The sequence below is a fragment of the Nyctereutes procyonoides genome, unplaced genomic scaffold (genome assembly GCF_905146905.1).
Source record: "Nyctereutes procyonoides isolate TBG_1078 unplaced genomic scaffold, NYPRO_anot_genome, whole genome shotgun sequence".
In the NCBI taxonomy this organism is placed as follows: Eukaryota; Metazoa; Chordata; class Mammalia; order Carnivora; family Canidae; genus Nyctereutes; species Nyctereutes procyonoides.
The window spans coordinates 3839859-3910279 of record NW_026575041.1 but is presented as its reverse complement, the minus strand read 5'-3'; the positions used below and the strand labels follow the sequence as shown (position 1 = coordinate 3910279).

The window sequence follows — 70421 nt, the reverse complement described above, 5'->3', positions numbered from 1 at the left end:
TAGAGACACTGAGGCATCCAAGCAGAGATGTTGAATGGGCGATTGGGTATTTAAGACATGGAGTTCGGGATCTGTGTAAGGGCTGAAGGTGGCAGAGCTAGATTTGTCAGTATTTAGGTGCCAACTGAAGCTGCGTGCTTACTGAGGCCTCCTTGGGTCCATTACCTGCTCTGAGGCAGTTCTGACTCTCCCAGCCTGCCCCAAAGCTGGTGCAGGGCTTCTGCAGCTTTCTTACCGCAGAGTGTGGTCAGTGTCTGCCGCCCTCCTTCAATGGTAAGTTCCACGAGGGTAGGGACCACATGCATTTCTGCATCCCCAGAGTCCGGCACGGATCCTGGCACAGAGGAGGCTTGGGTGGCAGTTTGATAATTGATGCATGAACCAACTCTCAGAGGAAGGGGCTGCCATAGAAAGGAACGAGCTTCCTGCTCCAGAAGGCACATGAGCAGGGGTTCTGTGGGGAGATTCCTATTCCCAACAGGTGTCCTTTGGGACCCTCTCAGCTCTGGATTCTAGTTTTCCAGACCTGAGTCATTTCCCCTAGGGAGTCCAGAGTTTGGGCTGGGACTCTGTGGTTTCCTCCTCCTCTGGAGAGGTTTCTGGAGGCTGTGCTGACCTCAGCAGGCACTCCCTTCCCCCTCAAGCCTCTCCACTCTGGAGCTCCACCCAAGCGTAGTTTCCTTGCTAGGGTTTGCAGAAGCTGCTGAGGTAGCTTTGGCCGGGACTGCTGGGGCTGGCCGCCTGCCCTGCCCAGCCTCCTCGACCTCAGCCTTGGCCTGAGCCCTCTTCCCCCGCCCCCGCCCCCTCTATTCTAGCCCACTGCATCCTTTACTGCAGCAGTTTGGCCATTGTAAGAGCCAAAGTGGGTATTAGCCTGGAGATTCAGGGGGGCTTTGCAGGAAGGGGGCATACCTGGAAGGAGGAGAAAGGAGAGCAGATTAGATAAAAAGGTGGGAAGGGAGAGGGAAGAGGAGAGGTCTGGGAAGGGGCTAAGGAGACGCAGAAGGTCTCCAGTGGGTTGGAGGACTGTCAAGAGTATCTAGCTCCCTTGCTTTGGCCACAGAGAAACTGAGGAGGAGGGGTGGGGGGACTCTGGGGATGGGGATTGGAGTGTGACTTGCTAGAGGATACACAGGGCATAAGGATCCCCTCTCCCTGTAATTGGGGAGGTGGAGAAGAGGAGGGAGCAGAAGGCCTGGAGGCCAGGTCAATTGACTGGCCCACCTAGAGGAGGGGTTGGGGAGGAATGGTAGTCCTGGAACAGAAGGTTCTGGAGTCAAGGTTGGCCGAGACTGAATCATCCCCACGCTCTTCTCTTTTCTCCCTGTCACACTGGAACTCCTGGAAAATAGGGACCATCTCTTCCATCTGATTGAGACCATTCCTAAGGCAGGGAATAGTCTGGAGTCTCCCCAGACTGGGGCCAGGCCAGAACTGAACCTCCATCCTCTATCCATAGCACTGGGGGCCAGGGCAGTGCAGGCAGGAGAGGGGCCCGGGGCTGGTGCCTTAGAGGGGTCTAAACCTTGACATGACTGGCCAGTCCTGCTCCGTTCACAGAGGGGAAGGTGAACCTTGAAGCCTGTGAAATGAGAGAGAAAATCAACACAGAGGAGGGTTCCAGCTTCAGGGGCTGACTCCTCACAGCGCAGCAGGGCCTGATAACATGCACATTGTTGCAGGAGGTGGGGATGTTGGTTCAGTGCTCGGCCTGAGATGACTGTGGTGGCCGTTCTCCATGCCAGCTGGGCCAGCTCTGGCAGCACATGCTGCCGGGGACTGCCAGGCTGCTCCAGGAAACCCGAACTACCTAGACTTCCAAATCACTATACACGTGACTATAGGAGCTTTAAAGGACCCAAACACGGCAGCACCATCTCTTTAATATCATTTTATGGATGTTTTTAGAAGGTCATTTTGCTTTTTTTTTTCTTTCAGAGTGTGCTCACTAGAGAAAATTTCCATTTTTCAATGGAAGTTGAAAGGAAGATAAACACACCCATAATCCCACTATGTAGAGATATTTTTGACAAATTTCCTTCCAGTCTTTTTCTTTTCAGTCTTTTTTCTACGCAGATATTCTCCACAGTTGTGTTAACACTGCTCTAATCTTTAAAACTGTTTTATTTTTTTCTTACGATTTTTAAGGTAGAGCATGCTCTTAGTTTTAAAAGAAGAAAGTACAGGAAAGTATTTTTAAAAGTAGGAAAAATTACTCATAATCCCATTATCCCATCATTGTGTAGAGACATTGGAATATTTACATTTAGTCATTTTTCTCTGCCCCTATGTGGTGTTGTTGTTGTTGTTTTTTTTTTTAAACATGTTAGGAACCATAAATACAAGTGCTGTGTTTACAATTTGGGAGACAGCATTATGTATCTGTAACAAAAACAACAAAAACCCACCTGAGGGCGCATGTGTGGTTTGGTCGGTTAAGCATCTGACTCTGGATCTCAGCTCAGGTCTTCACTCTAAGGGTTGAGTTCAAGCCCCACACTGGGCTCCACACTGGGCATGGAGCCTCCTTAAGCAAACAAACAAACAAAAACCCCTACCTGTTTTCTTACTAGCTGAGTGACTTTGGGAAAGTTACTTTCACCTCTAAAACCTCAGTTTCCTCAACTGTATAATGAGATCAGCCATTATCTGGTTAGAGAATTGCTTCACAGATCTGTGTATATATAAAACACCTGTCAATGCATCCAGCACTTAGTGAGTCCTCAATAAAAATGTAGTGGAAATTTGTTACATTTCTCGGTGCTTAAAAATGAATCCATATATATATATTTTTTGAATGAATCTCCCACTAGTTGAGTCCTTATGAGAGCTGGGACCCCATCTTACACTTCAAAGTCAAAAGGGGTCAGATACTCTCCCATTGTCACCCCCTGGCAATTTGGCCAGCTGTTCTGGCTCAGGACTTTGACATGACAGTTAGTGAGGCTGGGAAGAAGATTCATTAGAATTTATGTGTGCTTATGTCCCGCAGTAGTGCCACATCTGGATGTGTAGTACTGTGGGGATGTTCAAGGGCCATCCTGGTAGAGGTGTTGGGACTAGCTCTTCCTATGGTATGACCTTGGCTGTGAATTCACGTGCCCACTCATTTGATTCTCCAGCTTTCTCATCTGTCCTGAGCTGCCCAATGGAGCTGCTAATACTTTTTTTTCTGTTTTGCTTAGCTTGAGTCCATTTCTGTTGCTTGCAACCACAAAGGTTAGATTCTAAATCTTTCAACAGTAAAATAAATTTCAGGCACTAGCTTTAATTACCAGCCAAAGTTTTAGTGCAGACAAGTCCTGGATATGCTAGAAGTGGTGTGCATATTGCTGGCCCTTTGGACAAAGAACAGGGTGATCCTAGCTAGATCTGTGCCTCACTGCTAGCCCAGAGCCTGACTGGAGAAAGGATTATTCAGAGCTGCTGAAGGAAAGAATGAAGGGAGAGAGTGGGTAAGGGAGGAATTTCTGTATGTCAGCTTCCTACAGGCAACTTGTGTATGGTTCACTTGAATTCCTAAGGCTCCTTGGACCTCCACGTGGTGAATCCTGTGACTTGAGCAGCCTGAAAGCTCATTTCTTGGCAGCTAATTTCTTCCCTCCTGACTTGGGTTTTCCATAGGATGGCATGGCCCAAGATAAAAACCCTGTCTGTCTTTTCAGTCTACCTTCTAAACATTTCTTAATCTATACCTTGCCTCCATCCCCAGGATATCATCTCAGCCCACCTTGCTCACCATAGGACTGGTCTTCAGGAGGCCAGTTAGGTGTCAGGCCAGCCCAATTTTGTCCAGTAAGACTGCTTGTCTGGGTACCTTAGGCAGGGGCTACAGCCAGGCCCGGGCAATAAGTAGAACTCCAGAAAGACTAGCCAGGTCTGAATCCCAGCTGAAGCCAAGCAGGGACTATCCAACTTGGTAAAGGGGAATATTTGTGTGTCCTTCTAGAACTTCTGGAGGCTAGTGCCCAAGTTTTGTTCATATCTGTTTCCCCCACTTCCACCTGCTCCCAATTCGGGCATAGGGCCTGGCATAGGGCCTGGCATAATGTCAGTGCTCAGGAGGCATGGATTGATCAGAGACTCTGAGATTATTGCTTCAGTCTTTTCTTGGCATGCTGTCAGAAGTGAGACCTGGACCTGGCTACATCTCCTGCCTCATCTCCCCCATTCCTACCTAATGCTGTAGGCTCCATCCACACCAACTAGTTCCCTGAATGTGTGCCAAGCTGTCTCACTGCCATGCCTTTGTACATGTTGTTCCCTCTACTCAAGGCCCTCCCTCAACCAGGTCACCCTGGAGAACTCCCACTAATCCATCCTTATTTTAAGGCTCACTGAGTGCAAGTACGGCCTCCTCTAGGGAGCCTTCTGGAACTGACCCTGGGAGGCCTCCCTCACTGTGCCCCCTCTGGACCCTGCCCATGCAGTCCTCTTACACCACTTGGCACAGAGTGTTGCAGGTGCGTGTCGTCCTACACAAGGCAACACTTCAGAGGGTTCTGGACCTGTTTCTCTGTGTACCTCTAGTGCCTGGCCAGCTTCTGGCTCAGAGGAGAAAAACAGGACATGTCAGTTTCCTCTCTACCCACCCCCACCTCTTGGAGGCAGGAGATGTTGTGGGAGAGGTTGCAGGGCTTTATTTTATTTTTTTAAACTTATTTATGACAGTCACACACACACACACAGAGAGAGAGAGAGAGAGAGAGAGAGAGAGGCAGAGACATAGGCAGAGGGAGAAGCAGGCTCCATGCACCGGGAGCCCGACGTGGGATTCGATCCCGGGTCTCCAGGATCACGCCCTGGGCCAAAGGCAGGCGCTAAATGGCTGTGCCACCCAGGGATCCCGGTTGCAGGGCTTTAAATGCTAGGCTAAGCAGAGAGGCTTGGTCTGATTTTCATTGTTGAATGATCCTAGTGGCTGAGACCCCTCTCACTTGCAGTAGGAAGAATGGTTTTTCAATTTGGCTTCCCATGCCAGAGAACAGGGGGTTAGTTCTCAGCAGGGAGATGGAAGATGGGCCTCTGCCTGGGGTCATCACTTCCCCTTCCCCTAGGCTCCCTTGCCCTTTCTGCATTCACTCCTAAATCCTGAAGTCTGTCCCTGGAGGCCTGGGGTTTAGGATCTACTTCCACTACCCAGGGACCAAGTCCAAATCTCAATCCCCTGTTATGTAAGTGAATTATCCTCTGTTCCCAACCAGCGCCAGCCAGATCTCCTCCTCCTAATTGATTTAATCTTCTCATACCAGAGAGCTGGGCGGGGTTGGGGAGATAGCATTGATCAGAAGCCAGCACGTCAGTGACGTAGGCTCATTAATTACAGGGAATCTAGGTCATGGATTGGCTCTGAATGGCTCTGATTCTCCCCCTCCCCAGTCATTTGTGTCTCTGAAAGGACATTTTCACCTCCTCATTTCTCAAACCCCAGTCTTACTTGGAGAGAAAGTAAAACCTTACCTATCTCAAATCCCCTCAAACCCTCAGCTCTGGACAGAAATTCCCTGCATTCCAATCTGAGCACAGGGCATAGCTAAATATAATTTATTGAGAAATGAAGAGATGAACAGATGATATAATTTGGGGGTAGGAAGAGACCTTGGAGCTGTCTTTATTTACTTTCCACACCAAGCAAATATCCACTTTGTAACTTCTCTGATAGAGGATGTCCAGATCTTCTGTAACACCCCCCGCCCCAGAGATTGAAAGCTTACTCCCCTAAAATACTCCTTCTCTTGTATGATGGCTTTTCTCACATGGGGCTGAGACATCAACCTTGTGACTTCTACTGGGATCCAGCTTTGCTTCTGGGACCACAGGGCATGTTCCAGGACAGCTAGCCAGATCCTGAGACATGGTGATTGCTCTTCTTCAGGCTGAGCACTTGGCTCTTTCACCAGTCCCTCATTTGGTAGACTTTACATATTCCTCCTCACTGTCTCTCTTATATGGAAAGTCATGGAGATCATCATCTCTCCAGATGCATAGAGCAGAACACAGACTCCAGGACAGTGTGAACAGCTTGGGTCAGGGCAGGACTGTCACCTTTTCTGATCTTGATATTAGAGTTCCATTGATATAGCCTGAAATTGCCTGAGATCTTTTGAGGCCTTAGCACACTTTTGACTCAGCTTATGCATAGAGTCAGCAAATCCCCATTGTCATTTTTCTGACATTAGCAATGGAAAGTCTCCATGAAAATGATCTTTGTGATATTAGGAACATTTCCATGTTTCTTTCCTGTAATTCTTCTTTCCATCTACCCTGACATTTATCTTCTCATACAATCAAGTAATTATCTATCCACTCATCCACCCACACAACTGTCTTACTATATATTAGTCCATCCAATCACCAACACCACTATCTGCCTATATACCATTCCACTCAGCTGCCCACAGATTCATTCATGCACTCAATCACCTGTCCATCTACCTACCTACCTCCCAAACCATTTATCCATTTATTCATTTCTATCCACCTATTTGAGCATGTACTTAACTGTCCATCCATCCATCATCTACTGATATAACCACACACCCATTCATATACCATCTCTTCATCTATTCCCTCTCCCAGTCATCCATACATCTATATTCATCATCCATCTATTCATCCAGTACTTACTGGGATTCTATTACATTTCAAATCTGTGTGGGGTATTCTGAGTGATTAAAAATTGAATAAAATACAGGTGCTCACTCTTTGGGAGCAGACCAAGCAGGTGATGCTGAGTACTGTAAAACAGGAACAGAGAAAATGCTTTAGGGATTCAGAGGAGACAGATGTAGTATCTGGATATGGTTATGAATAGCTTTCCACCAGAGGAAACTTTTGGTTCGGGCCTTAATAGAACAACCATATTTGGACATACAGAAAATGCATTGGATATAATTCCAAGTAGAAGAAGTGGCATATCTGCTAGAGGATAGATGTCATGTCTTATTCTTTATACCCCCACTAAAGTACCTTATACACAACTGGGCACATTTTAGTAACCTAATACATACTTGGTGATTAATATTTTCCCTTCTCTTCTCTGACAGGGATACCCCCAACACTTAATCAAGATAAGAGTTTACTCCTTCTCTTTAGGAAGATTCTACAGTTGCATTGTTGGGTGGCCTTGGAGAAGTAACAAAACCTTTCTGAGCTTCTCTGAGTTTGGGGCTGAATTTCTGTCTCTCTCAGGTGGTCCTTTCCCCTTAATTTTAAGTATTTCTACTATATTCTCTGCTGTCTTCAGAAACACTGCATTTCCACATATTTTAAATTTTATTTTCTTTTGTTGGCACCGATAAACTCAATCCCAGCTGTCTTCATTTTCCTCAGCCTCATCCCTAGGCAAGAAATTCTGTAATATGCATGAAGGGGGCTGTGCAAGGGAAATAGCACTGAAGTAGAAGCCAGGAGCCATGAATTCAAAACCAGCACTGCCATGAGCTTGCTATGTGACCTCAGGCAAGTCTCTTTCCCTCTCTGTTTTAAAACTCCCCCTACCTCCGCATAGCATTTGAGATCCTCTAGTCCAATATCTTCCTCGTATAGATGGGAAAATAGACCCATAAAGGGCATGTGACTTGTTCTAGATCATATCTAGATGAGTGGCAAAGCCAGAACTAAACTTCAGATTTCCTGACTTTCAGCTCAAGATTTTCTTTACCAAACCACCATTTTTTCAGTCTCCAGTCACAGCCCCTTTATATCTCGGGAAGAGCTTCCTTTCCCACTTTCATTCCCCAGGAAGGAACATGTGTCTTCCAAATGTTTTGACTGTGTGTTACTGGGTGGGGGCTGGGCAGGCAGTATTTAAGAACAAGTATTCCCAGCCTGACGGAGTTAATTATGTTCATCAGGAAGAGAGAAAAGAAAGGAACAAGGCGCTCTGGTTATCTACTGGGCTTTAATCAAATTGAGAAACGAGGAAATCCATCACCCAGAGGCTAAGAGAGTTGGAGAGCTTAGCTTCCGCTAGCTCGGAGAACTGTAATGGGTTGGGTGCTGTCCAAGGTGCTGACATCTTCACTTACTGTTCTGAGTTGCTGGGAGGAGCTGGGAGGGGCCCACTCTTAGCAGAGGGAGGGCAGCTTTTAGGAGATGGCCCAGGATATAGTAAGAAAAGGTCCATTAAAAAAATTAAAAAATAAAAATAAAAAATAAAGAAAAGGTCTGGACATGTTGGGGAGATGATGGAGTTCCTACTCTGACTTATGAATCTTCTCTTTTCCATTCATTTGTTTATCTTCTTTAGGGAAAATTTCCCTTCTTATGGTCAGAGTCCTCAGCTGGGATTGGAGAAATAGGAAGAGAAGGAAAAGCCCTAGACCCTTTGCTCTCAGGGAGATGGACCCCAGTATGAGGGTAGAAGTCCAGTTCTTGGCCTTGGGGACTTCCCCATCTTAAAGGGAGATATGACTTCTGCTTTTATAAAATCCTCAGTCTAAAAATAAAAAATAAAAATAAATCCTCAGTCTAATGATAGAGTCATGAACTGCCCTTGAGAATTTATTAGTCTGGTGGAGGAATATCACTCTGTTTTTAACTCTTAAGTATGATAAAAGGTAGGCATGGCCCATGTCTAAATGGAGCCTCCAGTCTGATGAGGAAGACATGGTCTTCCTCTGGAAAAATCTGTCTGGCTAAGGAGACATGCTCTTGATTTAGGGGGAAACCTCAATTTTAATCAGGGAGACAGGATGGACATATAAGTTAAAATGTGCATAAAAACCCACCAAAGAGCTCAGGTCATCATACTTGCAATCGAGGTTATTGGTGCTAGATATTGTGAATCAAGGAAAATTTTCTGGTAGGGGTGAGCTTGAGCTGAGAGCTTAAAGGAAAACAAGAGACTTGGGTCCCTAGATCTTAGGCCTTCTGAGAATCATGACCATGCCTTCTCATTCCCTGTATCTCCTTTGGAGTAAGCACAAGCCAGGCACAGAGAAAGTCTTTATTCAAGGAATAATCACCAGCAGATAGAGAGTGAATGTACTTACTTGATGTGTGGGGAGGTAGCAGAGTGGGGATGGTATAGAGATAAAGGAGAAGGGTTGGTTGGAATGGAGAGCCTGAGGCTGGGGTGGGGGGTGGGGATATGGTGGAGTGATAAGATGGGTAGAGGGAGTAGCCAAATGTATGTCCAGGTCACTGAAGCACAGCATTCGAGACGACTCCCTCATGTTTCTGGAGCTGGTGATATATACTTTATTGAATCTTGGATTGTTAAAGCTAGAGACTCTTAAGTCACAAAATCGTAGACTGACCAGTTTCTAGAGCCACACAACCATGGATAGTTAGAATATTAAAACCATAGCATCTTAGCCGGGCAGAACACAGTGTGTTAAAATCATAGAACTGTAGAATTCTAGTGCCAAAGAGCCAGAAGTCCATATTAGAGAATCTTGAATCCAAGAATCTGAGTGTCAAAAAGGAAAAGAAACCATTTATTGACTTCTACTATTTCTATCAATTATGGTGCTTGGATTATTCTAGTATTTTAGTCCATTTAATTTCTTCCACAAAGTTTAAGCCATTTAGTCCCATCTCTACTCAATGGAGTACTTTTGTTAGAGGTTTATCAAACATAGGCTTGCATAAGCTTCATGACAGGGAGTGATTACCTCTGTGCATACCTCTACCCTGCTGAATGGCAAATAGAAAGTTCTGTCTTATGTAAGCTGCACTCTCTTCCTGTAGTATCCCCACACTGGTCCATTTCATGTTCTCTGAGTTATACTGAGTAAGTCTAATCTCCCACTCACATGACAGCTTTTCAGATGGCTAAAGACAGTCTTTATTTCTTTCTTGCCTAGGATAAGCTGGTTTGTTCATCATGTAGCTAGAAATGGGACAGCAAATCAAAGAATATTTGAGCTAGAAAGACCCTTAGAGGTCATTTTGTCCAGACACCTCTTTTACTGCCAGGCAGTACAGCCCTATGGTCAGGAGCCTTGGTTTTAGAGAGAGACGAGCCTGAATTCAGAATCCAGAGACCCAGCACTAAGCACTAACTTCATGTGTAACCTTGAGCAAATTACCTAATATATCTGGGCCTCAGTCTCTTTGTCCATAAAATAAAGAGAATAATAGTTGATGTGAGGATGGAATGAGATAATGCAAGGGAAGCTCTTAGAGGAGTGCTTGGCACACAGTAAGCAGTCAATAAAAATTAGCTATAATTATTGGAGGTCCATAGGGGCAGGGACTTGCTCAAGATCACAGAACAACTCACAGGCAGCACTGGGGTTAGATCAAGGACTCCTGCCTCCCAGACCAAGTCACTTTCCTGTTTACATTTCCACTCTTCCTTGGGAAAAAGCAACAACCCCAGAGGGAACTGGAATACTTTGCTCATTGAATCAGTTAGAATGCAAGTAAGAGCATACAGGATTAAGAGGCTTAAACCTTTTATTTCTTTAACAAGGAGACCAAAGGAAGGTGGATCCAGGTTTGTCTGGTGACTCAACCATATTTAATGACCGAGGCTTTTCCCATTCTAAGCTTTGAGAGAGACTTCTCTGCCTTGCAAAATGGCTATGGCAATAAGCACCATGTCCTTTCAAGCAGGAAGAAAGGCCATGAGAACATAAAGGGTCTTCTCCTCTCATGCCTCTGTCTTTTCCAGGAGATTTTTCTATGCAAACCATCTTCTTGTATCTCATTGACCAAAATGAGGTCATATGTCCACTCTTAGACCACTCACTGGTGAAGAGGAAGGTGTTTCCATAAATGTTTGGCTTATCCCTGTGGCCAGGCATCTTGCTACCAGAACAAGGAAGAGGGAATTGGCTGTGGGAAGGCAACCAATAGTGCTTGCCATACTTACTCTATTTCCTCTCTGGATGGCCTTCCTTGTGCTCTTCACAGCTGCCAGGGAGCCCACCCTGATTTCCACCCTTGTCCAGCACATCCTCTTCTACCATATAATTGAGCATCACCCAATTCAAGTCTACTTTGCCAAACTCATCTTTTCATGTTCAGATCTTGTCCCAGGCAGTCTATGAGCATTGGGAGAATAATAGCAGCTACCAAATGAATAAGTACCTATTTGTATGCCAGACACTGCTCTGGCCACTTGTAAGCAGCTTCCAAATGGATTCCAATGATCCACATCTCCTGGTATTCACACCCTTTTGTATCCCCTTCCCACGTTATACTAGAGTTGTGGTATAACCGTGTGACCAATAGAATGTGGCAAAAGTTATGATATATCAATTCTAAGATTACATTATAAAAGACACCATGGCTTCCATCTCAATAGGACACATTCTCTTTCTTGGATCATTCATTCTAGGGGAAGTTAGCTACCATGACAAGAGTACCCTTGTGGAGAGGCTTACATAAAAACTAAACCCTTTGGCCAACTGCCAGCAAAAAACAGAGTCCTGACAACAACCACAGAGTGAGCCTGGAAGTGGATCCCAGTTGAGCCTTCTGATGACTTCAGCCCTGACTGACACTTGACTGAAACTTCATGAAAGATCCTGAACCACAATCTCCCAGTTAATCCACTTCTGGGTTCTTAATCGTCAGAAATTCTGTGAGATAATAAATGTGTTGTTTTAAGCCACTAAGTTTTGGGGGTAGTTTGTCACTCAGCAGTAGTTAACTCCTGTGGTGCTGTATTGTCACATTGAATCCTCACAACGACCCAGAAAAGGTGGAGTTTATTTCTCTCATTTTTAGGATGAGAAAAACAATGCTGAGATGAGGGCAGTGACTTTTCACGCCTGGAAAGTGGCAGAGCTGGGATTTGCTCTCATGCCTGTTGGCTTCCAGGGCAGAGGGAACCTGGTTCTGTTTTCTCAGCTGGAGTGTCATAGGGTGAAGGTTAAGGAACTGGGAACAGAAGGAGGAGGTCTCTTTCTCTGATGTGTTTAGCAGCCACTACATCATCTAGTGTGTATATGTGATTCTGGAATAAGAAGTTTTATTAGAAAAAAACAGTGGAGTTTTGAAAGGCTTTTGAGTGACCTTGGACAACTTCCTGCACTTTTCTAGGCCGTGGTTTCTTTGTCTGCCATATGGGGAATATAATCCTCATTCCACATGCCTCACCAGGAAACCATGAATTTCAGGCATAAGGGGATTTTTGTAAAATGTGAAGTGTCATGATTATGGAAAGGTCTCTGGGAGCACCGGTGACCCAGGGCTCTCCTATCTGTAGGGAAGGCAGCCCCACACAGCTGCCTCTGCACAAGTGGCAGGTGCTCACTCTTCTCTTCCACCTGAGTCTAGCTTCAAGAGACAGAGAATACTGAGAGAAATTGAAGGCCCCAACCCACCTCCAGCCTCATCCCTCACCATGACCTCTCTGTTAGGCCACAGTGCAGCCCTGCTGAGCTAGTGGAAATTTCCCAAGCCTGCCGGGAGCTTTCTGTATGCTGAGACTTCATCTGTGCCATTTCTTCTCCCTGGACACCCTTCCCAACTTCTCTACCCAGTGTATTCCTACTCATCTTACAAGACTTGGCTTAGATGCCCCCACTTTGAGGATGCCTCTCTTGACCTGGTTCAAGGCCTCCTACTTCTCTCCCCTTGATTAATGCCCCAGCCTCCTGCCTGAGCTCTTGGCCTCCAGCTTTCCTTTTCCACTCAAAGCCCCCATGGTGCAGCCAGCAGGCTTTCTAAAACACAAATCTCGTCCTGTCACTCCCTGCCTAAAATAACCAGTCAATGGAATAATCCATCAATCAATGCTTCAAGGGCTTCTCCTTGCCCTCAGGAAGATATCCAAAGCCTTCAGCTGGAACTCAAGGCTTGGTCCCCGCTATGTGTCCAGCCTCAGCTCTCCTGTCTTTCTCAATTGCCCTATACACATGGTACACCCCTGCCATGTTGCTCTTGTATCCTATCTCAGACACACCTTACTTTCTCGTGCCTCCCTGTCTTTGCTCATCCTGTTGTTTCATATGCCCATTCCCATCTTCTCCACCTGGGTACTTCCTGCCTTAGCTCCTGAGGCAGCTCTGATTTGACCTCTTCTGGAAGCCTTTCCTGGTGGCCCCAGGAAGAGTTCATGGCTTCCTCTTTTTCCTTCTCTGATAGACAACTCATGCTTTTGTTCCTGTTTGTCAAGTTTGTCTGTTTACACTGGGAGTTTGCTGTATCTGACACTGACTGTGTCCCCACCAGTGCCAGTGTAGGATTTATCAGTTGGGTGGGTGGTTGAATGAATGAGATTGGTGGATGAATCCAGCCTTGATCTATCACTTCTTGGCCAGCCCCAGGAATGCTGTTTCCCGGGGTAAGCCCATTTTATAGCAAAAGGGGAAGCAGAGGAAGGGACGCTCTGGAAGTGAGAAAGAAAATCAATAAAAATGTAAATCTAGTTGAGAAAAGCTGTCCAGGGCTGGCTGTGGGGAGAGATAAGACTGGGCAGGCTGAGTCCTGGCTGACAGTGGAAGGGAGATTAGGGGACAAGCAAAGCTGCAGCCAGGGCAGAGAAGGGGGTGTGTCTCCCCTCATTGGGGCCTCCTCCCTCTATCTTCACCCTCAATCCTGCCCCCATGCTCTTTGTGCTCCTTAAATTATTTCAGGGACAGGGGGAAGGAAACTTACAAATATTGATCATCCGGTGCACTGCCTGTGAGCAAATATGTCATTATTTGGTCTTTACAACTTTTGGGAGACAGGCAATAGGAATGATCAGCCTTACTGTGCAAGTGAAGAAACAGATGCATTGAAGTTAAATCACTTGTTCAGGGTCACACTGAGAGTAAGTGGCAGTCAGAATTTGAACCCAAAACTCACTGACTCTAAACCTCTCTTCCGTCCAGTCCACTGGAGGTCTGTAGCCAGACTTCAGATGATCCCCAACCTCTGAAATCAGAGGCACAGGTGTGTATATGATTGTGTGCAACTTTATTGGAGAAACATCTTTTATCATTCTCTAAGGTGGTTGTCATCCACTCTCCATTACCTGTACCAGGCTGTCTCCCTAGAGGTGGTGGCCTCTGAGTCTGGTCTGGAAGATTGGGTTTGATTCATGAAGTGGGACAGAGAGGCAAGCAGTAGGGTGGGGATGAAGAAGGTAGAAGGAAGAGCACACATTGGGGTCTGTTAGGGAGTAGGAATTCAACAGGGCCAAAGAATGGTGAAGTGCTGTGGGTTCTTGCTCTTCACTTGTTTGCACTCCAGTCATGGCTCTTGGCTCCTGGCTCTGGAGCGGCATCTGCCTGCTGCAACTTTCCAGTATAGGTCTGTGGGCCAAAGGGCCTCCAGGCCAGGCATTGGGATGTCCCAGGAGAAACTGTTGGGTTTTATCACCAGTCAGCTCTAGCATGGGGACAATGCCGTCTTCCAGCCTTTGGACGCTGGGTGAAAAGAAAGTGAGCTCATAGATGCAATTGCTTGCAGCTCCTCATTGGCCAGAAGCCATAAGAGGGCTGCTCCCTGGACTCCCTTGCCTGACCTGCTCTACCCCTGGCTCTCAGCCAGGTGTCTCTCTTGTTTTGACTCCTGGGGTCTCCTCGCCCTGACCAGCCTGGGGGGTTTTAAGCATAAAGACCTCACTTTCTCCTTCAAATCTCACCTTGACCCAGAGATGGACTCAACATGAAGCTAATGCTGCTTGAGTATCAGGGTCTCTCCCCAGGCTCAGGATGGGGCCCCTGCAATGTGTTCAGGTTGTCGTGTTCTTGAGAAATTTGCAAAGGTAAGATACTTGAACCACGAGCAGTTAAGGTTGCTAGTTCTTTCTACTCCAACTGCTTGTGCACAGTTTCTCTTTATGTGAGGTGATTGGAGGGGCCGTGGGCATTTCTGGGATCTGGCTAAGGGGCAGTTGAGTTGGGAATCAACTTAATTTTGGTTCATTGGGCTATATTTATACGGTTCTCAGTCGCCTCTGTATCTAGATAACTCATTGCTAGCCACTTGCATGTAGAGAATGGCCTCTAGGAACCTTCCTACCCACTGTCCAACTCACTCGGCATTGTGATCAAAGTGTCATATCCAGAGGTCATCTTGTGCCATGAATGTGCCTTATGCAGTCTGGCCCAGTGCTCGCTTCGGCAGCACATATACTATGCAGTCTGGCCCTGGTAGCACATGGACAACGGAGGAAAAACAGGTTTGCAATGATGGAACCAGAAGCTAGGCTGCAGAAAATCCTTCCAATCATCAGGGGGGGGAATGTATTTTAGATGTGTGCACAACAGTTTGTAAAAAAATAAGCTATTTTTAAAAAATTGTGTCATGTATTTGCCTTGACTTTTCTTGTTCTAGATATTCACTTTCTTATACTTACCTAATTTTGTGTTCTTTTTCTTAAAAAGGGCTCCACAAAGTATATAAGCTTCATTTCCCACAAAATCCTGGCTCTGCTATTTCTATTCTGTATGATCTTGGGAAAGTTGCTTATTCTTTCTAAACTATTTCCTCTTCTGTAAAATGTGAATGACAGTCTGCACAGGTGAGGACTCGGAAAGCTTCATGACCTTATTCCATTTCTGAAACCATTACTAGAGGAAGTAGCCCAGTCAAATGAAGATTAGACCAGAATATACAGATAGGGAAAGATGACATATACAAGAAATAATAGCAATGAATCCAGTAAAAACTTAAATATAAATAACTGGAAATAATGTGGTTGTTGCAAACTCTAAGGCAATTGGTAAGAAAGGAATTTTGTAATATAAGAGACATTATGCAAGAACAAATTTAATAATAAGCTGTGTCTATAATTCCAGATTATTTCTGCAAAACCTGGGAAACAGGAGGGAATGAGAAGGAATGAGAAGGAATATTAACATGGGAACTGCTTCATCTTGTTGGAGGAAATTTTGAAATTCTTGGCATTGATAAATACAGACTCAGATATTTATAAAACATTTAAAGGTATCAACCAGTAGAATCAAAATAGGAGTTAGAACTTCTGTACCCTCCTCTTCTTCTTCTTTCACCTCAAGGAGAACCTCAAGGCCCTGCTACAGGAGCTGCTCAGAGGGCTAGAACCACATGTGCCCCCACTACCCCCATCGGCCCTCGGCTTCTCCCCTGCTTCCAACACAGGGTTGGACACAGGGCTTGGGAAGCTGCTGCCCACAGCTCTGTCTCCTGCCTACCAAGTAGTAGGTCCTGGTCAGGTCAGGTGTGTAGTGGCAACAAAATGGGCTGGAGTAGATCAGGAAACTCCCTCCTCCTTCCTGGTGGGGATAACCAGGCCGAATAAGATTGGCCATAAAACAAGACAAGGACCAGTTGGTCAGACCCAAGCATTCTACAGATCCACTCATTACAGAGAGCTGGACGTTACAGGCCTCAGCCTTACAAAGAACAGGTCTTTACACCAACCCAGGCATCACAGAGAACCAGATGTTACCCCTAAAACATGGTTATGACAGAACCAGACATTATCTACATAGTGCTAGGTGACATAGATTCAGGCACCTGGAAGGAAATGGTGAAATTAGGAGTCTAGTCAATGAGGATCATGATGGTTTTAGCGGCGCTGGTCAAATGTGGGAAGTCTTGGCAATGCATAAGTATCAGTGGATGTGCGCTAAGTGTGTTTGGTCTTTGAAGTCAGAAAATACCCAAGTGTGGGGCCTGGATCCACCTCCCCACTGGATTTCCTAACACAGAGACCAGGCCTCATCCAGACTGTGGCTCCCTGAGGGCAAGGACTGGGATTTCCTGAGTCTACAGAGTGAGCCTTCCCCCTCAGCTAAGTCCCCCAGGGGCCCCTCACACCAGGCTTGCAGAAGGCCCTGACCAGCCTGGATACTCAGAGAGGCCAGTTTCCTCCTAGTGGGGGCCTCCCCCTCACCTCAGCGCTCTGCCTCCAGGGGGCGCCAAGTGGACATTTCTTGACAGGCTGTCCTGGCCCCACCTCCAGACTGCCTGGGGCTGGGGAGGAGACCTGAGTCCATCCTGACCACACAGCTGGCCATAGCTGGAAAGGGCCTGAAAGCTGGCAAGTCCATTTCCACCTGTCAGAGATGGTGGCTGAGGCCCAGAGAGTGTAAGGTGCTCCACATAAACAGCAGAGCTGGGCTAGAACCAGCCTGGCCTACTGTTGTCTACTTCTCTATCCTAGGGCCTGGGGGAGAGATATACAGTCCTTCCATCAGGAAAGTCTGGCTCAGGTCAGCCTGTCTGGCTGGGGGAGGAAGGGGGAAGGCCATTGTGCTTTGGAAGTGACCAAACACACCAAACCCCTAGATAACTCTTTGGTTCAGATGAGTAACAAAGGCCCAGAGAGGGTCAGTGACTTGCTTGAAGTCACATAACAAGTTAGCAGAGGCGTCAGAATTGGAAAACAGGGTTCCTGACACCCAAAATTGGGCAAAGGGCCCAGAGGAGGTACTCTCTATGACTGCTGCTCTAGGGCCGGCTCACACACTGGATTCTTCAGGCTTCTTTCCTGGCCCTGATGCTAACAGCTGCTGCTGTGGGCCAGAGGTGGATACGGTCACCTGGGTCCCCTCCTCTTTGACCTGCTGCCTTAGGATGGCCAAAATCAAGGCAAAGCAGGCCAGGGATCCTGTCTTGAAGAAGAACTGGAGGCCAATAAATCTGGAAAAGAGAAAGGGACCTGTGAACTCAAGCTCTCCCTGTCCAGGGCTTGGGTGTCCTTGGGGTGGGGCAGAGTGGGGTCAGCAGCCATCACCCATCATGTGGTCAGAGACATGGAGGCCTGGTTAGGGGTGAGTTGGAAAGAGGCGTGCAGCCAGCCTAGGGCAATGGACTGTCACCATGGGCTTAGTTAGGGAGATGAGGAAGCCCCTGGAGTTGACCCCTCTGGGGGTCCTTCCCTGGTAGAGGGGGAGAGGCTCTGCAGTAGGAGCCTCTGTGTCCCAACCCTGGCTGGCTTGTAGCCTGGGTCAGCCCTGCCTCTCTCTGGCTGTCTAAGGGCTCAGGGGACCCGACAGATGCAACTTGAGCTCACCCCACCTCCCACAAGGAGGATTCGCTCTCCCCTGTTTGCCTAACTCACCAAGGCTCTTATTTGATTTTCCTTCCTCTAGGAAGGTCCCTGGCGAGTCCCACCCACAGGATCCATGCCCTCCTCAGAGCTGGCAGGGACCAGCTCCCTGCTCCCAGCCCTGTTAGGAAGTCCCTTCCCACCTCCTATGCCATCCCAGCAGCCTCTTTGCCTTTGGGTTTGTTTAGGCTCCCCATTGCTCAGATGGGAAGACTCTGTTCCTGAAAAGGCAGGTCTTCCAACAAAAAGAGACAGAGCTGGGCTGATCTCAGGCCTCCTGTGTCCTAGATAGGCCTTCTCCCAACCCCAACCCTTTGTCTCTCTCACAGCTGGGCTGCTCCCCTGATTCTCCCCACACTCAACCATGATGACAAATGCTCCTGCACAGACCATGGTTAGATCATTTGGGTTCAAGGCCCAGCTTTGCCAGTTGTCAGCCGTGTGACCTTGGGCTGCTTTAAGTCTCACTTTCTTCATCCATAAGAGTGGGGGATTGTGGTTAGCTCATAGGACTGGTAAGCTCAGTGCATGATGTAGCACCTGCTACCTGGTGGGGCGATATGAATGGGCCTCTCATCCCTGCTGCTGTCCTACCTGGGACCCCAGGAGTATTTCCAGCAGCCTTCCCGCAGGGCCCTGGCAGCTCCCACCCCAGGTCTTACCGGTTTCGCAGCAAGTCGTGGTCATAGTAGCGGCAAACGGCCCGACGCCCACAGCTCTGGGCCCAGTGCACACAGGTCGTGTCAATGGCACTGCCGTGGATCACAGGGCTGGGCATCCAGGCTGAAGGAGAAGGTGGTCAGGGGACAATGGGGCCTGGCATTCTTGCCTTACCCAGCCCCCCTACTCCCTGGGAGACACAACCCCCAGGCCCACTGGGGCCTCTTTTCCCATAAGTCTTTGACCCTCGAGCCCATCCCTTATCCTGGTGTGAGATGCTGCTTCTCTGGAGGGCTTTCTAGCTGTTTGCACACTCACCTCCAGGGTACCAGGTCCAATCTCTTGTCCCATGGACTTGTGAACCCTAAGGTCAGGAACTGGGTCCTGCTCATCCCTGTGTCCCCAGGCCTGGCACACCATGAGTGTGTGAATTAAGGGTCCCAGGAAGGTTCTTTACCCAAAACTCTCAAGAGCATGAACTGGATCCCCACAGCCAGCGTCTTGTCTTCTTTCTTCACTCCCCTAAAAGCAGAAACACAGCGACAGGAGGATTAAGAGGTCCCAGCCTCATGGAGACTCTCATCATCCCCTTCTCTCTCACACCCAGGGCCAACCGTCCCCCAGTCTGAGGGTCCTAGGGGTGGGGTTGGGGATGGGCTCAGGCTCCCCATTTCCCTTCAACCTGTGGAGCCCAGGCCCCCCCATTCCAGGCACTCTCACCAGCCATCAGGACCCTGGGCAGGCCTCCCTGTGTTCTTGGTCACACACACCCCCCCCTCCTCACCCCTTCCTCCTATGCTTGGTACAACCTGAAACTAGGTAGCCAAATATGCTTTCTAACTGACCCAAGCACTGTGAGGCCCTGGCCTAGGGTGCCCAGGCAATCACTGGCTCCTCCTTAGTGATACCAGCACTTGGTGTTTGTAGAGTGCTTGCTAAGGGCTCATTCTATACTGCAACCCTTTCATCACCCCCGTGAGGTAGGTTATACTGGTAGCCCCATTTTATAGATTGGGAGACTGATGAATGTTTAGACAGGTTAAGTGACTTGGTTAAGATCCCACAGATGGTGGGTGTCGAGAGTCAGAATCTGTGGCACACTGCTGGCATTAACTCCTCTTACCCAGGCTGTCTGCCGGGACACCTGACTCCTTTACCTTCTCTCGTGTGGCCATAAGTTTTATAGATCTACGTGTCTTTCCATATTTGTAAGGAAGTGCCATCCCCCTTTTACTTTTCCAGAAAGCAGATAGGGAATAAAAGTAACTCCAGCATAAGGAAAACTTGGGATTATTCTGCTCTGAGGTCCCCTTATTCCTGTCCCCACCCTAGAAATGCTGACTCTGGCCTCAGGTAACAATTTGTTAGTCCCAGCAGGCTACCTCAGGACAATGGCCAGAAAGATCTTGGACAGGGCGGCCCGGGTGGCTCAGGGGTTTAGCACCACCTTCAGCCCACGGCATGATCCTGGAGACCCGGGATCGAGTCCCATGTCAGGCTCCCTGCATGGAACTTGCTTCTGTCTCTGCCTGTGTCTCTGCCTGTGTCTCTCATTAATAAATAAATAAATAATTAAAAAAAAGATCTTAGACAAAGAGGCACTGCTCTTCGTGGGCTGGGCCCACCGTGGACGTATATCAGGCTCATTGGCTTGAAGAATCATGAACCACACTGCCAGGGCTTGGTTTTCTCCATGTGCCTCCTGTGGCCCACCCTGTAACTATAGGCAGGGTCGAGGTGGGCAGTCAGGTGACACTCCACTTTTTCCTCCCTGTGACTGGGTAACTGGGTCAGGACCTTCAGTGTGGCCTCCACTCCCCTGGGGCAAATAGGGGCCTGGCTCTCAGTACTACTCTACCCAACACTTGCCACAACACTTGGGTCTGGCTTTTGAATTTCTCTGAGCCTCGGTTTTCTAATCTATAAATGGGTGTGGGGGGGAGGGGCTTCACTTTAGTAGGTTGCCATGAGGACGAAGGCAGGGCAGTGAGAATCTGGTCTGTTCACGGTGGTGGGGGAGCAGGACACCCAGGTGGCCTCCTTCAAAACCTGCCTTCGGGATCCCTTATCCCGTCTGGGGTTAAGGATTTCTTGATCTCCACCAGGTAGGGCCCACGCCTGCTTTCACCTTAGGATGAGCATGAAGGAAGGTGTGTGGGTGAGACTGGCCAGGGCGGCACCCAGGCTGACCAGGAACATGAAGGGCAGCACCAGGTGGCTGCAGGCTGAGTCACAGGAGCCCGCTGACACGGGGCCGCCCCCCGCTACGCAGCTGCAATTGGTGTAGAAAACCTGGAGTGGGAAGGGGGTGGAGAAAAGCCTTCAGGAGCCTCCAAGGGCCAGCAGCTGGCCAAGCGCCTGAGGTCCCAGAAGGCTTGCGAGAGACCCGTGGGCACTAACCAGCTAGGGTAGAGCCGGCCGGAGGCTGGCGTTTCTGACCCCTGCGGCCAGGCGGGTGCCCGAACCCCTGCTTTATGCACACGTGGGCTGAGGCCGTGGGAGAGGCAAGCGGAGAACAGGAAAGGGAGAGGGGCTGGGAGAGCATCACCCCCCATCACACCACACCCACACACATGCACATTCACACATGCTCACATACATCTGGCATTCACACACACACACCACAGTCCCACAGCACACACCCACACACCTACACACACGCACGTGCACACAAACTCTCATTCGTTCACCTAGAGATGTCAGAATGTTCCAAATTCCTGACTGTGCCAGGAATCAAAGTAACTGAGAGTGTTTGTTTGGGGAAGGAACTCTGATGTTCCAGCTCAGTGTTCCCCCGCCCCTTTCTACTCTACTGACGTCTTTTGGGGCACCCGGTTGCAGAGGAGACTCCCCAGGAGAGAATCAAGCCCAGGAGAGACAGACAGACAGCATAGTGGGAACCCTGCTGCAGCAGATGAGGGCAAGGAAGGTTTCACCAGAGAGGGCTGTTGGATTTGGGTCTTGAGGAATGAATAGGAGTTTGCCAAGAGGAAAACTGAAATGAGTAGAGGGAAGGACAAATGTAAAATCACATAAAAGTGGCAGGAAAGAACCCAACTAAATCTGTCTGCCTGGTGTGGAGAGTGCAGGCGAGGATGGGCAGAGGGGAGGTGCTCGAGGGCTGTGCTGGGAGGGCATCGTGAAGAGCTTGGGACTGGAAAGAGAAACCTGGACTGCTGTGTCCAGAAACACAGTGGAATGGGATCCTGCCAGTCATCCCACTGACACAAAATGCTGGGTCAAGTATTGGAAAGTGTCCTGAGTGCATCCACAAGCTGGCAGAAACTGAAAGATGTTCAGGGTTAGTACTGAGAGAGGCTGGCACCCGGATTGGTGAGCAGAGTCCTGAAACAAGTGTCGGCCACAGCATGTTTACAGAACCTGTACTAGACAGGGACTTAGAGCTCTTTGAGGCCTGGGGACTTGAGGGCCCGAGGACAAATCCTAGCCCTCCCTCCTGCCATGGTGAAGTCTAATAGGAGGCTCCTCCTCTTTCACAAACTGGGACCCCTCCAAAGGCTGAAGAATGTGTAAATGTGACCCCTTTTCAAACTGCAGGGAATGGCCCCCAGGCTGGCCCAGGGGCGTGTTTGATTGCACCCACATTCCCACCCCCATGTGGCCTAGACACCTTCCAGCTTCGAATTCTTTCAGAAATGGTCTCGATTGCCAGTGCCTTCGGGTGTCTTGCAGGAGCAAAGCAAGCCAGGAAGCATAGGCTTTTCTTCTCCGTACGACAGTTTCTCACCAGTGTGTCCCAGGGAGCCTCAGCCTCTGCTGGGACATGGGTGTGCAGGGATGGGTGCCATCAGCCCTTGAGGTGGCCTGGTCCGCCTGGGGCAGCCTCTCACCTCCAGCCATGGCAGCCTCAGATACTTCCCATTGTGAAAAGGGTTAGGAGTCCCTGAGGTGGAGTCTGGGAGCCTTGGGAAGAATTTAAGCATGGGAGGGACGAGGCTGACAGTATAAAAGCCACTCTGGCCCCTGCAAGAGGACAGGCCAGACTGTGGAGGCAGGCCAAGAGGCCCAACATAGAGTGGTCAGAGGCGAAGGAGGATGGAGAAAAGATTTTGATTTGAGAGATACTTTGGAGGTAGAATTAGGGCAAGGTGAGAGAGGAGAGAGAGAGAGAGAGAGAGAGAGACACTGGGATTCAGGCTTGGGTAACGGGGTGCTCTTCTGTCGCTGCAGGGTGCCTATGCATGGCTAAGGTGCCACATGTGTGCAGCTTGCTGAGCATACGCCATTTGGAGCGTTGCCTGCAGGCTGACAACCTACTGGCTTGGAGATACAATGGAGGGACAGGTAAGGGGAGAAATATTCCAGGTAAGGTTGCTAGCAGAGAAATACCCTGCCCCCACGCCCTTTCAGAGTAGCAGAAGATTGCGGGGTGGGCACAAAGCTAGAGGCTCTGCTCTTAGAGTTTTCCTGGCTCTCGTTCACATTTGTCTAATTTTGGCAGGAAGTGCTTCCTATGGATGACTTCAGTCTCTCCAGCTGCCTCTGATTCTCACTCCCCAGGGGGTTCAGCCTCACCCCCTGAGCCTCAGATCCCACCAGCTGCCCACCCCTCCCCATCATCTCCCTGGTCATTTACTCATTCACAGTTACTGAGCACAGCCACCCTGGCCTCTGAGCCACCCTGGGCAATAAGCCGCCCAGCCCTGGTCCTGACAGCTCGCTCACAGTCCACCTGAGGAGGCTGGCTTGCTGCAAGACTATTCCAGGTCAGAGGGACAGTTCCTGAGGGCTGACCAGGACCCAGCTGCACCCTCCTCCAAATACTATGTCCAGACACAACCTCTGAGGATGCTCTGGGGAGGTGGCTGGGCTGGGAGGTCAGAACCCTGGGTTATAGTCCCAGCTCTGGCATTAAGACTTTGGGCAACGCCCGGTCCTTTCCCGAGCCTCCATTTCTCATGTGTATGTGGACTAACAGGAGTGTGTACTGCCAAGTGCTTAAAATTTCCCAGCCACTGTGCTAAGTGCTTTTCATGGATTTTGTCATGTGACTCCTTACTCACTCTCCAATCAATTCACCTGAGGAAAGCATTTAGCACAGTAGCTGGTATACAGTAGGTACTCAGTACAATCACCTCTGTTTTATAGACCAGGAAACTGAGGCACAGATTAAATAATTTGCCTGATGTAACAGAGCCAATTACAAGTAGAACAGGGATTCGAACTGAGGGCCTGGCCTCGGGCTCAGGGGCCCATATCCACAAAAAGTTGACTATTCCCTTGGGGATCTTGCCCCAGCTGACAAGGTCTGGGGTCCTCTGGAAGGGTCTCAGGGAGATGAAACCAGGCAAAGACAGTGAGTGGTAAGGAGGCCCAAAGCCTGGGATTGCGATTATTGCAAATGCAAACAGTTTGCACAGCCCAGGTGGCACCTGTTGGCTTGAAGCCCCATCAATCAGGTGGTTCCCTCTGCACAGCCCCTGGGGCTTAGGTCTCTACCTGGAGGAGCCTTGGGCTTGGACACTGATGCCCAGCAGGATGCAAAGGCAGGAGTTCCACATGACAAAGGTGGGGAACTCTGGAGAGAGGGACGTGCTGTCATGATGGCCAGCCTGACACCGCACAGCCCCACGCATGCTCTTCTACAGCCTGGGGGGATCTGAGGAAGGCAGGTGTTATCCTCATTTGTCATCTGGGGCACTGAGGAAAAGGAGGAGTAGCTGCTGCTACTTATTCCACTCTCTTCCCCTCTGGGAGTTCCTTGAAGGTAGGACCCCTTGACTCTGGGTCCTCTGTCCCCAAACTAGGGCCTGGCCCAGAGGAGGGCTCTGTGAAGTTTTGTTGACTGAATGAATGACTGATGGGGCTCACTGTGCCAGGCTCCCTGCTGGCTCCCATCTCCTAGCCTGCCCTCTGCTCATCTTCCTCCATACTGTGGCCTCAGGTATGATCCAACATGGCTCTGACCCTATCATAGCCTAGCCAATGCTTCCCATCACTCCCTTAATAAAATCCCTGCTGGTGGCCCGGCATTCAAGGCCCTTCTTTGCCTGAGCCTCACTTTCCCTTTTTGAAACCTTAGGCTTCTGCTCCAACAGATTCTTTGCAGTTTTTTGAAACACTGCGTGCATGTGTGCACATGCCACGTGCATGTGCTTGCTTCCAGACTCTGCTTCTGCTCTTTCCCCTGCCTGGAAGGCCCTTTTCTAGTTTGCTCACTCATCCTGGAGGATCCAGCACAGATGCCACATCCCAGGAAGCCTACTAGGCAGGATGCATCTTCTTTCATCTTTGTCTGTAGCTGTGGGGACCATGTCTCCTGCCTATCACCACCCCCAGAATTCCTGACTTGTTTCCTTTTGCCTCTCCACTGCACAGACAGCTGGAGCCAGATCTGGTGCATGCCTGCGCTCTGAGGCCTGGCACGTGGCTGGGCCCAGATGGGCAATAAAAGTTTATTGTGAGAATCATATTCTACACCGGCCAACAGAAGGAGACAGACTGGCCAACAGATAGATAGACAGACAAAGAGCCACTGAATGAGAATTTTCAAAGATGGGGTAGCATGAAAGGCATACAGAGACAGGGAGGGCGGAGCCTGAGGGGGGGTGCAGAGGGAGCAGTCAGAGGCCTGACCCACCTGGCTTTTGTCCAGAGCTTCCTGGGCCACCTGACTTGTGCAGCCTGCCTGGCAGGGTGTGAGGTATTCCACATGGGCTCTAGGGTCACAGACAGGATTAAAGTCATCCAATGGGCAGGAGCAAGGCTCTGAGCAGGCTGGAAACAGCTCCGGTCCAGGCAGGTCGCTGCTGGGAGAGAAGGTGGGAAGGGTTAGCCTGGCTTTCCCCCTCCCAGACCATGAACCGGGGCCACCTCCACCCTGAACAGCTCTCCACCCTGAGAACAGCTAAACAGATTTAGCTCCACACAGAGGTGGTTTTTTTTTTTTGTTTTTTTGTTTTTACTATCAAGGCTGCCCTGTGATGGTGCCATGAGGAGCTCCTTGTCATGGAGTTGTGCAAGCAGGGAGATGGGATAGAAGCCGCAGGAAGCCTCCCGATGGGCAGAGTGGAAGTAGAGTCTGATGGAGGCCTCCGAGACCCCTTCCAGCCCTGGGATCCTATGAGCCTTTGAACTTTGGCAAATATCTCCATCCCTTAATGGTCTCTCTTTAGGAAACACAAGATAAACTCATCCTGGGATTTAGTCTTAGATGAAAAGTGCCTTTTTCTTGATGGGCTGGATTTGCTTCCTTTTCTTAGAAAATTTGAGTTGTGTATGTTGGACCAATCAGGATACCTGACTAGCTGTGGGATCACTGACCTATCCCTGCCTCTCTCTGGACCTCAGCATCCCTGCCTGTCAGCTCAGCTGGGGATCCCCTCCCATCACCATCATGCAGCCTCATGACCTCTCAGCTCACTGTCCCAGTGGCCACCGCATGACTTAGTCCCAGTAACTCCCTTTGGAGGGCCTGCCCCCAAGTCCCAGGAATACCCCCATTCTAGTCAGCTGGGGCAGGATGGGGTAGATAGGGGCAGGAGATCAGGAGAGAGGCTGAGTCCAAGAGCGTAGGTCACCCTGGGGAGGTGCCATTTGCAGGTGGCCCCTGGGGCTCAGAGTATGACCTGACTTCATGGCTAGGAGGGAGAGAACCTGCCAGGGAGCCTACGGCCAGGCTACAGAGGAGGAGGTGGCTGGAGTGGGTGGCTGAGGGCCCTGTGGGCTTAGGGTGGGTATGGGCAGAGGCGCAGGCAGAGGGGCAGGCCTGGCCAGCTTAGTGAGATCTCAGTTCCCTGGAGAAGAGGCTCAGCTCCACAGGGGGCTGGGGATGTGGGTAGGATAACTGCTGAGTCAGCCAGCGGTAACCAGAGTGAGGAGGGGGCATGGGGCAGTGGGGAGTTTCACTCCTTCCCTCAGGTAGGGGTCTCCTTCTGACAGTGGGGGGGGGTCATCTCTTCCTGCTTCTCTGGCAGGCAGGAGGGGGAACGGACAGGCACTGCCTGAGCTGAGGCTGCACCAGGGGTTTCTGCCCAGGGGCAGGCACTCCTCAGGTTGCCCCTGCAGGCAGCAGGAAGGTGACTGGATGAGAGCTGGGGGCTCTTCCTCAGCCCCTTGCTCCTGTGGGGAGACCCCTGCCTTCAGGCTCTGTCCCTCCCAGCCGGATAGCCCTGGCTGGGCAACTTCACCTCTTGGAACCTCACCGTCCTCATCTGTGAAATGGGGATAACGGTAGGACCCATCTCAGAGATGTTGTGAAGGTTCAATGACACAGACTATGGGAAGAGCTGGGCAGGACGCTGGGTACATGGGAGACCCTCAGTTCTTGGCAGCTGTCAGTATCACTAGTTGGGCTGGAATATGAAAAAAGTCTCCTGAATTTGCTCAGTTGGTCCTAAAAAGCTTCTTCAATGAATTAGAACCCAAATCTCAGGGAGTAAATAGCAAGAACAAAGATGAGAACACAATGAGATGAGATGTCAGGGTCAAGGTGAGAGGCAGAAGGAAAGGGAAATAGGCATGTGTGCTAGGCTGACTTTTTTTCCATTTACTTTATGAAAAAAAAAAAAGTCATTTAAAGGCCCTGGCTCGGGGCACCCAGGTGGCTCAGTCAGTGAAGCAGCCAACTCTTGATTTCAGCTGAGGTCATGATCTCGGGGTCCTGGGATTGAGCCCCATGCCAGGCTCCGTGCTCAGCGGGGAGTTGGCTAGAGATTCTCTATGTCCCTCTGCCCCTCACCGCCATGCACATGTTTTCTCTCCCCCCCACCCCCCACCCCTGCTCTAAAATAAATAAATAAATCTTTAAAAATATTAACAACAAAAATATTAAAGGCCATGGCTCACTCCTCAGACCAGGGACTTCAGAGGGCCTGGCTAAAGCTCCACCTGCTGTGCCTAGAACACGGGCTCTGCAGCCAGGAGGCAGCAGAATTGCCTTACTGTCTGGGAGAAGAAGGGACAAGGAAGGAGGGGAAGGGAAAGGATGATGAGGGAGAGGGTGTGCTGTGGGGCCTGGGCCAGAGAGAAGGGCCGCGCCTCCCTCAGGTGGGGAGAGCCAGCCTGTGGTGGAGGGAGGAGATGCCCAGGAAAGGTGGGAGCAGAGGCAGTTGGGGAATTCTAGCTGGGTCTTGGGCCAGCCTAAGCCTGGAACAGCTGCCAGGAAAAGTGAAATCATTCTGGAGAAGAGGCAGCGATGTAAGTTCCAACGCTGTCTGGAAGACGGTCCCCAGTGGGAGAGGGTGTATGTCTGAGGCAGGGTGGGAGGACAGAGAGACGGAGAAGGGAGATAGGCTTCGAGGCTTTCCTCCCGGTGCTGCTTCCGATGGAGGAAAAGAGGAGTTTTAGGGTGATGGGACAACAGAATTTTAGCTGCCGAGCTCTCAGAACCCCAGGTCTTTAAAGCCTCTAGGCCAACCCCTCCCTAAGGCTTCAGTCCTTTCTGCCGTGTCCATGACAGATGCCTTCCAGCCCCTGCTCACCCCTTCTCTCCACATCCCCACCCTCCAGGGATGGAGGCCTGCAGGCTCCCAGGCAGGCCTCTCCCCTGCCCAGGAGTGGAGCCTCCATTACGCTGAGCGGGGTCCTGCTCTCGACGTGCCTTACCTCTGCTTGGCCCACGAGGTGGGGCCCCTCGGGAGATGCCACCAGTGGCTTTGCCGTGCCTTGGCTTCCACCTCTCCCCGGGCCTGAGCTGTCCTGTCTGTGAAATCCCCTCCTCGCCCCTCTTAGTGATGCCTGACCCGGCTTGGAGGGAGCAGTCCCGTGGCTCTGTAGCCAGGAGGGGAGGGGAGGTGAAGGTGCTGGTGGAAGGTGAGATTTGAGGTGGGTGGGTACCCCACTGCCCTGGCCCTGTCTGCACCCCCTCCCCGACACCTTCCCCACCTGCTTCTTATATGCTCTGAGCACACACTCACCCAGGCTGCCGGGTGATGCCTGCGATCTGGTGGGTAGGGCAGCCCATGAAGAAGAGGGGCAGGCTGAGAAGTAGGCAGGACAGCGCCCCCAGCAGGCAAAGGATGCCACACCGCATGGGGCCCAGGTGGAGGCGCTTGACCAGGACGCCCCCCAGCACGATGCCCATGATGGCCGAAGGGATGGTGAGGGAGCCTATGAGCAGGTTGGCGTAGGACGCTGTGACGGAAAACTGGCGCTCCAGGAACTTGGGCAGGAAGGTGGCCATGCCTGCCACCATGGACGACGTGCACACCTGGGACAGGACCACCAGCAGGAAGATGGGGTGGCTCAGGGTCCGCAGCAGCACCCTGGGGAACACTGTTGGGGTGAGCAGGGAGGAGGTCAAGTGGGCAGGCCAGGCATGTTTTCGTTTCTGTCCTGTCTCACCCTGTTCAAACTGGTCCACTCCTTCCATCCTGTCTCATTTAATTCTACTGCACCCAATTCTTTCCCATTGCGTTTGACTCGTTCCCATTTAATTCTCCTCTGCTCTTGAAGCTCAGTTTCATTCTATTCCATTGAGTGAGATTGCACGCTATTCGATTGTGCCTCTTTCCCTTTGATTCTATCCAAAATTTGATTCCATATATTTCTTTTCCATATACTTCCTATCAGATTCTATTCCATTCATCTCATCCCACCTCATTCCATGTCTTCTGTTCTACTTACTCATCTTATCCCCCCCACTGCCCATGTCCTTTTCATCCTGTCCTGCTCTAGCTCTTTCCAAGCCAACCCAGGCTTTTGTCTTCCCTCCATTGTCCCCAGCATGGGACAGCAGCCCCTCCTCTGATCTTCCATCCCTAATTTCTCCTCTCCACGGTGCTTTACCCACATGTTTTGCTTACTTAGCTATTTTACTGTCACCCCATCAGCATATCAGCTTCATTTGGAGCAGGGCTTTTTGTTTGCTCTGTTCATTGCTAAATCTGCAGAGCCTGGGGTATAGCAGGGCACTCAGTAAATATTTATGGAATAAATGAGGGAATGAATGAATGGACATGCAGGCCAATACATGATCAAGTATCAAAATGTTGGGGCAGAAGTACGATCTCTAGAGAAGGTGAAAACTGAACAGGTGCTGGGTGGCTTCTCTTCAGTAGGGCCCGAAGAATGGATCTTTTGGAAAAGGAATTCCTGTAGGGTTAGGGACACAGCAGGGACAGCAGCACAGAGAGAGGCCTGCAAGTGATGGGTCTGGCTTTGACAACCTCCCCACTCCCCTGTTAGCTCCTAAACCGGTGCCTTGCGTGCGGGCAAATCTGCTACCCTGAAAGGCACGTAACATGGGGTAAGTTTCGAAAGAGCTTCCAAAGCGTTCGTCTGCACCCTGGGTGGCCAGTGTGATGACCAAGAATGCTTTCTCTTCTGACACATGCAATTCTCTCTCCACTAACAGCAAAAGAGAAAGATGTGTTTCTGCCTGCAGGAGGTGAGATGGAAGTTAACGTGAGGTGTGGGGGAGGGAGGAGGAAAGGCCCTGCTTTTTTTTTTTTAAATAATAAATTTATTTTTAATTGGTGTTCAATTTGCCAACACACAGAATAACACCCAGTGCTCATCCTGTCAAGTGCCCCCCTCAGTGCCCGTCACCCATTCACCCCCGCCCCCCCTCCTCCCCTTCCTCCACCCCTAGTTCGTTTCCCAGAGTTAGGAGTCTTCCATGTTCTGTCTCCCTTTCTGATATTTCCTACCCATTTCTTCTCTCTGCCCTTCTAAGAAGACACATTGGAGGAGCAAACCTCTTGGCAGTTGGGACTTGTGCGGAAAGTTGTTCCTGGGGCTCCTCTGCACCAAGTGGGAGGTCCCTTCTGTTCCTGCAGTAGCAGGATTCCTCTGTTGCTGGAAATCTCTGTCTGTCCTCAGACCATGACCAGAGCCCAGTCAGCTAGTTCCCTAGCCCCCTGGGCCAGGCCAGGAACTGTTTCCTTAGAGGCCAAAAAATAAAGACAAATAGTCTAGGATGGGTGGGTAAGAGCTGGGGTCATGGAATTCCCCTTCCTCTGTGTCCCAGGCCTGCCTCCTGTCCTGAGTCCCTTGGCCTACACACAACACATTCAGCCAGCCGGTGGAGTGAGAAGGTGTGACAGGTGGCCTTCACCCCAGGTACCTGTGCCAGCCTCCCTCCATCCTTGAGCTGCCCTGGCCAGGACTTGCCCAGGCTGTATTGGTGCCCTCATGGTACAGGGGGGCTCGTAGCAGGGCAGGGACCTATCCAAATTCATCTGGAGAGGCTGGGGCAAGGCCAGCAGTGGCCAGGGGTTTCCTGAGTCCTAGTGTAAAGGCCATTCGGCCTAGGATACCCCACCCCACCCACTTCCTGCGCCTCTGGCTGTGGGAGGGCTCTAGCTCATTACTTGTTTCTCTCCTCTTCTCCTGTGTTAATCATCTCAGGTGCACTTCATACCCATCCTCTGGCTCTTCAGCATCGGCAGCCTGTCCCTAGAACAGCTGGAAAATTCCTGGAGGGTGGGGCTATGCCTTTCACTTAGATAGGAATACCTGAAGGGGAACTCCAGGGGCACCTCCATTAGATAGCTGTTTCCCTTAGCTTAGCAGTGTCTCCTCCATCAGGCAGGCTAGGACTTCTCTCCATTCAGAGACTATGTCTTCTCTATCAGACCGGAGCCTCCCACAGCTCAGGGACTAGGTCCTCCCTCACTTTGGGAATAATGTTTCTTCCATGTGTCAGGGGCCTCCCTTAACTCAAGGATGTTGTCTCCTCTATCAGACAGGGGCCTTCTCTAATTCAGGGACTGTCTTCTCCCAAGAATTTAGGCCTCTTCCAGCTGCAGGGCCATTGTTCCTCCTCCCTTTGGATTCCCCCCGTGGTCGCATGTGGTCAAGGCCAAGCCTCAGGTCATGCTGATCCCTCTGGAACTCAGCAGAAAGCCCTGAAGCCAGGCTTGCTGACCAACTAAAAGACCGATGGCTAGCCCTGCCTCAGTCTCCTCTAGGCTCACGGAGAAGCTGAAACAACCAGAGACAATCTGCCCAGGACACCCACTACAGGATCCAATTTCAGTGATTGGCCCCAGCTTCCCTCTGGGCAGAAGCCAAAGCAGTGATTAATAAACTCTCCCATGAAGCAGCCTGCTGGGGCCTTCCAGCAGCTGGGGGTGATCTGAGGTTAGGGAATCTAAGCCCTTCCTGCCCCTAAGCCCAGCCCCATGTAGTCCAGCACCCACCCCCCCTTACCCTGGGGAGTCTAAAGAACTGGGGGCTGGATTACTGGTATCCCAACATCACACTTCCAAGAATTGAGCCTAACTTCCTGTTTCAAAAGTCCTCAGTGGGGGTAGGGGTGGGTGCTGAAGCAAACCCCATGTTCATTACCCTCCTAAACCACAGGCAGCACACTTACTGTCCCGGGACATTGTCAGAATAATAGCAATAGGGCAGGGGTGATCATTGGAAAAAAAAAATGATTGTACTTTATAGAAGTAAATTTTTTTAATAGTGTACAAAAGGCTTTCCATTCATCACTTCATTTGATTCCCCTAATAGTCCTTGAGAGAAGCAGAGCAAAGATTATTGGCCCTGAGAGTTTAGAGAGCTGAGAGGAGGGAGAGCCAGGCTTGTTAGGAGAAGCAGAGGAATAGCACTTGAGCTTGACCTACAGGGACAAGAAAGATTTTGCTAGATAGCAATAAAAACTCATGTTCCAGGCAGAGGGGATCATATAAGCAAAGACTTATAGGAGTATATGGTACTCCTGAGGGGTCCATAGGTGTGAAGGATAAATCAAGAAGGGGATGAAGGGGCTGGACCCTGTACAGCCTCCAATACACCTCTGCTCCCACTTCTCTATATCCTGGCCTGAGCTCACTTACCTTTGATGAATTGGATCACTGTGAGGTCTGGTGCAATCTGGGCGAGGCCATCGTGCTTCTCTTGGGATGCCCCCGGGCTCTTCTCAGAGGGAGAATCTTCACCCTGGGAAGACACACAACCAAGGCAGTCAGCTAGATGGCCAGACAGTTCTACCCCAAGATGCCCCTGGGCTGGGGAAATACTTTGGGAGAGAAGAGGGTACGGGGCTATCACCTCATCAGAAGCAGTAGGGTCAGTGTGTTCCATTTGTTCTTGGTCCCGAATGGGTGTGGATGGATTGATCCTGATGCCTACTGGGTGGGGGTGAGACCTCTCTGGTGCCTGAACACCCTAGAAGGACCTTTGCTTCACCTTGGTGGGGGATCCCTGAGAAAGGCTGAGGTTGAGTGTCATGCTAAACCAGCAGGATGGGCATTCAGAGTAGAAAAGTTGATTTTCAGAAAAAATCATTATCTTACATACCCACTTAGGTCTGAGTTAAACCTTGCTCAGTGTCTCTCACCCACTGGGCTCCGAGCTTTGCAAGAGCAGGGATCATGTTTATCTTATTCTCTGTTGAAACTCTGGTGCCTAGCGTAGGGGCCTGGGGTGGAATAGTGGGTGTCTGATAAATATCTATGAACAGAAGGAATGCAGGAGATGGCTGCGATAGGCAATGGGTGTGGCCAATGTCAGGCTCTTGAAGAAAAATGAGATCAACGAGAGGCTATTGCAATGCAGGCAAGCTCCTACACTGCTTCTGGTTCAGAATGGAGCAGAGGGTCTGCACCGAGTACCCCAGGGGCCTAGCAGAATTCCAGGTATGCCAGGCCACTGGTATGTGGCCTGGTGGCTCTGGATGCACATTTCTCCTCCTCACAGGGACCTGCAAAGGAAGGAGACGTACACTCCACACAGGAGCAAAGTAGCTGTGAGGTTGGGTAGCTTGCTCAACATTGCCCAGAACTGTGATCTGAGCTCAAGCCTGCCTGAGTGGAGACCTTTACCCACGATGCCCTGTGAGTCGGAGGCCCGTGTGCAAAACAGGCAGACGTGGAGGCACCTTTGTGGAGTACTCTGAAGGGGCCTGAAAGCCCACAGTCTAAATCACTGGGTGAGGCGCTGTGGCTCTGTTATTCATTTACTCCTTAGATTTGTGCTGTCTGATGCAGCAGCCACCAGGCACATGTGGTGGCTGAGCACTGGAAATATAGCCAGTCCACACTGAGATCGTGCCATTGAGTATCAAGCACCGGCTTGATAAAAGATAAATAAAATCTTTAAAAAAAGGAAAATACCTCATTATTAATGTTTAAAATTTATGATAGGCTAAAATGAGAGTATTTTAGATATGGTGGGTTAATTTAAACATATTATTAAAATTAATGTCTTTTACTTTTGAAATGTGCTACCAGTTAATATTTAGAATTCCATATGTGAAAAAAAAAAAGAATTCCATATGTGGCTCACGTAATATTTCTTTGGGACATGTTGCCTTCAAGAGAATCAGAATCTGCTCATACCTTTCTCTGTCCTAGCCAAGGTACGGAGAGTGGTGGGGGAAGGGCCCTGGGACCCAAGGGAGGGGTGCTAGAGCTGGGGTACGGCCCCAGGAATGGAGGCAGGAGGTACTGAGGTAAACTAAGAATCTCCCAGTGTGTGGCTTTTTTTTTTTAAGATTTTATTTATTCATGAGAGACACAGAGAGAGAGAGAGGCAGAGACATAGGCAGAGAGAGAAGCAGGCTCCCTGTGGGAATCCTGATGCAGGACTCGATCCCAGGACCCCAGGACCACAACCTGAGCCAAAGGCAGACGCTCAACCACTGAGCACTGAGCCACGCAGGTGTCCCCCTCCCAGCATTCTTATCAGGGACCGACAATCAGGCTCCGCCTTTGGACAGGCAAGATCTTTTTGAGTTCCTTGTTCTCATGTAAACAGTGAAGACAACCACAGGGTCTGCACGTCCAGTCCCCTGTGGTCTACCCAGTACCTTCACATCCACTGTGTCAGCTGATTCCTACAGCAGCCTGGTGAAGAGGTCATTATGGCACCTCTTTCACAGAAGAGGAAACTGAGGCCCTAGAAGAGGCCCCAGGAGCAATAAGCAGAGGAGGTTCTCGAATGTAGGTCCTCCAGTACCACCATCTTACCCCTATCTCACGCTGGGAAAAAGAGCACAGGGTTTGGAGATAGCAGGGGTGGGGTGGATCTTCCAGAGCTGTGGGGTGCTCAGGGAAGGCCTCTAGGAGAAGTGAGGTTTGGGATTTGGGTGGACAGTAAGGGTGAGGCATGCTAGAGCGGAAGCACGGTCGGGGGAAAGGCCTGTGTGCGGGAGATGACGGGGAAGCCACCGTGGGAGCAGGGGCTGGGGTGGGAGCAGGGGCAGCAGCTGGGCAGTTTGGAGGGCCATGCAAAGGGACTCGAGCTTTTTCAGGTGGGCACTGGGCGCTCCTGTCCTGTGCTCTTTACAGGTTTGTGCCTCTCTCCCCAGATCTGTTTTGAGGACTCCTGACCAAGAGCCGGCTCCAGGAACCAGAAGCATTGTGGCTCTGCTCCGAGCAGGGCTTGGAGTCAGACACATCTGGCTGCGGTTTGCCCAGGTCAGCAGGCCTGTGCTGAGGGGGCTGGTTAGAACTTCCCCTCTCGGGGCCATGTGCTGACTGCTGCAGGCCTGTGGGGTGCAGGATGCTGTGTGTGGTCTGGTGCATGCAAGGGCCCTCGGTCTGCCTCCGGGGCCCCAGAAGCTGCCCTCAGGGGAAGCTGTGTCCCTAGAAAGCTGTGTGTGGGGCTGTGACCCCAGCCCCACAGAGCCACGCTGACCCTGGCGGGTGATAGGGTGCTCTCTGCCAGCCCTCAGCTTCCCTCATACGTGGCCACGGCAAGCAGCCCCGGGAATGGGGTTATCTGCTAGACTTCCTACCCGCTGTGGGAGGGAGGGAGACTGTTTCTAGCAGTGTGCCTGGAGATCCGAGTGATCAGAGCTTCACTGAGGATTGCGACATGCTCAGGGTTTCTCACATTGAGTCTGTGCAACTGGCTGTGCTGCTCTTCTCCCTTTGGCTACCAGCAAGCTCAGAACCAAATAAGCGGTTGTATCAACTGAGTTCATCTGTGTGGTCCATGCTCCCATGTTCCTCCCTCTCTGATACCCTTTTGCTGCTGTTTCTATTTTCCTGCCTCTTGGTCTTGAGTGAGGTCCCGTGATGCTCTTCCCGGGTCTGAATCTCAGCTCCACCATTCACTAGCCCTGCAGTCAGGTTATCTGATCTCTCTGTAACTCCACCTTCTCAGGTGTAAAATGGGAATAACTGAACCTACTTCATAGGCGGACGACAAGGAGTGGAGTCACAAGGCCTGGGTTGCCAGGGATATGGAAGGACACATGACAGGGCTCCCAGGTTGGTTGGGCGGGACCTGGAGGCAGTGCCTGCGAGGGAGAGGTACCCAGGCACAAGGGAGACCCGAGTTACTTTGGGCTTCTCAGGGGCTGCAGAAGGAGCACAGAATCCCATGGGAACAGAAGCCTCTCAGCTGGCCCTAAGGCCTGAGTTCTCAACGTTGCTGCCACTGCCCATTCCTGTCCCTGTCCTTGACCATTCTTCCACAGAAGCACATCAGGTTCATGATTGGGAGAAAACAGATTTCATAAACTCCTAGACTCATAGGCCAAAATTATAGCCACATAGAAACATGTAGAAATATGAATTTGGGGAGGCAAACCCCAAAGACAGACCATTGGAGGCACAGAATCATAGAACACAGGCACTTGAGAATCTTGACCAGAAACACAGAACTTTAAAACTGTATGCTAGGATCCCAGACTCTGGGAGATGGCCTAGAATAACAGACATGGAGACTCCTGGGTAATAGGAACGAAGAGAAGGTGACAGAGGCCAGTAGTGCTCAGAGGTTGGGTGGGGATAGGGGCTCTCGATGGATGAGGCCTTTCTTAGTCCCTGGCCCAGCCCCAAGGATGGCCACTCAGAGGGACCTGCGGGTATGGAGGACACAGGAGGGCCGCTGACTGAATGGCATCCTGCAACCACAAGGACAGACAGGGCCAGATGACCAGCTGGGGAGCCCCGAAGAGGCCATCTCTACTCCACAGGCTCGACAGACCCATGTGCCAGGAGTCCTGGGGCCTGACAGGACCTTAAAGACTGGCCGATCATAGAGAGGGAGACTGAGGCTTCCAGAGAGCCAAGGCCTGCCCTGGTTCCCTCCTAGAAGGCTGTCGGGTAGCCACCATGAGGGGGCGGAATCAAAGGCAGGAAAGCAGGGCTCCTGGCCCTCCCTGTCCTGTATGGCCTCCCTCATCTACCATCTCATAATCTTCCCTGTGGAGACCATTCACGCTCCCTTCCCCCAGGCAGAGAACTCCAAGCACGGGTGGTGGGAGAAACCTGAGCTGTCCATCAGTCATCCCTCTCTCGGCTTCTGGCCTCCTTCGCTGCCTGAGAGCTTCTTGGGACCGAGGCTGTGGGCTGCACCCTTTTCTACCACAGTGAAAGGGCTTTATGTACTGCTCCATTTGGAGAAGACATCATTGAACCTGTCAGAGCGGGTAGACCCTGCTCCAAACCTCTGCCCATCGTACAGATCAGGAGACTGAGGTCAGAGAGCTTCGCTGGGTCATAAAACCCTTATATTACACACCACCATTAAAAACTGCATTTCCCTATAGGAGGGTATTTAGGAGACCCCTGAGCCTGGGAGAAGCTACTCAAAGGGATTTCAGAAACATTCTCCCCTTCACTCTCCAGCCCCCCCCCCCCAACTCTTCCCACTCTTTACAGAAGCTGCACCTCCCATGTCCGTGGGCCCGGACTTTCTGGCTGCCAGTTCTGCCTAACTGGGCCCTTCCTCCTGGTCCATCTACCTCCCCTTCCGTGGCCTGTGGCCTGAGTGGGCTGGGCCAGCCAGAGTAACTGCAAGCAGAGTTGGCCAAGGCTGCCTCGGGGAGGCGGGAGAACAAGTCCTCCCACATCAATATTTATTGCCTGAGAGCTGCTGGAAGCAGATCATCATGTTCTCAGCCTTCGATTCTTTTTTAAGAACCTCTCACCCCCTTCCTTCCTCACTCCCCATCCCCAATGTGCTGACAGAATGAATCCAGACAGCCAGACAGGTTCACAGCCGGGGAGCCAGGGTTTCCAAGCATCACAGAGCGGCAGCTCTTCAAACCCGGAGCCTGCACCACAGCAGCGGCACCTCCAGAAACTGTGCTTTCTTAGACTTCAAGGCACACAGAATATTGCTCCAGGAATCGACCCTTGGCATCTTCCGAGACAGAACCGAGTAGGGAAGTGTCTCGCTCAAGGTCACACAACTGGCACATGACCCAGCCGGACATGCCTCAGCCTTGCTTCTTCACCCCATGGCTCAACTGGATGTTCTGTCTTCAGATCTAAGGTCCAACCTGGAGATTGCCCATAACCAGAAACTCCTTGCTTCCTCTATCACCACCCCTACTTCTAAGAACTCTTCCCTCAAGTTCTAGGAATTCTTACTTCATTCAAATTCTGGCCTGAGCTAGGCAGAACCAGTAAGGGCCATCTGTGGTTTCAAGCTGTCTTCTTCCCCTGAAAATGGTCCCTCTGCAGGGCCTGCCTCCCTTTGCCTCTGAACCAGGCACCAGCCCAGCCCTGCGCTGTCCAGGGATGTCCCATAGCAGAGCAGCACCCGGGCCTGAGCCGTCTCCCTCCTGGGTGGCTCCTGGACTCATCCCTTTGCCCCTGCTCACTGCCAGCGCACTGCTTCCCACCTAGACCACAGCCAGAGCTCCTGCATCGGCCTCCCTGCCTCCACTGCCCCCCACATACCCCCTCGGTCCCTTTTTCTGCTTAGAACCTGGTGATAGAGCCATGGGACTCCCGTTTCTCCTCCTTCCAGGGCTACCAGCTGCTCTTGAAGCTGGCAGGCAAGACCTTTCCTATTCTGGCCCTTACTGGCTGTTCTAACATCAATTTTCATTAGTCTCCCACATATAACACTTATGCTCCAGCAGAGGTGGGGGATGGGTAGTGAGGTTCATAGAGCAGCCAGGTTTGGGGTTGGACAGACTGGGGCTCAAATTCTAGCTTTTCTAGACAAAGACATTTTTAGCCCTCTCTCCCAGGCCCAAACTTTCTTGCTCTAAGTTGGAAGTCCTGTCTCACATCACAGCAAGCATATTCAAATGCACCAACATGCCTCATTAAATAGAATTATTCTTGCTGCAAAATATTCGACAGGCTTTTTACAAATCGTCCCTTTGAAATTAGAATTACTTAGCAGCAAATAATTTATGATGGTGATTTCTCAACCATTATTTCCCTGTGAAATAAGATCACTCCACACGCTTGGTCACAGAAATGTTGTGGATGAGTACTTGGGAAAAGGGAATATTGAACGTGCAAAGTTTCAGAATGTAATGAAATGTGTGTAAGTGCTCAAGAAAACCTGACACGGTCAACATTAATGACACATTGAACTTTTATCCAACCTTTCTGTTTTGTCATTTTTTTTTTTTGTACTTTGGAGCCAATTGATTGTTTTTAAGGCCGCATGTTCTGGTGAGCCTCTGGAAAACCCCCAAATCGTCTCTCCTGCCCAGTGGATCTCCTCCGAGGAAAGGCCACCTGGCCCTCAGCCGAGTGGGCAGGTTTCAGCAAGATACCCTCGAGCACTGCACAGTTTGCTCCTTATCAATGAATCTTGGTCCCCACTAGGCCGCACCTGTCTTAAGGGTAGAGGCCATGTGCTGAGCTCCAGTGTCGGCCTGGCACCTGGCCCAGAGCTTGCACTCAATATGCATTTGTCCCCTAACTGCTTCTGAAAAGGCTGGATTCATTTCTACAGCTGACTCCTCTGTCCATGCTGTGTCCGCACCTAGAATGCCCGCTCCCCAGGCTTCTACCATCCTTCAAAGTCCAGCTCAAATCCTGCCCCTTCAGAGAAGTCTTGTCCGACCAATCTCCCCCCCCTCCTACATTCTCACCTCCTCCTATTTCTCAATATTGCTACAGCATGACATGTTTAGAACTCACAAAAACCGTGAAGTGACAAGCAGAGAGGCGGACAGTGTGATGGTTAGACAGAGGGCATGGGCTCAGCCCGCCTGGGGTTCTCATCCCAGTGCTGTCCTTGCTGGCCTGTGATCTTGGCTAGGTCACTTCCTCCTCTGGCCCCTGATGTCAGCTGTGGAAGGGGCAGGCCGTATTCATGTGCGGGGCTGTTGGGGGATGCCGTGGAGCTTGGACAGAATGACTTGTTAGGCCATGAATTGTAGTGCCCAGGAAGGATGAGGTTTAAAGTCACAAGGGAGGACTTGTGGGTGGGGGCTGGAGCTGGGACCAGGGTGAGAATTTGGAGGGGGCTTACCTTGCTGACCGTTGAGGCTGAGGCTGCCAAGACCCTTCGCCGAAAGCGGAGCTCATGCTTCTCCTTGGGCATCTCCTTGGGGAAGAAGAAGTAGGGGATGGCGGCCAGGGCCACTGCAGCAGCAGAGATGAGGAATCCCAGCCACCAGGCACCCACCCATCGGGGGTCCTTTGAGGTCAGCCTGATACCACCTGGAAGAGAAGACCATGGTGTTAGGATCAGGATGGGCCGTCATTTCTTGGCCACCACCCTGGGACTGGCCTTTGGAGACATGGGGTAGTCTGGGCCAGGAGTCAGGAGACCGAGGCTCCAGTTATGGCTTTTGCCAGTTACGTCCTGTGTGACCTTAGACAAGGCTTTGATCCTTCCTGGACCTCAGCTTTTCAACTACTGAGGCATTGTGTTTAGTGGTCAAGGTAATGGACTTTGGAAATGGACTGCTGAGTCTGAATTCCATTACTAACATAACCTTGGGCAAATCATTTAACCTCTTTTTGTCTCAGTTTCTTCCTCTGTAAAATACAGACAATAGGAGTACCTACATCACAGGATCGTTGTGAGAATCATAGAAACCAATGCATGTAAAGCACACGGTATGTGCGATAAAGATATTCATTCTTCTTCCTCATCTTACCATTACTGTTGTGATTATTATTATTATTAAATTGATGCTTAGGACTACTCTTGTACATCTCAGACCTGCATCATTAAGATCACCAGGGTGCTTGTCAAAAATATCCGAAACCAACTTAAAACTACCATGGGGTGGATTGGGAAGGTGACCGAGGAGTCTGACCTTTAACAGGTTCCCCAGGTGTAATTGGGACTAGATTATTCCAGATGTGTCTCCTGGCTGGAGTGCCCACATCTCCCACCCAAGCCCTTGACCTCAAGGCTGAGTTAGATACCTCCTCCCTCAATTGCCACAGCATCCGCAAACAACTTTATAGCAGCACCAATGCATAATGACACCAACTCCATGAGTAGGGCTGGTTCCCAGGTACTTGGTCCTGAGCTCTCCTGGCCAGGGTCCAGAGTACACAATTGGCACCCAGAAAATGTATCTGTAAAGCTGGGGATGAAGTTGGCTTTTGCACTAATTCCTCCTCCACCTATTATTCCCCCTGCCAGCCTGATGAGTACGAACACAGGCATCTCCCTGACTCCTCTGCTTCTTACACACCCATCTGTGCCTGTGATCTGCCCACCCCATGAAATCCCCCATAGGGAAAGGGTAGGAAGATCAATCTACAGGAATACCACATCTGCCAGTGGAGGAGCCCCATCTGCCACGATGATGTCAACAGAGCCAGAAAATACCCCACCTTCCCTGAAGCTGGGTGGGGCATGTCTGGGAAAACCAAGGAAGACAACCAGAACTCACACTTGGCTCATGGTACCAGTTTTCTAGAAGGAAGGAGGGTGGGACAGGGCTATGCTTAGTGTGTCTTGTTCAGAGCTGCCCAGGAGGCACCCTTGTGCAAAAGCTAGAGAGCAAGAAGCTGAATCTGCGTGTCCATCCATTCATATGTGTGTCCCCTGAGGTTTCTAGGGCTTGCTGAAAATCTCCAGGTGAGAGGAATCCTCTCCTACTCCTTGCAGGGCGCCAGAGCTTGGGGACCCTTCCCCCTCCCACTCCTGGTTGCCTTCACACCAAGCTTCAGTCCCACTCCTTGGACCACCCCAACCACTGCTTGGATCAGGGACTGCTGTTCCTTAAGTGGTGCCCTCGGCACAGGTTCCCAGACTCTGACGTGGTCAGGACTGGAAGGGTCCTTCGAGGTCACCCAGTAAATTTCCCAGTTGAGGTAGGCCCAAGCTCACCAAGTCCTGCTCCAGACGTTCTCTCCTGCAGGCTTCTCTGTTTCACCTGGGTCTTGTTCCCCCTAAAGATGGGAGCTCCCTACAGCCCAAGAGAGTATGTGCCCCTGTCTGCCCTGCAGTGTATCTGAGCATGGGCTGGGGTCTGGGGGAGCTCAGGGATGGGACTAGGTGAAGAGGTGTAATAATAGTGATAACACGACTGCCCATCTGATGGTGTTCTACAGCCTCTCTTCATCTCTTACTGGATTCTGATCACAGCTTTGGGAGGGGGACAGGAGGGAGAGTGTCTCAAAAATGAGGAAGCTGCAAGACGCCTGAGTGGCTCAGTGGTTGAGCATCTGCTTTGGCTCAGGGTGTGATCCCGAGGTCCTGGGATCAAGTCCCACAGTGGGCTTCCCACAGGGAGCTTATGTCTCTGCCTCTCTCAAATAAATAAATAAAATATTTTTTTTAAATAAAATATTTTTTAAAAAAATGAAGAAGCTGAGGCTCAGAGGTTAAGAGGCATGTCCAAGGTCAGTGGGGTTGCTGGGATTTGAACATGAGCCCCCGGCTCAGTGTCTCCTATGAGGCCAGTGCTCAGTGAGCTAGCATCTGTGTGCCCCTGGGAACAACTGTGTGCTCTTTGAGGCTCACCTTCTGGCATCCGGTCGATGTCTACATAAAGGCGCAGCATGAGGCCGCCCAGTCCATAGGCCATACCTGGGCCCATCATGGTTACTGCAAATAGGATCCCTGCAACACGAAGCCTGCATTAGGCCCCTCTGGCCCTGGCTTCCCTTAGCAGATCAGTGCCTGCCCAGTCTCCAATAGGCAAGAGCAGCCCATCTCCCCTGGTCAGGCCCAGAAAGCTCCAGGGCTTCTCCAGGCTTTACTGACCAGACAAGGCAGAGGTCAGGAACTCATGCCCAGCCCCTACCTGGTCCTCGCATCCTCCTATTCCCGAGCCTGGACCTCCCTCCGAGCCCGGTTCTTACCAAGGTAGAGAGGTGAGTTGCTGTTGTGGGCAAAGTCATCGATGTAGGAGATGCCAAAGGGCTGAATGGGCACACTGCCCACACCAAGCAGGGTCTGTGCCATGAACATGATCCCCACCACAGCCAGATGCTGGGCCTCCGTGTTGCTTGAGCAGCTGCTGTTGGAGGGGGCTGGGGTTGGGGCTGGGACCAAGGTTGTGGGCTGGCACAGAGAAGCCTCATAATCCTGTGGCATGTCTACTAAGAGATGATAAAAAATATTATAACGATAGCTAAGACCCTTATACAGCATGCACTGGATGCAAGGTACCATTTTAGGTGCTATGTACACAAACCATTTGACTCCCTCCCTCCTGACAAACCTAGGGGATTGATGCTCTCATTACCCCATTGCACAGATGAGGAAACTGAAGCTAGGAAAGGCAGAGCCAGGATCGGAACCCAGGCAGCTCAGATTCAAGTCCATACTCTTAAACTACCTCATGCCACCTCTCCGAGCAGAGATATGGGGAAGTGCCATGGCAACTGTGGATTTTGGGTGGGCTGGGGCTGTCAAAGGAGATTGGGTTTGAATGGGACCAAGAACAAACAAATTTTTCAAGAGAGAGAAGGTGGGAGGGGTGTTCCAGGGAGAGGTCACAGCAGAGTGAAACCCAGGGGCTTGAGAAGTTAAGCATGGCTGACTCACAGAATGTGAGCAACAGGACTGAAGGCACAGCCAGGCCGGGGAGGGATGCTGGGGCTTGGACGGTGGAAGGCTCTAGTGTGCTTGGCCTTCATTTTGGGTGGGCTCAGTGTCAGCTCAGGACACAGATGCAGAGTTCAGTAAAGGAGAATTTCTTAATTTAGTAGCAGACAGTTGCTCCCTGGAGCTCACCAATATTTGGTGAGCAAACTTAAAGAGACCCTCGTGCTATTATTATTCCAAATATGGGTGGCCTTCTCTCTGTGGCCTGCCCCACCTTTTCTGGCAGCCAGGACTCTGAGAAAAAGCCACATGAACCAGGGTCAAGGACCTGGACCTTCAAACAAGGTGTGTGAGTTGAAGACTAGGAGACTTGGACAGAGGCCCTCAGCCCATCTGGGCCTCAGTTTCATCATCTTTCAAAAGTTTCCTAGAATAAGAAGTTCTACGGAAATCCAGAATTCAGAAACAGAATAATTCAGTGATCCGGAGTGGGACCTTGGGGGCCAAGCTACCTGGACATGTCATGGCATCACTAGCTGTGGGCCTTGAGGGTATCCCCCTCTCTGTGAACAGCGGTTTCCTCACCTGTAAAATAGGATGCTGATAACACCTACGGCTGCAGGGCCGTAAACATGAAGAGTGCCGAGTGCCGCCCATGCACGGCACCTACTAGACGTTAGAGGTCATGATTGTTATGGGGCTCTGGCTTCTTTTTGCACCCCTGTGAAGTACCTCGCAGGGGGCCTGGTGCAGAAGTATTAGCGATAAAGACACGAATCCATTACTGGATGAAGAATGAATGAATGAAATAGTCTGGGATGCCAGAGCAGGCTGGGTGCTTGGATGTTACCGAGCCTCGCCTGCTCACCTGAGACAGGCTCAGGCTTTCACAGGGTGCTCAGGGCAGAGGGATGTTGTGTGATGGGGAGGGTGAAGAAGTGTATGACCCTGCACAGGAAAAGCTCTGTTAAAGTGAAAATTCTGCCAAAGTGAAAACTCTGTCAAAGTGAAAATTCTGGACCCAGAAATGTGGGGATTTTTCCCTAGCATTCCAATAAGGGCTTTGACAGCTCTCCACTCAGGCCTTGAGGACCACTCTGAGTTGCTCACGTACACTCTCTACTTTCCCACTTCATGGCCATTGCTCTTGTGGCTTCCTGCACTTGAAACACCCACCTTCTCCTTACACTCAGGGCTCTGCTAGCTCTGTCTCCACCCCAAAGCAGAGCTGCCCATGCCTCTGACCTGTGCCTCCCTGGGAGCTTCTTGGGGCTGGTCATAATACTCCACATTACCGCCCCTGGGCCTGGCACAGAGTGAGAGCTCTGGCGTGTGAGCTGATGGGAAGGCAAAGGAGGCCATGCTCTCAGACAGCCCTCTTCCCCTGGGATGGCTTCCACGCTAGGCCAGTCCCTGTGCTTCCTTCCTCACACAAGTGACACAATGCAGGCTTTTTGTTTGCCTCTATCTCCTCTTCTGGGAGCTCTCTGGAAGCAAGACTGAGTTCCTTGAGAGGGTCTGACACAAAGTAGGCTGTACTGAGGGTTTGTTAGGTGGACCACTAGATGGATGGATGGATGGATGGATGGATGATGGATAGATGGAAGGGTGGATAGATGGGTGGGTAGCTGGATTGGGTGGATGGAATATTGAAGGAATGAAGCTCAGGCTGCTTGGGTTATTCTCCAAGAGACAGGCATCTACCTGTCCAGTTGACCCTCAACAAAATCTCACTGGGCTTCCTATCTAAAATTCTTTCATTTTTTAAATTTGTTTATGCACTCATTCATTCTTTCACATTAATGTCTTGGCTACTTGTGAGGATTAAATACACTAATACACATAAAGTACTTGGAAGAACAGTGTCTGGTACACCATGAGTGGTATGTGATACTATTATTATTCCACACACATTTCCTGAGGATCTACTGCATGCCAGGTCCTAAGGTAGGCTTTGTTGTAAGTTTACCCCACCTCAAAAATACAGTGACACACAAGCAGGCCCTTACTAAGAGGGGCCTGGAGGGTTTCACTCCTTTGCCCCAGAACAACCCCACTCCCAGGACTTCCAGAAGGACCCACCCAGAATGGGACCGAGGGAGTGGGGAAGACCAGCAAGTGCCCCAGGAAGCTGGGCCCATCCTGACCAATGGGCCCTGGTGCATAGTATCAGGCTCCTCACGTCCATCTCCAGCCCAGCCCTTCCTGCTCTTACCGGGGCTAGTATGGTCGTAGCGGTATGGCTCCGAGATGAAGTGTGGGAGACTCATGAGCAGGCCTGCCAGGGCCACAATGACAGCCCCATAGCCGATCAGTCGGGGCCGGTGTACCCGGCTGCCAAAGTAGCTCACAAACACAATCAAGGCTGTGTTCCCCACCTGCCAAGGGATGAGGGGACCCATTCAAGTGGAGCAGAGCCACCAGAGGCCAGGACCACCCCAGCTTCTGTCACCAGTCTGGTGTTCCCATCAGTATGAAGGACTAGCTAACTGAATGAGAATCATTTGGGCACCTCTTATGCGGATTCTGGGTTCTCCTAGGAGGGGCCCCAATGTCGCATTAGGGGAGAGAAATGAGGGCAGGGTGGACAAGACTAGAAGTTCGATTTCATGCTGGAAAACAGGCTAGAGCCCATGTTGGAACAAGGAAGAGTCAAGGAAAGGGTTTTTAAATTTCTGGGATATCATGACTGAGACAAATAAGTAAGACCCGAAGCCAGAGGACTAAGGCTTGGAATTTCAAGCCTTAGAATAAAAAACTGAGGATGTGGGCACTGGAGGGGCCTTGAGAACTTGCAGGGCAGGGGCAGGCTCTATCGCCAGAAGCTGGGGGGTGCTGCCCACATCACTGCTTCTTGGCTGTTATACTCACTCCCAGCCCCAGGCTCCTTGCTACTGGAGGGAGGCAGTATTCACAAGACAGTTGGTAGGAGGACCAACTCTGAGAAGGGTGGCCACTCTCCATTTTATAGGGGAACACTGAGACCCAGAGGTGGGGGATGACTTCCCCCAGGTCCCATAGCTAGGTAATGACGTTTCCTTCCCACCTCTGACATCTGGGGGTGAGGTCTGAGGAATATCTGGGGATGCCGTGTAGTTTCCAGGCCTCGGCTTGGAAGAAATGTGACATATCATCCCAAGGGGAGAGACTCACACAGAAATCTGGTGTGGGGTAGGGAGGAAGAGACTTCTCTGGACAGTGACCTTCTCTGAGATGGAAAACATCTGGTGGAGGGGGTAGGGGCCATAGCTGGATCCTGATCTCTAAAGCCCCCCAAAGTAGCTTGTCCACTCCTCCCTGCTTGGCTGTTGGCCCCAGACTTAGGGATCTCTGGGCAACTCTGAGGAGAGACTCATGCCATGGTATTGCTCCCTCCCTGCACCACCAGTGGTCCCAGAGTCCTGCCTTTGATCTAACTTAAATCTTACTGCTGTTGAAGTGACTTCCTCTGATTTCTTCCTGGGACAGGCAATAGCCAGGTAAAGGCTCCAAAGGGAGAGTGGGTGGTAGGGGAATTCCCACACCCCAACCATGGTAGGGGAATTCCCACACCCCAACCATTCGCATGCCCCCAAGGGCAGGACCACCAGTACTCTGACATTACAAGGAGGCAGAGGTCAGTTTCTCTACCAGGACATGAAAAGGAGCTGGCTAAGGAGATTTGGGGAGGAAGCTTTGATGGGGTTGCCTGTGGGCACTAGGAAGGGAAGGGTTCAGGTCAGGGTAGTGAGAGAAGAGGGTGAGGAGCTGGGGATGAGGGTCTCCCTCAACACCCACCCCTGTGACTGCACCAGGGCCAGTACCTCATTGAAGGCAGCCAGCAGCCCTGAGGTCTGACTGGAGAGACCGAAGCGCTTCTCCACCGTGGAGATGGAGCTCTTGAGGTAGCCGGAGATCATGAGCTGTGCGAGCTGCAGCAGGCTGTGGCACAGGACGAAGAACTGCGGGGGGGGGGGGCGGGCAGGGCGGTGGCAGCCGGCAGGGGAGCAGGGAGATGGGTGGGGGTTCAGCCAGAGGGGGTGGGGGTTAGGAGACAGAGTTGGGGAAAAGGAGGAGCAAGGAACAGAGATGGGGAAACAGAGTCAGAGGAGATAGACACACAGGAGAGAAAGAGGGAGAGGTAAGAATAAGAGGTGGAGAGAGACAAGAGACAGAGACACAGACAGACAGACAGACAGACACACACACACACACACACAGTGTTATTGGAGTAGCCCATGGCTTCTCCTACAGGCCTAAAAATGATACAAGCTGTCCTAGGTATATCCAGGGGGTCACAGCGCCACCTGATTCCCACATGACGGGGAGTTGGGTCTTCCTGGGGCCAAGAATGATGGGAGCCACTCTGACCCTCAGAGCTCCCCTGGGCTGGACTGGACCCCCCTCCCTATTTCGCCACCCGCCCCTCTCCCTGGGAAGCTCCCCTCCACCCCAGCCCACCCATTCCTTCCCCAGGGCTCCCTTGGGAGAGCACTTGCAGACACAGAATCCTCAAGCTGCCCACCCCACCTAGCCCTGCCCCGAACATCCCTGCCTGCCTCCCGGCAAGCTGGCAAAATTCCCAGGAGAAGAAACACTAGCTTCAAAGAAGGGGGCTGGTGCCGGAGCTTAAAAATATTCACTGTTTTTCTGAGTCTTGGTTTCCTCTTGGATAGAGCAAGGACAACATCCGCACCACTCAGGGCTACTGTGAGAACTGAGTAAGACAGCACGTGGCACAGACCCGGGCACCCAGGGATGCTTGGATGTTCAGGGCTGCCCCGGGAGGACAGAGCTCCCCAGCAGTCATACAGACTCAAGACTCCTGAGGTCCTTTTCTTTCCCTCTGGGGCAATGGGAGGCAAGGAGCCTGGTCCTCCACTGACACAGAGCAGCCCCTTCTTTCTTCGCTGGAAGGAAGGAACAGGTGCCCCACATCAAGCTAAATGCTTTGGTAGATTATCCCTTTGGTTCTCACAGCTGCCCATTCTGCAGATGAGAAAACTGAGGCTCAGAGAAAGGCAGCAGCTTGCTTGGAGTTACACAGCCTTCCCTACAGGGTTCAGATGGCCCCGCTCCCGGCAGGCCCTGAGTGATACCTTGATGCTGTAGAACACACTTGGCCGCAAGTCCTGAGGGTTTGGGCAGGCTTTGCCTCCAGGTGTGTCTTCCACACTCATCATGGCCTTGGTGTCCTTGTCTGGCATCTGGGCCTCCTCACCCACTGGCCCTGTGGGACAGACAGCAAGGAGGGGAGAGTGGAGATGGGGTCCCAGAGAATGGCCCTGACCCAGGTCACCCAAGGTGTTCTGCAGGTTGGCAACAATCTGAGAGTCTGAGCACCTTCAGGCTTCCTGAGGCCCAGCGATGGGAGGACCCTTCCTAAGAGGGTATGTGGCCCATGTAGCCACGCTAGCCGGATCCCAGCTGGGACCACCTGCCTCACATCTTCATTCCAATCCCAGCATAACCTTCCTTCTAGGGAGAAGCTGCTGGCCACACTATGTAGCCTTCAAGCAGGGACTCCGGCAGTAAGAACACGCAGGCTTAGCCCCATTTGGGCCTGTAGTTGTGAGACACCCGGTGCTCCTGGAGGCTGAGTCTGGCTGTACGTCTGTCTGACTCAGTATAGGTTCACAGCTTTAGGATCAGGTACAGGGTCAAGGCTCAGTCCCTAGTCAGGGCATAACGGCTTTTCCTGGGCGTAGTTCAGAGCAGACACCAGCACCCTGCCCGTAACACAGAGCTACCTAGCCCAGTTCCAACTCGTACATCAAACCATGTTGCTGATCCGTGCAGAAAGATCATCCCATGTAACCACCTTCCTCATCCTGGACAAAATGAACTCCCCAAGGGTGGAGATGACTCAGGAGGCAGAGGTGTGGTTAGAACCTGGATCCTTGGCCCCGTTAGGCATGTCTGGGTTGCTCCCTGGTAACCATGCCAGTATCCCACTCACTGTAGTGAGAGGAAAGCTGAACTCCCTCAGGGGCATCTCCTGGGGTCTCCTGACATTTGATCTCAGTGAGGAGCTCGGGAAGTCCAGCCTTGGGAGGCTCCACCCTTCCACCTAAATGGAAACCTGGCCCCCTTAGCCTTCCTCCCGTCCACTTCCCGAGGAAGCCTTCCCCATTGTTTCATATGCTTCTTAACCTGGCAGGAGTTTCCCTTCATTCAACAAGCTCCTTCTGGGGTCTGGAAACCGACTCAAGGCCACCCTTGACCCAGGCAGGAATGTGGGGATTCTCCATCTCCAGATCCTGAAGGCAAACTCAGAAAGGAGCCATAGAGGCCTGGCACCACCCAGCGAAGGGTTTGCATTCCTCACACAAGATAACTGGGAGCCTGAGGAATTGTTTTCAGTTGAGGTTAATTCATCATAAACTCCATCCTTTTAAAGGACACAATTAAGTGGTTTTGTTATATTATAAAAGGCATACATCATCACTGCTAATTCCAGAACATTTCCATCGTCTCAATAAGGAACCCCACACCTGGTAGCAATCCTCCCTCCTCCTCCCAGTTCCTGGTAACTGTGGATCTATTTTCTGGGTTTGCCTATTCTGGATATTTAACATAAATTCATACAAACGAAATAGTACAATACATAAGTTTTTGTCTCGCTGCTTTCACATAGCCCAGTGTTACAGAGCACATCAGTATGTCATTCCGTTTTATGGCTGGACGATATTCCACGGTACGGACATAAATCACATTTTGTTTGTTTTGGGGATTGTGAATGTTCACATGTACACATTTTTGTGTCAGCATATGTTCTCAGTTCGCTTGGGTATACAGCCAGGAGTGGAATTCCTGGGTCATATGGCAACTCTGTTCAACTTTTTAAGAAACTGCCAAACTGTTTTCCAAAGTGACTGTGCTGTTTTATACTCCTGCCAGCAGTGTATGATGGTTCTAATCTCTCCACATCCTTGCTGATACTTAGTATTGTGTCTTTTTTGATTATAGCCACCCTAGTGGGTGTGAAGTGGTATCTCATGCAGTTTTGATTAGCATTTCCCTAATGACTAATGATGTTGAGCGTTTTTTGTGTACTTGTTGGCCATTTGTGTACCTTCTTTGGAGAAATGTCTATTCAAAAAGCTTAGAAATGGAAGTGTGTGTGTGGCTGGGGAAGAGTGTCTTTGGGTGGCATTAGTATGTAGGGAAAACAAGGAGATATTGAAACAAAATCCACCTGACAGGGAGGAGATAAGGGGTTGGCATAGCGAAGGGACGGGCTCTGTGGAGGTCATTTAGAAGGAGAAAAGGAGGTGCGGGGGGGTTCCCAAGCGAACTTGCCCAGAGGAGATTGGTAGGCCCATTTCCAAGCCCTGGTTTCTCTCACCAGCATAAACGAATCACCTACTATAGCACGGAGGCTGTGTTACCTGCTTGACATACAGCTACGCCTTCATGTGCAGGCTCTCCATGTTCCTGAAGGCTCTCCACAGCTCTGGGCCTTAGCACTTTCATTATCTCTTGCACCTGAGGAGGACACTGAGGCCCAGAGGTAACAAGCTCTGCCGGTTAGTGCCAGTGTAGGGACTCAAGCCCAGGCGTTAGCCTCAACATCACGCCATGCTCCTGGCACAGGTTTGATGAGGGGAAGAAGCACAGCACTCTTCTCTATTGTGGCCTAACCAAACCTAACCAGGCCACCTGAAAGGTGACAGTGCCAACCCACCAGGGGGCCAGGTCAACCGGATGATGAGGCTGAATCTGGGAGGGCAGAAGTCATGGGCCAGGAGGCCCAGCTCTGAAAGAAGTCCAGGATATAGATAAGACAGGGGGACAGAAGATCAGTGGACCAACATAGAATCTTCTGCCTTCCTGTGGGCTAGTCTTTAGCTTGAGCCTCCTGATGAAGGAGGGAAGCCATGGCCCCTGGGAGCTGAGAGCAGCCATTGGGTGGTCAGGTGGTCACAGAATGGGGCTGGTCAGGCAGGTAGCCAGGCCTCTTCAAGCTCTTCTTGTGGGCTGAGGCCTCTGAGTAGACCAGCAACAAATAGTCTGACTCTGAATAAGAACAAAGCCCCCCTCAGAAGGAGAGTCTTGAGTTCAGGAAAGTACATTCTCCTCCTGTGACATCTCTGAGGACCTTCCCATCCTGTGAAGATTTTGTCAGGGGTCACCCCTCACAGATGAGGGGGCAGGTGGGCATGAGGGGAGAGGCAGGGAGCTAGACCCTAGGAAAAAAAATCCCAGCTTGTTTCTCTCCAGGTGGGCAACCAGGTTTGGAGGCTCCAGGTAGGCCAGGTGTATCCTAGGGCTGGAGCCTGCATTCCCAGAGCTGGGAGGCAAGGGGTCGGTGTGCCTGTCAGTTGGGGACATGGCTGGCTCTTCACTCAGGCCCACTCACGTCCATCAGCTGGTAAGTCATTGGTCTGGCTGTCTCTTAGGAAACTTGCCTGTTCAGGCAGGCTGAACTAACTAGCTGGCCAGTCAGACAGTTACCCTGAACGTCTGTCAGCCTGAGATCTTCAGTTCACTCAAAGACTCTGAATGTCTGTAAGGCAGAGGCTCTGCCTCTAGCTGCCCCCTCCAGAGGCAAGAATCAGCATTCCTCATACCAGCTGAATCCGGGGTGATGAGGACCAAGGTTTCTGAGAGCAGCCTGATGGGGAAGGCTAGATTTCTCTGCCTGTTCTTTGCTGGAAAGTCTCAAAAGTCCTACCTCCTCCAGCTACCTCCCAGCTGCAAACAGAAAATCCAGGCGGATGTGGGACTGAGCATTGGGTTTCAAAGTCCTCAGACCTGGGTCTGAACCCCAACTCTGCCAGAAGCTGTGTGAACCTGGACATGCCCTTTCATTTTCTAAGCCATTGCTTCATCTGAAAGATGAGAAGATAGCATCTACCTCAAGGAGGTGAGCCATCTAGCACCTGCCCAGCCCTGAGACACAGTAGGCCCCACTGAGGACAATTACCCTCCCCTCTCCTGATAGCTTTCAAGTGCCTCCAAGGCCACAGGGCCCAACCGAACCCACTCCCTTCCGCAGGTCCTTGGCCCCTCCAGGTTAACGCCTTCTTCTAACAGCATCATTCTTCCAGCCCTAGATTTTCTCTGCTTCTCATCCAAGCCCCAATTTACCACCAGACTTGAGGACCTGCCCTCCATGCACACTCACTATCTTTAGAAGCAATTGCCCAGGTTTGAATCCCCGCCGGCTACAATCTTGCTGTGTGACCTGAGACCAGTGGCCCCTTTGCTTCCTCATCTGCAGTGCAGGGATTGTAATCCCCACATCTCAGGACAGAAAGCGACAACTGAGAACCAGATCCTTCCACCCAACATTCAGCCTGGACACTAAAAGCCTGAAATCATACCTTACTGTCTGTATTAACTTGGCCTTGCAGGTCCACTGTCTTCATTAGCATTTTTTCTTCTTCCTCTTTCTTCCCAGACTGACCAGCTCAAACAAATGGCTTCATTGCTCATTACCTTCTTAAAGACCCATCAACTCTTCACGGGAAATCATCCACAGAGTGTGCGCCTCCGATTCTTTGAATGTCTCCCCACAAAAATCCTTACCTTGTTATTTCTACCAACAAACTGTTGTATCACGATTCTTACCCAATCTCAGTCGAGCCTCCCTCCCCTGCCTTCCTCCCCACGCTTACGGCCTAGCCTTCAAACAAACTTTCAGTTCTCGACAAATATTGACCTTACCTCCCCACTCTGAACCACTGCCAGAGCTTTGAGAGCCGTATTATCCCTCATCACAGTAAACAATAGGCTTTGTCTTATCAGTGGGTTCTGTTGGTCATATGTGGGGAGTCAGCGCAGACATCATGCACAGCAGGTGTGCAGTAAATGTTGTTTATTCCCCATCAGGCAGCCAGTCTTTCTGTCAGCTGTCTATTCTGCTGCAAACTCCCCCACAGGCTTCCATACTACTTGCTTTATGACTGCAAAGAGCATTGCCACATCTTGTATTTGAGAATCCAGAGGAACTTCAACCCAAGAGGGCTGCAAGGTGGGAGGTTGGGAGACCCAGCTCTCTGGCTCACCCTAATCCCCTACAGGAAGTGTCTTGGGGGAGCTTGTCCTAGGTGCTCATCTGAGGGTCTACCATAGACCAAGCAACACTACATGCTAGGCTGGGCTGGGCTGATCTTCATCACCCATCCTCCTAGCAACCTGTAGAAATAGCTGCTGTGATTCCATGATGCAGAGAAGGAAACAGGCATAGACAGAGGGAAAGCAACTTATCCAGGGTCCTGGGGCCAATAAATGGTAAAGCCTGGACTGGAACCCAGGTCTGACTCCTGGGCTCCCGGGAACAACCACAAGAAGGTTGGTTGCAAAGATGGCCTTAGAACAAATGAAAAATAATCCCCACATAGCCATTTCTTGTTCCAGCCTGGCTTCCCTTCTGTGCATTGTCAAAGGTAGTTTTATAGGGGAGGAGTCGGCCATTCCACCAGCTGATGCTTTGGAGAGCCAATCATTCGCTGGTAAGTCAACAGCCTCTTCTAATGGCCTCAGAGAGTGCTGTCAGGGCAAGGCTGGAGAGGGAAATAAGGCAAGAAAGATATGTGGCAACATGAGTCCCATACCCCGGGGACTGGAGTATGGTGGGAGTTGAGGACTCATAGACAAGACCCAGATTTGAGCTTTCAGGAGAGACTTGCTGGGAAATGCCAAGAAAGCCTGTGAGGGTTCTCACATCCTGAGGACCAAGGAGGGACAAGACAGTGGCACTTTCTATCCAGAACATTCCAGCCTGTCTTCAGCAGAGAGAGCAAAATCAAAGATCATTTAGACCTAGTATGGCCTTGGGCCAGCAGTGAGACTTCTCTGAATCTCTTAATATTCCTATTAAGCCTTGCCTCTCAAGCCTGTGTGAGGGTCACACAATATAATGTCCCTTGTCAACACCAGGGTATCCTGCAAGTTGCAATTTTGTCAGCCTTTGCTCCAAACTCACCAAGGAATCTATTTCCATGTCTGGGCCCCAGAAAAACTATATTCCTACCTGTGGAGACTCAGCCCTGGCATCACTCACTCACCTCTTCCTGATTCCTGAAGCAACACAGACACCCGTGGATGCCTCCCTCTGCCACTTCTTGTCCTCTTCCCACCCCTACCCCATCCCACCAGCTGCATTCCAAGGTCTCCCCCCTCCGCCCAATAACTTCCCTGTACAAGAAAACGAAAGGCCTCTCCCCCACACCCTTTGCCAAGGCCATCAAAAGAACTAGCAGAGATAGACTATAAGGCAGAGGTTACAACAGGGAGGCCCTGGCCAAAAGCCCCATGTGCAGTGGTGTGGGCTGTGCACCACAAAGTGAAGGGTGCTATCTGGAGTCATGCAGCGCACAGGCAGTCCTGCCTGGTGGCACATCTGGCTTCTAGATGTTTTGGGGGGCTTGCGCAATGCTTGCTCTCTGAGTGTTTTTTAAGTTAATTGCCAGAATTTAAAAACAGGAAATTTCACATAAAACTTCAGATTTTTGCTTTTTTCCTGAAATAGTCGCAGATCTGGCAATACTAGGCCTACATTCTCATATGGCAACATTCAGCTGATCTGAGATGCTGGGCCTGCACGTGACAATTTGCCCTGTTAGAGTTTCTTTGTGTTGGTGGTGGTGGTGGAGGTGAGGGGTGCCTGCCTGGCATGTTTTCAGGGACCCACTTCTTCTGACTGTGACTCCACAGCAACATTGGGCCTGGGGAGTCCATTGGACAGGAAGCCAGGGCTGGGTTAACCCTTTGCGGGGTGAGTAAACGGCCAGAGAAGACCATGACTTGCCCAGGGTCACCACACAGAAAGAACTGGTCTCTGCTAGTTCTAGAAGTGACAGTGAAGATTCATTCTGCACCTGCTGGGGTCTCAGAGGCCAGCAGCCCCAGTCCTTGCCCCCAGGGAGCTCCCAGTGTACATGGTGGGGGTGAGAGGCAGACATCTAATGCAGAATCCCAGGGATATGCATTCACTGATGTAATACAAGGAGTTTCAAGACTATGGAAACCCAGCAGAGGCCCTAGCCTAGATTATGAGGTTTTGGAAGGCTTCCTAAAGGAAGAAACATCAGATAAAACAGCAGAAGTATCAAAGTACAAAGAATGTTCAGGGAACAAAGGGTCTGGCGAGGCTGGAGCACTGGGGTCAAGGTGGGGGTAGATGGGTGAGGCTGGAGTGGTTGGAGGAGCCAGGCTATGATGAGCCTGAATAACAGGTTGAAGGGCTGGACTTTGTTCTGAGCCCAGGCAGAGATGAGGTCTGATTTGGCCACCTGGGAAGACCTCCATGCCTGTGTGGGAAGAGTGGAAGAATCAGGTGATAGGCAGGGACCAGGGAGAGGGCAGGAGTGGGGTCCAGGGCTGTGAGTGACCATGGGGCCTGGGCTAGGTCATGGCAGTGGAAAAGGAGAATAATGAGCTGAGGTACCACAGTGGGGAGGGAGGATGGGCAGGACGTGATGGAAGATCAGCTGTGGGGAGAGGGGGCAGGAGGCCGAGGAGTCCTAGGGGCAAGGGTGGAGCAGGGAGGAGCGTAGCTCTGTATCTGGGTATGTCACCATTGAGGGTCAGGATTGCAAGGGGGTGGTGAGTTCAGCCTTGGCCATGGCCATGGTTGAGTTTGGGGTGGCAAGGGGGCACCAAGGGAGAGATGTCTAGGAGGCTGTGGGCTCCAGGAGAGCTCATGCAAGAATATGGGCTAGCGTCAGCTCCCTGGCTGTCTGGACACAAGAGTGGAAAGAAGGTAACAGTAGCCACAAGTGGGCAACTTGCCCAGTTAGAGTGAGATGCCTCCGCCATGTGCCCCATCTGAAGAGAACAGAGCGAAAAGAGAAACCTACACTGCAATTGTGTTCAGGTGCCAAGGTGGGGGGTGGGGGACAGAGTCACAAAGGCGCCAAGATGTTTTTGGAAAACCTAATAGCTTCCAGCACTGACACACCCACAGCCCGAGCCTGGGAAGGGAAATACTCCCAGAAGCAGATATTGGGCAATCTGTTCCTCATAACAATGACATACCTCTACAGATACCTCTCCAGAAGTGTTGGAGTAGAAGGAGGCCAGCATGGCCAACCTGCTCCTTCAGCTCTTCCTACCTCCTAGATGGCTCTGTATGTCCTCGGCTTGCTGCTCTCTCCTGCCTAGCTCCTGAGGCCCATGCCAGCTGTCTTTCCTTCTGTAAAACCCTTTCCTGGCCAGTTCCCTCAGACTCTCCTCTGAGTTGCAGTGCTCGTCACTCTCCTGTATTGCTTATGTCCCCCGATGAAGCAGTCAACTCCCCAGCGCAGAACCTATCCCATCCTGTGTCCTAATGGACCATGTCCAGTCCCACTGAAACCCTCTGGGTCAGAAGACTTTGGATTCAAATATTTGCTTTGCCACATCAGATTATGTGACCTTGGGCAGCTTAGTCAGTCAACGTAAGTTTCAGTTTCCTTCCCTGGAAGTGAGAGAAGAGAGCCCATCTCATGGGGTTTTGTGGAATTGAAAGAAAATGCCATGCCCGGTACAGTGTAGTCCTCAACAACAGTTGGCCCCCTCCTCCTTTCCCACCTCATCTGCAACATGTGAGTTCAGCCACCAAGCCTCAAAAGGTCAAGGCTTGGGGCACCTGGGTGGCTCAGTGGTTGAGCATCTGCCTTTGGCTCCGGGTGTGATCCCAGAGTTCTGGGATCCAGTGTGGCATCGGTTCTCTGCAGGGAGCCTGCTTCTCCCTCTGCCTATGTCTCTGCTTCTCTCTCTGTGTCTCTCATGAATAAATAAAATCTTAAAAAAAAAAAGAAAGAAAAGGTCAAGGCCCCTAGGAACAGCTCCTGTCTCATCCACCCCTAGCAAACATTATTCTCTGGCCCCATAGACGATTGCCCTTCTTCAAAATCATCCTATTCCTTTCACCCCTCTGCCTTTGCACGCACTGTACTCTCAGCCTGGAGTGTCCTTCCTCCCCAGCGGACCACTTCTCATCTTTCAAGGCCTGGTTCAGCTTAAAAACATGACTGTTGAATTGAGCTAAGCTGAGTGAGGGAGAAGACAGGGCTGGAGCATGGGAATGTGAGAGGAGGGGCCCAGGTTGGGTGGGGGTGCTCCGGTTCCCAGTGTGGCCTAGTGAGCTTCTGGAGAGGGAGACTCAGAGGCACGAAAAGCTTGGTTGTCATCTTTGAGAAATTCCTCCTGGCAGGACTTTGGGGGGTCTGTTGGGAGGATATTAGCATGCTTGAGGTCTAGCTCTTGCAGGCGTCCCAGCTGTTGCTTCTTGAGGAAGATCCATGCAGGGTGGGGGAGGAGGCCAAGCACTTTCTGGTGGTTTCCAAGCTGGGTCAGGCACCCTGTACTGGGACTTTCTGTTCCCAGTTCCAGTCCTGGCTATCCCATCTAGACCCATGATGATCTTAAAAACAGTGAAGAAAGTCTGGGGGGAGGGTGAGCCCTGAGCCCATAGGGAATTCAGGCCAGTCTCCTTTGGCCTAAAACATGGAGCTTGAGGTTCAGAGAGAAGTGTGCATTGGCTTTGGCCATACTGCCTCCCAACCATGAGTCCCAGCTCACCTCTCTATGTGCTTACATGTCCTCCCTAGGGCCCTATAATACCCAGCTGCACTCCATCCACATCATGAGTCTCCTGTCCTCAACTAGGGCAGGTTTTCAAAACAGGTTGGAGGGAAGGAAGGAATGTCTTGGGGGGAGGCATGAAGTGGAGGGAGGACAGCTTAGGTACCGAGACTTTCCCAATGCCTCATGTCTGCCCAGCCTTTGCTGAGATCTGGGGCCCCAAGAATGGATTGAATCTGGCCCCACCCCCATGGAGCTCCCTTTCTGGTGAGGCAGGCATTGTTCTCCATCATTTCAAGCATTGGTGCTTTGGGCTCTGGCCTGCAGCCCATGAGGGATGGCAGGGACAAAGTTTACTTCTTTACTTCTTCCTGACCCCAGGGTGCAGTTGAAGTTCAGGCTGGCACCCTGGGGATAGCCAAGCCCCTCTAACACCGATGGGGAGACCTGACCCTTCCCCTACAGAGGCTTCTGCTGCACTGCTCCTTCCAGAGACAGAAGACTGAGCTTCTCAGTGCAGGAAGAGACCAGATGACCACCTTGGACAACCCCCTCCATCTACTGCCCAGAGAAAGTGAGTCCCAGAAGGGGACAAAAGCAGACTGGGTGTTGAATGCCTGGCCCCTGACTGTAGGGTCTAGGCAAGCTTGCCATCCGGTTCACAGCTGCCCGATATCTGGCCCAGTAGGCAAGGCCTAGCCTGGGAGGAAATAACTATCCACAACCCTGCTCACTCCCCAGTCACTAGCACCTAGAGAATAGTTCACTTTGTCTGGAACCAGTGAAGTGCCCAAGTGGGTGGAATCTCACTAGTGTGGGGTCTATGGAAAACAGGAGGGATCCCCAAGGTTAATGGTAGAGAGAGGAAAGAGCTCTGACATCAGGACAATCTGGGTTCTGGCCCCCACTCTGCTGCTCCCTTGCTGGGTGACCTTGGTAAGCCACTTGCCCTCCCTGAGCATCTGTTTCCTCAACTATTAAAAAGGGTGAGAGTATGTCACTGCATTCTCATAAAGCCAGTGACGCAGACCTCAAATTTTAACCCAGGGCTGCTGGTTCTTTCCCTTCCCCTACTTATCTGCACTGGAGTGACATACTTTGAACCCAGGACGGCTGGAGAGCAACAGAAATGATATGAGGAACAAGAAAGGATGAACCTCAAAAAAGGGAAGTCAAGCAGCATATGTGAGAAAGGTTACTTCTAGTTGGGAGAATCAGTCTGGAAGGCTTCCTGGAGGACTTGATGTTTGGAGGAGTTGGCAAATGGCAAATTTCACCAGAATGGCTGAAGAAACGTAGACAGATACCTTTCTGGTAGAGGTAAAAGCTTCAAGCAAAGAGGCAGAGGTGAGAAAGGGGCCTCTCTGAAATCATAAAAGGGGAATGGCCTTGGGAGATCATTTTCTCCAACTCCTCCCCCACAGACAGGGAAAGCTGTGCCTCTTGCCTAAGGGCACGTGGTGAGTTGGTGATAGGGCTGGGCTGAGAGCCAGATCTGACCCTGACTCCTCTCTCTGGTGCCTACCCCTGGCCAGGACAGCTGACCCCGCTCCCTCAGGTAAGCTGGCCCCTGCTCTTCCCAGGCTCCAATCTCTATACCCTGCCCCACCTGCATCACCACATCCCTCAGAGTGCCCTCAGACCAGAAAGAGCATGGGGGAAGCCTGGCCTCAGCTCAGGGTGGGGCTTAGGAAGCAAGGCCAGAGGTGGCTTCTGGTGGCCCTGTGGGCAGACAGTGGGGTCAGCCTCCTGCTGTCTGTGCAGGAAGTGAGGACAGCTAGATAATATTCCAGAGCCCTACAGGGGTCAGAATAACAGTGGTCTGTTATTCTGCACAAAACAGCCAGTCTCTAGTTTCTTCCCATACCTGTAGGGTCACCAACCCTCCCTTCCTGCAGCAAGCCAGAGCTGATGGGGAATTTGTTTTGTCAGTGGCCCATCTCTAAACCAACCCACCCAAATCTGACCTCATTGTCAGCTCTCCGGTGAGGCCCCCAGAGGATGCATCCACCCCACCCTTCCTGCTGTGCCATGGTCCCCAGCCCTGCCCGCAAAGCCCTCACTGCCTCACACACGAGCCAGGGAGCAGGTTCAGTCCTGCCTGAGTGGGTGTGAGACTCACACAGGCAGCTGGAAGGAGGCCAGAGGTGATCACCGCAGGGCACCCCACAGGGCACCCGGTCTGAAGATCCTTTGTTTCCTCCACCTCCCTCGCCTGCCTGCACGCGAAATGCCCAGCGGGGCGCTCCGTTCCCAGAGCCACCGCAGCCGCCCTCTCCACCCTCTCCACGTGGCGCTTGTCACACACACTCCAGGCCGGGCTCTGCAAGTCTCTCTCTGAATCCACGTCTCTTCTGTGCCGATCTTTCCAATTCTTTGTGGCAGGTGTGCCTGTCTGTCTCTGTCTGGTTCTCTCGCACGCGCTCCTTTGCTTCTCCCCATTTCTCCCGGTGTCTTCTTGCGGCTTTCTCTCTCTGGGGCTGACCTCCTTGCCGGTCCCTGCACGCTCCTGCAGACACCTGTTGGTCTTTGTCTTCTCCTCTGTCCCAGCCTTTGTCTGATTGCGTATCTCTAGACTTGCTGTGTCTCTGACTACGCTTGTATCCCCATATTTCTCGGCTTTGTCTGTCTTTATCTCTGCTAGATTCAAAGAGGGAACAGGGCTCGGTGAGGAGGAGCTCGAGTGGCCTGAATTTCCATTGTCCTCTCCGGGTCTCTGTCTCCTCAGGGCAGATAGGCTGGGTTCCCTGCCTCCAGCTGAGTAAACAGCGTCCCTTCCTGCCCCTTCAGTCATTCCCTCATTCATTCAGCACACTTTCGCTAGGTCTGGTCTTCTGGCGGGCTCCATGTGGAGAACTTCAAGACCCCCACCCCACCCAAGTGCACCCATATTGGCTCCTCACCCTCCGCACTGGAAAGGTAGCCCCCAGACCCTCTCCCAGTGCCCCTTTTTAATTTCATCCGCACTTACCTATCCTGGGTCCCATGGTTTTTGGGGTGCAGTGAGTTCCACCCCCGATTTCAATTTCGGGAGTGGGGCTGAGCCGGAGTGAGACCTTGTCCGGGGCCCCTGGAGACAGCAGCTGCAAGCCACAGAAGGGAGGCAGCAATGTGGAGACTCCAGGCACTTAGCCGATGCTGCTCGGGCCACACTGGACAGCAGCCACCTCTTCTGAGAGGAGTTAGGAATTCCCGAAAACTTGACCCCACTCCCCAAGGGCCTGCCTCAGCCTGACACTTGTCCCTTCTCTTTCTCTCTGAATTCCTCTGATCTTTGGCTGGGACAGCCCAGGGCCAGACTGGTGCAGGAGGCTGGGTTTGTTTCCATCCAGCCCCGCTGCTGGGAGGAGGCTGCTGTGTCACCTCCCCTCAGCTGTTCCTTCACATCCTCTGGCCTCAGCATTCCCCTGGATACTTTCTGTTCCTCTGTTAGCAGTAGAGGGCTGGTGGGCAGAGGGAATGTTGATGGTTTCCAAGCCCTCATCTCAGTGAGTCTGGATTCTCCAGTTTCCTCTTGCGCCCTTGATCTCAATCTGTCTCCCACCACCCTCTCGTCCCCCATCACAGAAATGTTGTCGCCCTCCATGAGCCCTGCAGAGAGCCTCTGTTTCCCACAGTGTGCCCCTTCCCAGAACCCGGGTCCCTCTCAAGATCTCACCCCCTCTCACTAAACCCCCATCTCCTCTCTGAACACTGAGGATCTGGAGCAAGGAGTCAGTCCATTCACCAGGAAGCACGATGGCCGGCCCCCTTGAGGGACTCATCTCAGCCTTGTCATTCACTGGCCACGTGGTTTCAAACAGGTTTCTGCACCTCTCAGTGTCATTTCTCTCATCCATAAAGAAGGGACAGAGGGCCCCTCACTTGTAGGGCTGCTGTGCAGGTTCAGCAAGCAAGCAAAAGGCCAAGCCTGAATGCCTGGAGCTCAAAGAAGGGAGCCACTGTGGCAGGGCTCAGAACAGAGCAGCAAGAGGAAACCTATCAGTTTGCCTTTGCCAGCTTGCCTCAGCTCTCTCACATGTATGGCCCCACCGTGTCTTCCTATCAGCCCTGTAGGCCAGATATTTATTCCTCTATTTTACAGATGAGGTCTTGAATCTCAGTAACCACCCAGAGATCTCCCAGCTAGTAGGTGGTGGGGCCATGCCTTGAACCTCTGGTGCTAGAACCAGGCTTTTTCCTCTACCCAGGTACTTTCTGAGGAAGATCTTTGGGTTTCCCCAAATCCAAAATGGATCCAGAAGTAAACTTGACCCAATTCTAGGAACAGGGTCTTTGCTGAAATGGGGCTGTGGGTTTGGAATCCAACTTTTAAGGTGCAATGATAAGAGAAATACACATCGACCCCACTTGGCTCCCAGGGGCTATATGAGGGGGTTGGTGGGAAGCGGGGAGCATTTGAAATAATCAATGTGCAGCCTGGCACATAATAGCACTCAATAAATACTTGTTGCATGACCTGTCTTTGAGAAACCAGAAATGTGAATGCATGGCCACTCTACTAGGAAAGGTCAATAGTTGGCTCCGATTGATATAAAGACCAGGTCCTATTCCTACTTGAGAAAACCAGATTGGTTCTATTTCTCTAAATCCTTCAGACTAAAGTCAGCACTGTGAGTCTTCATAGAGACTGGCAGAGATGCAACCTTCAGACTCTTAAGTGTAGATGCATGGTTAAGAGAGAGAAGGTCCCTATAGGCTTTCTGGAAGCTCGGTTGCCTCCATCTTGGGTTCAGAGGCTTAGAAAATTCTATACATGGATTGGCCTGAGTATACACTGGGCCCAGCTTGGCTGGCTAAGTTGATCTCATCAATCTTTGGGAGAAACAATGCCCAACACCCCACAAAGCATGGAACATACAATAATCTCAGATATGCATGCTCTTCATTTATCACCTCAGTCTCCCTAGGCTGAGATAGCCCAGTGCAAGAATATTCCGGAACTCCAGCTATAGAATTGGAACAGGGGCAGCTACCCAGGAGCTTCTGGGAGTTAGGCTAACAAGGCCTTTGGGTGGGGGCTCTTGGGCTAATGCTGCAGTGAGGTCCCAATGTGGGTAGCCCCAGCTTGTTCAACCAACCTGGTTTGCACCCCAGCTTCACCATTTGGCAGCATGGCATTTGCCGAGCCCTGTGCATTTTTCAGAGCCCCACCCTGTGTGTAGATTGCAACACCATTTGCGGATTCCCACAGTTTGCAAAACTTGATGCCTTTTTTTCGAGTCCCACGCTGCTGGCAAAGCCCAGCATGGTTTGCACAGTTTCTGAGGCCCCATGACATGTGCACAGTCCCGTGTCTCATGTCAAGTCTGATGCTGTCCATAAAACCCTGGGCTGTTTGCAGAACCCGAGGCCTTCTCTTCTTTAAGTCAACCCATGTAGGGGGTTTGCAAGCCAAGAAAAATAGGACACTCTTCATTTTATAGAACTATCTGAATTTGGGTGGAATGGAATAGTGCTGAGCTCAGGACTAGAGACCTCAGTTCTGGTCCCAGTCTGTCACTAACTAGCTATGGGATTTGCAGCAAGTCTTTTCTCCTCTCTAGGTCTCAGTCTTCTCATCTATTAAATGGAGATTGTGACATCAAACCACCCACTTTCGGGACTGTCATGATTATCACTGTGAGAATGCCCAGAAGATGGGGAGGATGGGGTGGGAAGGGGAAGAGTAGTCAGAAGCTCTTTCCTGATAAAGGCTCCAAACTGCCATCTCAGCATCTCTGCTCCCACTTCCCCTCAGCCTGGCAGCCAGGGTGCGGATGTCTATAAATGAGCCCTGGGCTGGGCAGACAAGTGAGGACCTCAGTTGGAGTTTCAGCCTTCCCCACCCCCAGCCGCTGCCTGGGGTCAGAACCCAAGACATAGACACGCTCCCATGCATGGCTCCTTTAATCCGCCCAGGGAAGGCTGTGTCATACTTATCTCACCCACGAGGACCCCGACACTCAGAGAATCCATGTGACTTGCCCAAGCTACAAGTCAAATATACAGCAGGGACTGGGATCTGAGCCAAGGACAGCAAAGATGGACGCGTGGTACCTAGAAGGTCAGAACAGGAAGAAACTGGAGCACATTTCATGCAATCCTTCCCTTTTTCCAACCAGGAGACCGAGGCCTGGAGATACCACAGGGAAGCCACTGTCTCTCCTGTGGCTTCACTTTCTCTCTCTGGCAGATGAGAAACAGACCCCATCCTGCCAAGGGTTCAGGACCTTATCCCTCTTTGTTGGCACAGCTGTAAGGTCAAAACAGAAAATCTCCCAACCGTGTGCGGAGAAGCACAGGTCTACAGGCAGGTGAGTGCGCAGCCTGGCTCCTCAGCCTGGCTCGCCTTGGTTTGTTCCAGCCCAGCAAGCTTTGCACAGCCCATGCCATGCTCTCTCTACAACTTACACTCCCCTGGAGGTTCCTCCCTGGGAAGCCCTTTTGCCCCTGGATCCCACTGCATCCACTTCCCACCAGGTTCTCCCTCCAGGCTGGAGAGAATATGTTTTATGCTAGAAAATCTGCATCCCTCCCTGAAAGTGGCAGCATGAGCATGGGCATCAATCAGACAGTTCAATCCTGACCCAGGAAGGAGATCTCTGAGACTCAGTTTCCTCATCTGTAAAATCGAGATAACAGGAGCCCTCCAGGCAAAGCGGCCATAAACCCAACCGTCTTGCCCTATATTCAATTTGGTATGTGCATAGCTTCCCTCTCCCAGGAGATTGTAACCTCTCCCAAGGCTAAGCTGGGTGACCTGAGGCTAGTCACTTGCCCTCTCTGATCTTCAGTGCCCTTGTCTGTGAAATACCTTCCTAGTGCTGTCATAAGGCTCAGATGAGCTAATGGATGGCTTAGCGCTAAGTTCTAAGAGCTAAGCAGACACGAGCCATTATTAATATGGTGACGATGGTAATGGGGTGACTCTTGTAATTCTGGAAGCAGAGGATGAGGAGGAAGTAAATCATGGCAGGTATGTGCCAGGTAGTCTGATCTGACTGACAACCCCATGGGAATAAATCACTGAGAAGGCCCCCTGAGATGGGAGGGAGCTCCAGGGCAAACTTGGGACTCTGCAGGCTGGCTAGGTGGCCCCTGCTAGCAGCTGCTGTTGTAGGGGCGCTGCAGGGCTTTGCCCTCTTACAGGGTCCAGACTGGGTACTGGCTGGCCCATGGCTCCCAGGCCTGGCTCTGCCACCAACACAACGGCTTTGGTTAGATCCCATTTCCTGCCTGGTCCTCAGTTTCCTTATTATAAAACGGTGGTTAGGGGATAAAAGGAAGGCTCTCATTCTGCTCCCCTCCCCAGTCTTTGGGGAAGAACCACATGACCTCATAATGGATGTACCAGTGCTTTTGTAAAGTGTCAAGTGTGGGACATGAAGGATTATGGTTATTAATAATTTGTTTCCTGGGAGAGAGGATGTGGGGAGGGGTGCAGCAAAGGCTGGGAGAGAAGAGGGAGGAAGAGTCAGCATCACCCCCCCTGTGGCCCCCCCCTGCAGGGAGTTTGAAGTCAGGGCCCCAACTCCCAGAAGACTTTGCAACACTGCCCCCTGGAGGCCAGAGAGGAGGTCTGTGCCCTGGGCTTCTCCCAGCCGCCACTCAGGGAAAGGGGGCGGAAGGCCCACTGTCAGAGGAGGCTGGAGTGGACAGGCCAGAAGGATCCTGGTGAGAGCACACACAGCCTGGGCCGTCTCTGCCTCCCCTCCACACCGGCTTGTTCGCTTTGCAAGTCTTTCTTCCCCCCTGCCGGCCCCATGCTGGCCCAGACCACCAGCGGCCCTGCCTGGGCCTCCCCCCACCTCCAGCCCATCTTCCTTCCAGCCTGAGTGAACTTTCCAACTCTTAAATTTGACCCTGCCCTCTCTACTTAAAACTCTCCCCAGCGCCCATCTTTCCCGGCCTGATAGCAAATGCCTCTGTCTGTCTTATGCCAGATTGGCATCTCCACTTGCAAATGAGACAAAATAGTGGATGGGCAAGGACAAAGCTTTGGGGCAGGACTGCTGGGTGTGACTCCTGGCTTCTCCACTTGGTAACTGTGCTTTCCTTATTTGTAAGGTTTTCGTTTTTGCAGTGACGTAAAAATACATAGCATAAAATGTACCCTTTTAACCATTATTAAATGTACAATCCAGAAGCATTAAGTACATTCACATTTTCACGCAGCCAGCACCGCAATTTGTCTTCCCAAACTCAAACTCTGTATCCATGTGTTACTGAATTCTTTACTCCTCTGTCTTCTCATCTGTGGGGTGGGGCTAATAAGCGGATGTCTTAGCACAGTGCCTGGTAGATGGGTAATAGGGACTCAAATACTATTTATTTTATTCTGTTGAGGAAACTGCTCGGGAGCGTACGTGTGCAGCACGGCATGGGTTATCTACAGAAACCCGAGGGCCTGTTACTCCCTGGGCTTCATTGCTGTACCTGAGCAGAGTTTATGACAGCTGCTGGGGAAGCATGCCGCATGCTTCATCTAGGAAGATGAGTCACTTCCTCCCTGATGGGCTTGTGAGCCTGCAGATGGGGAAGGCAGGAAGCAGAGCACACAGGCAGCTGATCTCAGCCGGGCTGGCCCTCCGCAGATGCTCCAGTGAGAATTGCTGGGGCAAAGAGAATTCTGTCTGGCGTTAGGGCCTGGTCTGGCCCAGAGCAGGATGCACAAATGGCCTCTGTTCTAACTCTCTCAGGAGCAGCTGGAACGGGCTAACTGGTTCCATCAGTGCCGTTTATTTGGAGCATTGTCAGTTTGCATTTCGTTTGATTCTCTCCTTCTCACACTCCATCGGAACACACCTACCCCCCCCACCCCCCGCCCCCTGCCCTGCACACACTCCTCCTAGCTTGGCCCGCTCCAACTGTTCTGGCACTCATGCCTGTAGCACTCTCACTATCAAAGTGGCGCTGTCCTTATTTAAAGACCTGCCCTGGTTGTCCTCTGGGTGAAACCCAGATGCATCTTCCCAGGGAAGGGAGAGACCAGGCCTGAGATGTCCCAAATGGAGCAGACCAGGTCTCTGGCAAGGGCAGGGGTGGATCTTTCCAGCATATCCAGGCTGGGCCTGGAATCAGAGCCCAGGCCCATAGAATCCCTCCCTAAGGGTCCTTAGGTTGCGGACTCCTGTTTCTTGAGCTGAAAACACTAACCATCTTCCAGAAATAGCCACAAGAGAAGGCAGTTCAGTGTAAGCAAAACAATCCAGCCTTTGGAGTCACTTAGTCTTGAACTCTGCCAACAACCAGCTATGTGGCATTGGGCAGCCACTTCATTCTTCTTCTTCTTCTTCTTCTTCTTCTTTTTTTAAGATTTATTTATTTATTTGAGAGAGAGCAGAGGGGCAGGGCAGAGGGAGAGGGAGAGAGAGTCCCAAGCAGACTCTATTCTAAGCACAGAGCCTGACGCAGGGCTTGATCTCATGACCTTTGAGATCATGACCTAAGCTGAAATCAAAAGTCAGTGGCTTAACTGACCACATCACCTAGGTGCTTCATTCACCTCATTCTTCTAAGCCTCAGTTTTGTCAACAATAAATATGACTAGCATTCATAAATCACATGCCACACACTGTTTTAAGTGCTTGTACCGACTCAGTTAATATTCCCAACTACCCACTAGAACAACCAGTTTACAGATGCAGAAGCTGGGGCACAGAGATGTGAGGAGACCCACCTAAGGTTACACAGCTGCTAAGAGGCAGCATCAGGATTTAACCTAGACAGTCTGGCTCTAGAACTTGTGTCTGGAATTATGGCACTTAATTGCCCCCGAGGGTTAGTTTGAGGACTTGGTCATCTGTCCACCAGTCCCTAAACCATGGGCTTGAATAGAGTTGAGTACGGAGCTGAGCACTTGGACAGGGGTCCAGGCCTGTTCTACTGATGGCCCTCTGAATGACCTTGGGCATGTCACTTTCTTCCTCAAAATCCACAACAGAAAGGGCTTAAGCCCCAGCAGGTGATTTCTAGATTTCACTCTAGCCCAGGCTCCCTCCTGACACCCACCTGTCCCTCGGGGTCCCCCAGGCACCTCTGGCTCAGCAAGAGCTCACTGTTGGCCTAGACACCTGCCCCTCTTAGGCCCCTCCTAGACCCCCACAGAGTCCCAGTCTCGCTGTGTCAGGTCCATCCCTGACTCCCTCCCCACAGCCCATGGCAACTCTCAGTTCTTCGAATCTGCCCCTCATTCCTCCAGGGTCTCACAGACCCCTTAGTCTCCTGTGACTCCAGTGTCCCTGTTCTAATTCATCTCTGTTCTCCCAGAATCGTCTTTCCAAACCCCAATGTCATGGCACCCAGTCCTGCTCCTAGAGCAAAGTTTATTTTTTCAGCCTAAAATTGATGTTGGTCATCACATACCTACGACCCCACCTTACCAGCCTCTCCACCTGCCCTGCTTCCACTCACACTCACGTCTTAATAGCTGTACACGCACAATGTCCCCCAGTCAAATGTCCTTCCTTTCTTTGTCATAGGATTAGCACTCATCCTGCCCCTCTCTAAAGTGTTTCCTGGGGATCCCTGGGTGGCTCAGTGGTTTAGCGCCTGCCTTCAGCCCAGGGCATGATCCTGGAGTCCTGGGATCAAGTCTTCCATCAAGCTCCTTGCATGGAGCCTGCTTCTCCCTCTGCCTATGTCTCTGCTTCTCTCTGTGTGTGTCTCTCATGAATAAATAAATAAAATCTTTTAAAAAAATAATAAAGTGTTTCCTAACTCTTCAAGGAAGAAAATGGACTCTTCCAGGAAGAAAATGGACAAAGTCAGGATCATATCCTAGTTCTCTATGTGACCTTGGTCAGTGGGCATTAACAGGCTGGCCATTCTCTCAGAGAATTTTCCATCAGCCAGTTCCTCTGCCTCCAGCCTTCCAGGGTGAAAAACCTCAGAGGAGACCTCCAGGGGGTGGCCTGTCTGTGGCTATAGTGGTGGCAGCAATAGAAAACTTCCTCACAGCCCTTCACATTTTGCAAAGTACTCTGACCTAGAGTATCTCACTAAACCTTCACTCCAGCCACCGTCACTGGTGCTATTACCTCCATTCACTCAGGGGAGACAGAGGCAGAGAGAAGTGAAGTTGTTTGCCCAAGTGGAGCTGGTAAATGGAGGAGTTAGGATTTGAACCCTTAGTGCATTTGGCCCCCAACGCTGATGCATCACTGCCTCCTGGTGGTGGGAAGGATGGTGACAGTGATGAGAATGCTGGAGGCCCCAACCCTGGGCCCTGATTCTGGACTCTCCTTCTGGAGCTCCATGGCTCCATGGCCCACAGCTGGGGAGACAGCCTAGGCTCTCCCTGAATGTATTTATAACTTCCTTTTCCTCCTTGGCACTTTCCTTTTCCAGCTTCTCGAGTCTGTCAGAGCATCGCGCCCATGAGGGTGAAGAGCAGTAGGGGCGAGACGGAGACAGAGCGTCACTGTCACCAATTTCCAGGGCAGAGAGGTGTGGGCTGCTGGCCTCTGTGGGGCAGGAACTTCCGAGGGGCCTGGCTGTTTTCTCTTCTGAGTTCCAAAAGGCTCCTGAGATGTGTGGGCTCCTCCTGGAGACATATCTGGACCTCCCCACTTTCTTAGGAGGCAAAGGCCTGGACTGTGAGTGTTAAAGGCCTCCCCGTGGCCCCAGGGGAGAGGAACAGGGCTTAGGCAATCTGGGTGGGAAATGACTATGACACCAGCTTGCACCCTTCACCTCCTCTCGACCCTCTCCGCACAGACACAGAACTTACACTCAAGAGACACAGGCTCAATGAACAAAGCTCCATTATACAGAAGAGGGAACTCTGTCTCGGGAAGCTAAATGTCAGGCTTGAATCCAATTGGTCTGGCGCCCAGATCTGAGCCTGCAACGCTGTATAGACCCCAGGTCTCCCTGCACGGAGAACAAATTCCCCACAACCCCTGTGTCTTCCCAGAACTTGCCCACCACGCTTGTCAGAAATGAGACTTACCCCCCACCCCCACCACCTGCACCACGAAATCTGCAAACCTGCTTTTATGTCCCTCCTTTGACACCCCCCCCCCCCGCTCCTCCACCTGACTCACCACGAGTCTAAGACTCTGGGCTCGGAAGCTCCTCTTCTCCCCTGTGGACCATTCTTTCCTGTCCTACTCCTTCCCCCTGTCCCTCTCTACTGGCTCATTTCCACCAACAAATGCTGGGAAATCTAGAATATCTCCAGTTTAAAAATGCAACAAAAGCCTCCCTGACCCCTCGTTGCCCTCCAACCACATACTTCACGGCCAAGCATCTTGAAAATGCTGTCTACCTCTCTCTCCACTTACTCAGCCCCCGACGTCCCACACCCACTGTTCCTCTGGACCTGTTCCCCACAGCATCACTAGTGGGCTCTTCCTTGCTGGGCCCCTGGACACTCCCTGCTTCTCAACCTTTGGTATCTTCAGCTGCTTGTGGGCTGCTGGCCTCGGGTGCCCTTTGGGGTTCCTCTGTGATATCATTGTGGCTGCACTTCTCTGGGCATTTATTTTCTCAGCGCCTTTTGCAGACCATTCTTGTTCTGTCCCCTTCTTGTGCTGGTTTCCTCCAAGGTTCTGTCCTACTCACTCCACACCCTCTCCCTAGCTCCATAAAACAGAGGCTTTCCCACCCTCACCCCCATCCCAAACCTTTGCAACTCTGTTCTCTCTCCTGGGCTCCAGACTTAAACCCTCAAATATCTACTAGCCATCCCTACTTGGAGATCTCACTGGTTCCTCGAATGCAACATGTCCAAAACTGAACTCATAGTCTTCCTCTGAAAATGTCT

At 51.3% G+C, this 70421-nt stretch overlaps 1 protein-coding gene across 6 annotated transcripts; it reads right to left on the bottom strand.

The window, feature by feature from the left end:
• Window positions 1–15645: 15645 nt before the first annotated feature.
• Window positions 15646–60956, bottom strand: SLCO2B1 (solute carrier organic anion transporter family member 2B1). Of its 6 annotated transcripts, none has more exons than XM_055320483.1 (14): window positions 60642–60956; window positions 48253–48383; window positions 46978–47115; window positions 45390–45552; window positions 42487–42726; window positions 42146–42244; window positions 39686–39876; window positions 32341–32443; window positions 28468–28825; window positions 25191–25359; window positions 20718–20881; window positions 19047–19111; window positions 18592–18712; window positions 15646–17520 (listed from the first exon to the last, which is right to left on the bottom strand). In XM_055320483.1, the coding sequence occupies exons 1-14, from the start codon at window positions 60655–60657 to the stop codon at window positions 17340–17342; spliced, it is 2139 nt and encodes a 712-aa protein (XP_055176458.1). In that variant the 5' UTR covers window positions 60658–60956; the 3' UTR covers window positions 15646–17339. The 6 variants fall into 6 exon arrangements, with proteins under 6 accessions (XP_055176458.1, XP_055176459.1, XP_055176460.1 ...); XM_055320484.1 differs by having other exon boundaries at window positions 25191–25356; XM_055320485.1 differs by having other exon boundaries at window positions 42487–42723.
• Between the last annotated feature and the right edge of the window lie 9465 nt (window positions 60957–70421).

Excerpts from the sequence above, each read along its gene's own strand:
- SLCO2B1 (XM_055320483.1), bottom strand. Across the intron at positions 28,826-32,340 it reads AGTGATCCAATTCATCAAAG|TGTTCCCCAGGGTGCTGCTG; the intron begins GTAAGTGAGCTC and ends TCACCCCAACAG. Across the intron at positions 25,360-28,467 it reads GGCATCACCCGGCAGCCTGG|CAGCGACCTGCCTGGACCGG; the intron begins GTGAGTGTGTGC and ends CTTCTCTCCCAG.